Here is a 60,948-nt window from a genome sequence, read left to right as displayed (position 1 = left end):
CGTTCGCAACAGGTTTTTGTTTCCTGGAAGTTATGCAAAATACATTAGGACCAGGAAATCCATGAGTCCCCCGGTGGACATTTGAGGTACTGCACCCTGCGGAGAATATGGAGAATTAGAAATCACGAAAAGAAGGAAATAAGCAAGAAATTTCCCAAGAGTTTAAATCAGCAAAAATGGTTTTGAAACAAAATATTTTTGATTTTTTACTACTATTGTAACAGTACTAATAATGATACATGTATTATTATTTTTATTGTGACTGTTAGATAACAATTAGATAACATAATAGATGTTCTGTAATGAGTAAAGAAAACCCTCTTGAAATCCAAAGAAGAATAAAACAAATGTGAGGCGTTGTGGCCACTAGGAGTGTCTCTTCATCGACCTTCAGAGAAGATTAGGTATCCTTCATGGGACCAGGCAATGCTTTGTTGGAGAAAAGCAGCGCAGATGTCAAGAGATAAAATAACCTGAGCTCCAGTCAGCACGATACCGTCGCTTAGGCTTCCTTTCCTCTCAACTTAGATGAACGAAAGTTTGTGCAGAGCTACAGCGGGTGCGAAGCGACTAGTTACCCGGGGAAGAAGGATGGTCGTTTGCTGACGCTGTCGGCTACTGCTCCCTGAGCTAGGCTAACTAGCAGACAGAGCTTTTTTTTTTGATAGCAACCATCCACCTACTCCCTACCCCATAACCTGACGCTCCAAAGACAGGAAGTTAGCAAAACCAAAAAGCTAGACGTGGCAGTTTCTTTCCTGAAAATGATGCTAATGTGAACCTTTGTCATCCAAAAAGCAGACCCAGAGGATCATTTGTTGCTACACGCGCTAACATTCGCCGGAATTTGCGCGTCACGTTTGACAGGCGCCGCAATCAACTGGGTCAACCCCCCACAACACACACACACACACACACACACACACACCTCCTCGGAGGTTACATTAATGGAACGTGAAGCGGCGTCACGTCTTTGATGCGCGGCTACGCCTCCCGCTCCGCTTCATCTCGGCTGTTTCCACAACCCCGGCAGTGTCAATAAACAAAAAGGAGCACTTTATCTGATCCATGCATATGGATGAGATGTAAAATAATCTGATCCCTGCCAGCATTTCCTTGTCAACCCTCAGAAGCGGCGCATCAGTGTGTGTCGTTGTTGTTGTTGTTGTTGTTGTTTTTTCTGACGTGCGCGTGTGTTACCCCCCCCCAAAACCCCGCACCCCCACCCGCAACAAAAGTTTCCTTCCCTCTTGTCACAGGTGCCATCTCATTAGCGCTAAATCAGCGAGATGACATTTGGCGTGGCACCCAGCCGGCGCGTTGCCTCGTTCTCCGGTGCTCCCCCAGCGAGGCGCCGTGCGCGATCGCTCGGTAGATGGTTCTAGGCGCTGCGGAGATCTATTTGGGGGGGGCATATTGTTTTCAGACCAGCACTGAAAGGCAGCTAAAATGTAAATAATGCAAATGCACGACTGGGGGGATTAGAAAGCCAAATATTGTGAGATTGCTTGCCGTTGTTGGACCGGATCTGTGGAGGATAAATGAATTTTGATACAGAGGCGTTGAAAAAGAATGCAGCACGATGCCGGGACGCCCGTCTGCTGCTAGTTAGCTTAGCACGGGGAACGGTAGCCTGTGGGGGCAGGTGCCAGTTGTGATTTATCAACCAAACTGAAAAAAATCTGCTCGTCTGCAGATGGACCCACTGATGATGTCATGCGGTCACATGTCACATCTGGTGACATCACAGTTTTAATCAGAAATAAATTGGACAGAAGGGATGCTGTATTCGCCGCATCAGGCTGCTGATTTGTGTAAAACAGTCTATATTGCTTCTGCACGCACCAGGGTACCAGAGCAGGTTTTTAAAACACCCAATGGAGTTCACTGCGATTCGACGGAAAGTAGCTTTGGCAAGTGTCTGTTTTCTGAATTACAGTTATCTTCCTTTTTGTTTTACCTGCCAGTTCTGGGCTGTATTGTTCCAACTTTGGTGTACATGTTGGAGCATAGGTTAGCACCCCTGACTCAGGTTATTACCTGCAACTACCAACATGCCACTGAAAAAAAAGACCACAAATTAATAATTTTATTCCAAACTTGTGCTTCCAAGAAAATATTCTTAATAATTTCCCTGAGATTTTGCGGTAAATTTTCAAAATATTGAAATATTGAAAGAAGACCAAGGAATGAAAGACTCATCCCAAACTGACTGCATTCTTGTAAATATCCTCAACAGCAATTGGATAATCCCTGAAATAATGCAGAAAATTACGGAACAAAAATCAGAAAATTACAAGAAATTACATACCTTGAAAATCCATTGTCTCTGATACGGGTAATTTGCAGATAAAATATGTCTATAAAAGCCGAATAATCCCTGAAATTATTTAAGAAATCCCCTGTAATTGTAAATAAGGACAGAAACTTGAGCAAATAATCCCCTAGTAACTCACATATTTTGGGAATAAACTTGATATTCCTGGAAATTAAAAAGGAAATGACACAAAGATGACTAAAATGGTTTTAAACTGCCCAGCTTCCACTTTGAAATGATTCCCTGGATTATCCAGAACACTTGATGACATTTACTCCAGAGTTGCAGAAAATTACTAAAAATGATTGCTTCCTAAAATTGTCATTGAAAGCAACAAAGTAATCCCTGCAATTGTGTAATGAATAACACAAAAATGACCTGAGATGACCATTGAAATTGGCAGAAACTACCCCAAAAATGAGCATTTTTTTTTTTTTCAGAAATAAAATCACTGCTTTCCAAACATTATTTGGGATAAATTGGGATGTTGGGAGTGATTGACTTCCTAAAAATGTCCTTCAGCACAACAGGATAATTTCTGATATTATGCAAGAAATGACAGAGAAATTGCCAAACAATGAAAGAAATGACAGAGAAAGGCTGAAGATTGAAAATAGAGGACTTGTCCGACCGGAATACCAGACGTCTGGGTTACTCAACGCTCTGCAACGACCTCTGGACGACCTTCAGATAATGTCTGCTTACATCATGACGGCTTGGGGAACGAGCACCGTCTGGGCCAGAGGGGGCTCTTAAAAAACCTCTATCATGTCTAGTGTGTGTGTGTGTGTGTGTGTCTGAGCACGCGTAAGGCAAAAAAAGAGTTTTTCATCAGACCCGAAATTATACTGTTTTAACAGTACTCTGTAATCGCTGACAGTATTGCAAATACTTCAAATTAGCGGTGTGAGGCAGAAAGCTGCCGGGCTCCCGTTGGCCCTGAAGGCATCGCAGATCGAGCACAGATGACCCTCAAGATTGCCAAAGTTGTTTTTTGTGTCGGTGGCGTGCCGCCGCCGCCGCGACCGGCGTCCTCCCGCCGTCCGCAGACATGCACATTATAATCTGGCCTGTAGGTGAGAGGAAGTCTGACTCCGGCTTTTCCTTTTTTCTTAATTTGATTTCATTCTATTTTTTTTAACCCTGCCGGTTGAGTCATGGTGCGGCAGTGGACGGGTGCAGTCTAAATCCTGGAGGTGTGGATGGAGCCACAACCAAGCCACAAGTTCAAGAGATATCTGGTTCCACCTGATGCACATGGGTGGAACACCCTGAAGCGGGAGACGGGGGGGGGTTATAAAAAGATAAAAAGGTCAATTACTTAACACCGAGTTGAAAGAGTGCATTTCCTGTGCCGTTTTGGAGAAAATGCAACAAATGTAGAAAAGCCTCGGAACATGGAAGGCAGTGATATTCTTTGGAACACTTGGATGTTCCAAGTGGGGGGGGGGGATTAGTTTGGGTTTAAAGGGTCTGGTGGGAGGGAGGAGGGATCTACAGTCTTTGTATTTATATGATTTTATATAATAGAAATTCAAATGAATCATAGTGTTTTTTTCTTAGAAAGTAACTAAAAGGCTCCCTGTTCTTCTTTAAAGGATCTCTCCATGTCCTCCTGCTTGGGTTCTCTCCAGGTTCTCCTTCTTCCTACCACAGTCCAAAAAACAAACAGACAGAGGAAGTTAATTGAAGACCTTAAATTATGAATGAGAGGGTGAATGATTGGAAGTTTCTAGATGATTGACAGCTGACCCGTCCAGGTCAAACCCTGCCCTTTGCCCCCCCCCCCCCCCCCCAACCCCCCAACGGAGATATTCATGCCCGTCTTGTAAACATTGCCTGAACTATCTGATGTCAAAGGGCCATGCAGAGCGGCTCAACCCGCTGTCGGACTGTACCGTCTCATGTCCACAGGGAGATGGATCGCTCCATGGGTTCCTTCTGTGGTGAGTGTGACCTCTGAGGTTCACCCATTTATTTAACATGTAAGCAAAAGCATTGTAAAAACAAGCCTGTAGTGGTCACGGCTGAAAGTACATGTAATAAATTCACAAATAAGCATTCACCCTCTCATTCACATGTCAAATCGTGACTTACAACCAGTTACTCTCAGTCACACGCTATATAGTGACATATAACCATTAAGCATATAACCATTAAGCTCTCCAATGACCTTGCTGCTTGTTTTTGGACTGTTGGGGGAAACCAGAGAAAGGAGAACGTGAGACACAGGGAGAACATGGACACTCCAAACAGAATGGGACCTTCTTGCTGTAAGGGAGATAGTGCTAACCACTGCCCTCATGATTTCAGTATAACTCATTAAATCATTTTACAATAAAAATGGAAAAAAATGTAAAAACTTCTATGTATACGTGTGTGTGTGTGTGTGTTTGTGTGTGTGTACATAAGCAGAGACTTATGGATACTCCTTTTGATTGTAAATGAGACATGTTATTAGTTGTAGGAGCTGTGTTGTGTGTGTGTGTTCGTAGATAAAATGAAGAACTATGTATGTATGTTTGTATGTGCATGTGCACGCATGCTCCATACCTGATTCTCCAGCTCTCCTTTAGCTCAGTGTTTCCCAACCACTGTGCAGCGGAACATTAGTGTGCTGTGAGAGATCATCAGGTGTGCCGTGGAAAAATGCCCACTTTCACCTGATTGGTCCGAAAATTATTTATCCAACGCAAATAATGTGTCTTCCTATGTCTATGTGGGCAGCGTGCCCATTCGATGGCAACGGGTCGTGAATTAACCTGTGCATCAGTGTATCAGAGTGATTAGTGATGCTTTGCGTGATACATTTTTAAGATAAAAAGTACTTGTATCTGCGTAAACAAACAGGCAGCATTGTTGAAAACTACCAAGACGAGTGAGAGAGCAGTGAAAGCTTGCTACAAAGTTGCTGAACTCATCTCTAAATCCAAACAGCCACACACTGTAGCAAAACATTATTATTACCTGCTGGCAAAATCATTGTAGAAGAAATGCTCGGCTCTGGCGTTGTAAAAGAAATAGCCAGAGTTCTCTCAAATAATACCATTTTCAGACATATTGATAACATGTCTTTAGACATTGAAAAAAGTGTTCTGGAAAAGTTGCACATTAGTGGGAAATTTGCATTGCAACTTCATGAATCTACAGATATTAGATATATTAGATTTCACACTAAGTAAATTGAGACTAAGGTTTCATTCTAATTCATAAAAAAATGTTTTTGACATATTTATTTGGTGGTGTGCCGTGTAATTTTTCTAATGTAAAATATGAGCCGGGGCTCAAAAAAGGTTGGGATACACTACTTTAGCTTTAACCAAGTGAGACTAATGATGTCAGGTGTGTGTGTGAGTACATAAGCAGAGTACTATGGATACTCCCTTTAATTCTAAATAAAATATGTTTTTAGTTAAGGAGCTGTATGTGTGTGTGCGCATACTTATGAGCATACTCCACACCTGATTTTCCAACTCTCCATTAGCTCTAACCAAGTGAAGGTAATTAGCGTCAAGTGTGTGTGTGTGTGTGTGTGTGTGTCTGTACATAAGCATAGTATTATAGATACTCCTATTAATGGTAAAAACGTGTTTTTAGTTGAAGGAGCTGTGTGTGTGTATGTGTGTGTGTGCGTACTCCACACCTGATTCTCCAACTCTCCATTAGCTTAAACCAGGCGAGGCTAATTAGCGTCAGGTGTGCGCATGTGTGTCTATACATAAGTACATTATTATAGGTACTCCTATCAATGGTAAAAAAATGTGTTTTTAGTTGAAGGAGCTGTGTGTTTGTGTGCAGTGTGTGTGTGTGCATGTACTCCACACCTGATTCTCCAACTCTCCGTTAGCTTTTAACCCTCTCAGGCTCAAATTAAGTTGTAGTTGCAGGAAAAATCTGATAATTGGCTGTCGCAAATCTGCTACATCTGCCTGGAGAAGGTTAACCAAGTGAGGCTACTTAGCGTGTGTGTCCACACGCACCTTACATAAGCACAGTACATAAGCACAGTGCTGTAGATACTTCTATTAATGGTAAAAAAGGTGTTTAGTTGAAGGACTAAAGGACTGTGTGTGTGTGTGTGTGTGTGTGTGTGTGTGTGTGCGTGTGCGTGTGTACTCCACACCTGATTCTCCAACTCTCTGTTAGCTTTAACCATGTGACGTTAATTAGCGTCAGGTGTGCCCGTGTGTGTCTGTTCATAAGCGCGGTGTTGTAGATACTCCTATTAGCCTATTAATGGTAAAATAAAGAGGTTTTTAGTTGACGAATCAGTGTGTGTGAAATGAAACTCTGTGCGTGTCTGTGTGTGTGTGTGTGTTTGTGTGTATGTGTGTGTGTGTAATCTCCAAGTCTCCATTAGCTTTAACCAGGTGAGGCTAATCAGGGGCGTTTATGTGCGCATGCGTATTGGCGAATGTTCCACACCTCATTCCCCAACTCTCCATTAGCTTTAGCCATGCGAGGCTAATTAGTGACGGTGTGTGTGAGTGTGTGTGTGTGTGTGTGCGCGCGCCAGGGTCCCGGAGGAGGCCCCGCTCCGCGCGTTGGGAAACCCCTCCGGCCGGCGGCAACGGCCCCTCCCGCCCCGTCCCGTCCCGTCCCGTCCCGCCCCCCGGAGGAGAAGAAGAAGCCCCCGCTTTTAAAGGAGGACGCACGGAGGAGCGAGCGAAAGCTGGCTGCGAGGGGCGACCCGTTTCCCCGCTCTTTAAACTAAACAAACAAACAAGTAAACAACAACAACCAACTACAAACAGCCCGCGGAGAATCAAGCAAGCAACCCCAGCCGTCCTCCGGTGAGGTGGAGCGGAACATCCAGCCGGAACCGGGACCCGCATCCACCGGAGCCCGCGGTACGCCCGCCCCTCTTTGTTTGTTTGTTTGTGTGTTTTTGCGTGACCCTCTCCGTGGAACCGGGATGAGGGTTCTCCTCTCGGCGGATCATCCTCGTCTTCTTCCTCATTCGTAGTACCGCAAGTACTCGTAGTACTTTTTTTTGTAACTGTAACGGCCGCTGTCGGTAATCCCGCTGCGGAGAACGTTCCCGTTAAGTTTCGCTCCGGTCCGATCCCCGCACGACGTGATCCCGCGGAATCTCGTCGTTGCATCCGGAGAGTCGAGATTTCTTTTTTTTTCCTGCAAAATAAAACTATTTAGTTTACAGCTGACGAACAAAAACTCATCTGCGCGCACACACACGCCCCCCATGCACTAAATAACGCATTATTGTGGCCGTTAATTGGACAATTTAATTAGGTTAATGTGTTATGTCATTCAGAATAAGTGACGTAAGCGTGGGTCGGTGTCCCACGGTGTTTTGGCTGTCACTAACAAAAAATCATGTGTGCATGGTTAATGTTTGAAGTCGAGGTCATGTGATCATCCGAGTGGTTTCTGGGTGTTGGTGACTTAAGTGACGTGCACGCACACACGCACACGGATGAAAGTGTTTATTGTGTATAAAAGCACACTCTTTTTACATGGAGGACAGTCCGCCGGGATAAGGTCGGTTAGAGAGAGAGAGAGAGCGAGTGTGTGTGTGTGTGTGTGTGTGTGTGTGTGTGTGTATGTGTGTGTGTGTGTGTGTGTGTGTGTGTGTGTGTTTGTGTGTGTGTGTGTGTGTGTCAGAGGAAGGTTCTGGTGGGTTGGTTCAGCTCCGTTAATCGGTCATCTGGAGGAGTGTGAAAGGAGTGTGTCAGACAAGTCCGATGCTGGCAGCGTGACCGTGCTTTTGTGTGTGTGTGTGTGTGTGTGTGTGTACTTGCTTTGTGATTGCATCAAATGGCACGTGTTAACATGTTATAACTGGGTTTTTTGAGCTATGTAGCTGTGTGTGTGTGTGCATGTGTGTCCGTTTGCATGCATATGTGTGTGTGTGTGCAACACATGTAAATATATAATAACATTGTTTTAACTTTGATATTTAAACATGGGGTGAACACAGCTGTGTGTGTGCGTGTGTGTGCGTGCACGATGCACACCAGGTCCATGGGCTCTCTGATGTCTTTTCCAGAACCTCTGGGGCTGGAACAGCAGTGGAGGTTTAAACGGGTTGAGGGTCGAGGAGGAGTCACATGAGGTGATTTGAGTGTTGCTGCAACAGAAGCAGCGCCGCGGAAGGTGTGCATGTGTGTGTGTGTGTGTGTGTGTGTGTGTGTGTGTGCATGCGCACAGGACGAATTTGGGGGTTTTAAGGCTGGAGCCCAGAACCAAAACAATGTCATATTTAGTGTGGATTATCAAGGTTCACAGCGAGGACAATGTGCATGTGGGCGGACCCTTTGCAGAGAGTCGATGAATTTGACCAATCTTCTCCTTGATTTTTAGTTTCATTTAAAAAAAAAAAAAAAAAAAAAGATGTCTACTGGATGACATCATCAGCCCCCTGATCTCGTTTTCTGACATTGGCGTTCTGGTTGACGAAGAAAACGACTTGCCTGTCAATCATGTGGGTTACGGTACTACTTAGGATGCAGTAAAAGGTGAAGTACAACCTATGTGGTATAATGTGCAGTTCAACAAGTAACACATAAAAGCGGCAGGGGACGTAGTAAAAAACTACACAAATACTGCGGGGTGGGGGGGTTCGGGCCTTTGAAAATCCTCTTTTCCTAGCAGCGGCATCAGTTTGCACAGGAAGGACGCCAAGGTGGAGGAAGGCCGTAAATCAAGCGGAGGGCACCGGCTCTGCCTCGCCGGCTGAAAGTGTAATATTTGTCACGATCCTCCCAAAATGACTTCCCAGACCCGGCAGCTGGCGGCGAGTGAAAGGGCCTTTTGTCCTCGGGCGGGGGCGAGGCGGGGGCAGGGGTGGGCTGCGCACCTTTCCTACTTTTTTTTCTTTATTTGGCCGGTGGCTTCACCTGGTGTCAGAGAGGAGCACATCTGTTCCTCCTGCTTCGGGAAGTATGTGTGAGGGGCCGCCGGCGCTGCTTCGTCTGAGGATGACTACTTTTATATGTACGTACCACATAGTGTATCTAGTTGGTACAGTCCAGGTCCATCAAGTAAACAAATGATACCGATTCTATCCGTGAGCGCTGTGCTAATCCCGCTTTTCTCGACATTGTTTTCAAGTTCGTAATGCTTTTTGAACAGCCCAATTTAAGATTTTGGGGGAAGCCAATCACAGCTGAAACTGAGGTGAGAAGCGGGGTTTAACCCTGGTTGGGTGACCTGTCACTCACGGGGTCACCTGTCAATCATTAAGAGACAGCAGAAGGTTCACATATGTACAATTTAGGGTCTTTTTGTACTCTGAGGGGAAGATTGAAAGAATCCATGCAGAAGAAGATTGAGCGGTTGCCTGATGGAGTGCTAACTTTGCTAGCAGGAGTTTAGCTGCTATGGCTAGCTGAGCTAGAATATGAGGATGGGACTTGTTGATTGACAGACACGGAACAAGCCACATTTAGCTCTTGATCGGGGCGTGTCATTGGATTTCGCGAAAAATTAATTGGGGTAGGTTTGTTGCTAGATCTTAGCCTTTGTCTTGTCTTTGTCATGCTGTGCGTGGAGGGGGTTCCGCTTAAATGTATAAAGCTGCTCGCTCGCTGCCCCGCCGGAGCGTACCAATGTCCCCGTACCATGAAGTTCCCAATTAAAATGAGCTCGTAATTGGCTGCCTGTTCCAGCGCGTTCCACATCCCCCGCAGCAGGGGTCTTCTGGAAGGTGTGTGTGAGCGTCGCGGTCATTTCAAGCATGCTTGACCTCTAATTAACCCCCACTCCCTCCAAATTAATCCCCTGCTCTCCAAACCGCTGCCGCTGTGGCCTCCTCCTGGGAGGCGGGTTGTGTTGGAGGGAGCGGGAGGGGGGTCTTCAGCCGCCGCCGCTGCGCTCCCCCCCCATTCACTTTCTCCTGTTCTCCCTCTCTTTGCAGCCGGATCCCGACGCCGCCCCGTCGAGAAGAAGGAGGAAGACCACCTCGACCCCCCCCACCCCCTCCCACCCCCTTCCAAACAATGGCCTGGGGATCCGTGGCCCCCCTCTTCCTGCTCGCCATGTGCCGCCTGGCATCCGCAGGTGAGCGAAGCCTCGGCATGCTTCGACTGTTTGTTTCTGCGCTGTCAGCTCCCCCTCGCTCCCCCTTTCCGGGATTTTCCGCTGTCACTCCCGGCATGCCTTTCTAGACGGTGCTTGTCATACTAGTGAGTAAAAAAAAAAAAAAAAAAAAAAAAAATGGGAAGGGGAGGGGGAGTTTACTTTTAAGGAACTGCTGACATGTTGAGTTTCAGAATGCAGGAGGGCCTGACTGGAGGAGAGCAAGGCAGCGTCACAGGGCGGGCAGTTTTCAGAGGGGGGTTCAGTTGGGGGGAATCGCTCGACGTGAGGCCGGGGAGCATGTCACTGTCCCAGTGGGGGGAGGTGGGGGCTGATGAGTCACCCAGGATCTCATGATTCAGGCCTGATAGTTTGTGGAAACTCTGTTTAGCAGCCTTTTTTTTTTTTTATTGTCAAATCATTTTTAACCCATTCGTGGCTTCGTCAAAATATCGATCAGAATCCATTATCCTCAATCGATTTCGCATAAAAAACTGTGACGCACTATTGTCCGAATAATCTCGATTACTTGCCTCGTCAACGCTCAAGACAAAGTAATTTTTGAGTACTTTTATTTGAGTTGTAGTGCCAGTGCCGAGGCTGCTAGTCTGCACGAACACAAAGTAATCTGAGTACCTCTGACCATGCCGGTCACATGGACAGTCAGAGCTGGGAAGGGTGGCTGTCAATCATACATAAACATCCAACCGTTCACACCTTGGGCCAGTCTTCCGGGAACTAGACTGTTTTTGGACTGTGAAAGGAAGACAGAGAACCTGGGCTGGAGAACGCGGTGACTCCACACAGCGAGAACATGGTGAAGAAGAGAGAACCAAGAATAACCTTCTCCTGTTAGGTTCTAACCACGGCCCGTCTTGGCACGCCATCAATGAAATTGTGAAAAACAAAAACAGTGGTGATTTGAAATGGATTTATAGATACCAAATCAAAAAGTATTGATCCGGGGTCGCTGGCCGGAGACCCCGGGTGTTCCGTTGCCGAGTCGCCCCGCCATCCGTCCAGCGAGACGTTCTGCCGCCTGGCAAGTTTTTTTTCGCCACGCGAGATTTAATCCCTGACTTCCTGTGTTGCTCCCCGGCGGGGTAATTACCCGCTCAGAGGAGGCGCGCAGTCGCCGTCCTCCGCGGCTTCAGTCCGATCGCTGCCGCAACTTATTATTTCAGAGTTCTGCCGCAACCCCGTCGCCACCCTCCCTCCACCCTCGGGAGAACCCGACCACAGCTGTGGGGGGGCGCTGGCTCCGAGAGTTCTGCGGGTTCTCCGCCACAATGCCAGGATCTGTAAAACAATAGTGGCCCGTCTGAGGACCCCCTCCTCCTCCTCCTTCCGCACACCACCACGCATTGTTGCGTCGCCTCACGGGGGGATAGATATTTACGTTCTGGACAACAAATGTCCTTTTTCCCCGGAGTGGAAGCGCACCGGGCGCGCCGGGCCGCCACCCCTGGCAGGATGCTGGTCCGACCGGAGGCGCAACGCCGGGCTGGTGGCTCGGCGGAAAGAAAGAAAGTAAGAAAAACAACGAAGGAGCCAAAATTCTCCTCCTTGGAGCGCGATGAAGGACGGGGCCACGAGGCCGAGCGCAGTGGTTCCGGGAGGACAAATCAGCCCGCCCAGGCGAAATCACCTCCCTTAGAGACATGTTGTTTTAAACTCGGGGGTGTCACGGGTCAGCAACACACACACATACACACACACACGTAGATCCAAGTAGATCCTTAATGCTCTGTTTTGATGCAGCTCGCTGGCCCAGTGTTTTGATGCTCTGCACGAACTCACTTTATTTTTGCCATGCTAATCCACACCCGGGCGGCACACGCCACGTTTGGGTGCCGCTCGGAGAAAACAAAACGCCTCCGCCCAGCGGGGATTTTTAATCCCGATTGTGGAACCAGAACCACCCAGAAGGGGCCGAAATGGTAATGCTGGTTTGCAAAAGCTGCCACTTCCTGGTCTGTCACGTCTGAATTCCTCTCGACGATTGAGCTTCTCTTAAAACCTATATTTTTTGAATGGAGTTTGGCGCACGGGACTCCTCTTTTTAAATTGGCTCCAAGCAAAGATTTTTATTCATTTTCACATTCAGGCCTCTTATCACCGCCTCCCTCCCACCCATGACCTCCATCACTCGTCGAGGTTGCCCGATTCCGTCTCCTCCGGGGACAGCCATCGCTTTTTTTTTGAGCTTTTTATTGGGGCTTCACGCCACCGCAGAAATATCTCATTTACATATTCACCAAAAGCAGGCGCACGGTTGACATCGGGCCCACCTTTCAAAATAAAACGAGAATTGGACGTCCCCTCCAAATGTTGGCGGAAACACTGTTTGCTCAGCTTGTGTTTTTTTCTTTTTTCTTTTCTTTAAGTACTTGCTTAAATCAATTTAAAAAAAAAAAAAAAAAACTACAAAAAGTGAGTGTTGAATACTCAGTTGCCCTGGAGGGTTAAAAAAAAAAAAAAAATGCTGGTTGTGAAAGTTCTTAAGGCGGAACCGCATTGTTCTGCGCAGCGCGGAGAGAAAAAGGGCCGTACGGAGGGACCATGGAACCTCACAAGAACGTGAACAACGTTCCCTCTGTTCCGAATAATCCCGGCAGACCAGAGTCACTGCGAAGCAGCCTCCAACCCCTCGTAACCCCCACCCGACCGCAGTCCATCTTCTCTCACACTGCGCTTTTCGGGGCCAGCGAAATGAGGGGAAGGGGGGGGGGACTGGCTGCCAGAATGCATTGTGCAACCGCTGTAATATGAGGAGGCCGGTTGTCCAGGGTGAGGTTGGAGGTTTTGGGGGGGGGGGGGGGGGGGGGGTTGGAACCGACACGCTCCACATGTGCAAATCACGCCAAGCCCGTAGCCCCCCCCCCCACCCATCCAGGGGCGCTAGAGAGCTGAGACAGCGGGGTTCGAGGGGAAAAGTGTGTGTGTGGGAGGGTGTTTACACAGCGGCGGGAGTCCGGTGTGTGCATAATTGCCTGCCCGCTGTCATTGTGTGTGTGTGTGTGTGTGTGTGTGTGTGTGTGTGTGTTGGGGGGGTAATGGCGCCGCCTCCTTTACACCCGTTTGAGATACACGCTGCGAACCAACTTCTTTGGGATGACTCCTCTCGAACGGTTGCACACACACACACACACACACACACACTGCCTGAATCGTCCTGATTGTCCTCTTATCTATTCGGACATTAGGAGGCCGCTTACTCAAACCCCCCCCCCCCCACACACACATCCCCAACCTTAACCCCACCCACCCCCTCCATAGTTCCAGTAAGTAGGCGTGTAAAGCGGTCCAGTAATGGAAGACAGCTGGGGCCGGCGTGCGCTTTTCCATTGTGTTTAGAAAAAAAAAAAGAAAAAAAGACGACAACAAGAGGAAAAAAAAAAAAGGGGGAGAGTAATGACCTCACTGAAGAAGGAGAGCGTCGTAATGGGGAGATGATCGCACCCCCCCCTCCTTGCCAGATAACCTTCAGAAGCGCCCCAAAAAGAACCAACGTGTTGTCGAGGGGTCTTTCATCTCAGGGCCTCTCCGTCACGCTGCGAGGTCACGGCCTCTATCTGGCAAAACAGTCCTGAGCCGAGAAGCCAGATGAAGATTTCCAGGTGGCGTCTTTTCGTCAGCACCCCCTCCGTCTCCCCCGGGGTAAGCGAAGGGAGGGGAGGCGGGGCTCACCTTCTTCACTTTCTGCTCTGCGTTTCCACCGCCCCGAGTCCAGCTGAGAGACGGAGGCGCCCCCATTTGTGGAGGAGTCGTCTGAAGAAACGCCTTTTAATCCAGAGCTACGAAGACACGCAAAAGACACACGCGCGTGTCCTAATTAAGACATTCCCCCACCTCCCGGGGTGATACCATGGCGACGTGATGCCGCCGGTCAGCTGCTCTTATCAGTTTCCCGCCCCGCCGATCCCAGACCAGAACAGCCGGTTCTCGTTTCAAGATGGCACCCCCTCCCCGTCGACCCCGTCCTCAGCGTCTTTGACAGTCAGGGTCCAGACAGCACTTGTCAGCGCCCGTCAAGATAGACGTGCACGCACGGCTTCTCCCAGCTTTCTCACTTTACACCCGCGCCCTCATGGGAACCGGTGGCAGCGCCCCCTGGTGCGCCCTAAGCCAGATGCGCACGGGGCCGAACACGGAGGGGATTTCAATCCGCCGTCGTCACAGTGACAGATGTTTTAGCGACACGCGGAGTGACGTCTGTTAATAGCGTGTTAACACATTAATAACACGTTAATAACAAGTTAATAACACGTTAATAACACCATTATAACGTGACACATGTGCTTTGCGGTGCATTTACTGTGTCACCGCTTATTATTCCACGGGCTGGATAATCTGTAGATAATTCGGGTTTATTCAGTATCGCTGCATGCCATGTAGTTTCACGCATGTGCTAGCATCCTCTGGGATGATGGACCTGATATGTTGAGGATGTGGACGATGATGGGAGTTCCTCTTGCCCGTCCAGGCGACGGTTGTCGCGGACGACCCCTCCTTTTTTTTTTTTTTTGTCCTTTTACTTCATCGATTGTCCAGCCCCATCATCCGACGCCCCCTCGCCATAGCAACCAGTATTCAAGCTGCGTGCAGGAGACGGGCAGCGTGCCCCCCCCCCCCACCCCACACGGTTGACATCCGTTCCCAACTGCCTGTGTATCCATTTGGATTTGACACATTGACGGAGGAGTTAGCGACCCCCCCCCCCCCCCCCCCGTTTCACAGCCGACAGTTAAATCCTCGTCATCGGCGAGGGCCGGCCAGTTGAACTCGCGCTACCCTTATGAAAAGGCTTTACTCGCTTCCTGTATTAGTGGCTCGGAAGGGGGAGGGGTCAGGGGTCGGTGGGCAGGGCTAATGTCAACACCGGGGGAGGGGTGGGGGTCCGTTCTAAAACCCCTCAGGAAAACAGGAGCGGGCAGAATACCGCTGGTTAGCCTGGCCCGCGGTCCATGGGAACAGTGCTGGAGAACAGGGGGGGCCGGAGGATTGGTTTAATCCACCGACTCATATGGGAACCAGGATTCCTTTGGGGGGGGGGGTCTGGAAAAGAGAGGCCCCTTTGCATTATTTAATATTTACTCTAATTAAAATGGTCTTATTATAGATTTGCATTATTGGAATGAGTATTTGCCCTCTGTTATTTTTGTACCAGAGTGTGTGTGTGTGTGTGTGTGTGTGTGTGTCTGCTTTGAGTTTTCATGCAGCTAGTGTACACACACATACACACACAAGGGGAAGGGGGGGGGTTCTCTGTTTGTTTATGTTCGGAAATGGCTTTGTGGGAATATCTGATTTGTCCCTAACTGGCACCGCGTGACATCACTTCCTGTACCCGTATCTTGGCCGGGTACCACGGCTAGGACAGAAACAAAGTGTGTGTGTGTGTGTGTGTGTCCGAGGTGTTTATCTCTGCGCAGACAGGAGGCGGCTATATTGACAAACGCGGGGTGCCTCCCTGGGAGCGGTCCCGCGTTCCTAACTTTCCACTTTTGAGTTGAAAAAAGGAGGGAGGGGGGGTAAGAATAGAGTTGAGTGCTGAGTGTGTGTGACACAGGAAACAGGAGATAGTTGATGTGACACACCCCTTATGCATGCACACACACACACTGAGTGACACAACTACCAGGATGAATAATACACAACTGAATTTTGGAAATGACTAAATTGATGACGGATGAGGGGAAAAAGGAAAATGTTCATTTCGGACTCCAGATGAGTCACAGCTGACTGTGCGATTGACTGCTGACCTGTCCAGGTTAAGCCCCGTTTCGACAGCAACTCGTGTGAAAATGACGTAATAAACAACGCAACAGGGGTGGATTAGAAGGATGTATACGTCGCAAAGCGGCTCGTCTTGTGACCGACATTTGCGCGTACTCGTCCGAACCCAGTTCGCCGCTGCTTTCCGCTTTCCCTGGCGCCGGCGTCACGATCGCTCTGCCGACTCAGAACCACAATGGCGGCGGGGATGTGGCGACCCGTCGCGTCGCTTCCTTCCCGACCGACCGAGCGAAGCCTTTCTTCAGGACTCATGCACGAGTCGGCGGTAAATCTTGGCCGTCTGAGGTCTGCCAGCTGTCAACACCCCTGCCAGGCCCAGTGTGTGTGTGTGTGTGTGTGTGTCAGTGGGTCAGTGGAGCCTGGGCCATGTTCTCTGGGTTCTCTCCAGGTTTCTCCGTCTTCCTCCAGCAGTCAGTGGGTCGGTTGTCCATAGGTGTGACTGTTCGGATGATTGACAGCTGACCTGTCATTGTTAAGCCCTGCTCTTCCTCTATAGCAGTGTTTCCCAACCCTTTTTGAGCCATGGCAAATATTTTACATTAGAAAAATCACACAGCACACCACCAAATAAATATGCCAAAAATTTTTTTTAATGAATTAGAATGAAACCGTAGTCTCAATTTACTTAGTGTGAAATATAATATATCTAATATCTGTACATTCATCAAGCCGCAATGCAAATTTCCCACTGATGTGCAACTTTTCCAGAACACTTTTTTCAAACTCTGCCTCACTCTCACTCTCTGACAATGAGAGCGCCACCGCTAGCTACTGTAGTGGATGTGCAATTACACTTTATTCTAGTACGGCAAAAAAAACGGGGTTCAGGGGTGCGCACCCCATTATTGGAGAAGGACTGCTCTAGTGTTTGCAGTGATAAATATCTATGATGAGTGAAATTTTAGCTCATGTTTTGGGGTCAGTTTTGATACTCTTAGTGCACGTTGTATGTGACTATTTATATATAATTTGCAAATGTATCATTTTACTTTAAAAATCTACCTAGATTTATGATGCATGATTGTCTATCCAGGACTGGATAGACCACCGGCCGTGGGCGTGCGCCCTGGCCGGAGCCTAAAGACGGCCGGCGGGAGCGAGACGTGAACCGCCCTCCCACGCCGCCGCCGCCTCCGTGGTGGGCGGAGCCAAGACGCTGGGGTTGAAAGTCAGACGGGGCAGCGTGACAGCAGACACAGATGAAATTGTCATCTTGGGGTTACTGGTCAGGTGTGTGTGTGTGTGTGTGTGTGTGGGTGTGGCCGGGGGCTTGACCATGATGAAAACAGATCGTGACGATTGATCGGGGTGTGAGTCGGATGGAGCTAACGCTAGCAGCTAGCTCACTCACCTTGAAGGCCTCCCTTTGTGTGTGTGTGTCGTCTAATATTTTTGTTTCGCAACGAAATTGCAACGTCAGTGTCGCGGCCGACAAGGTGACTTTTGTGGAGCGTCGTGCACATTTGCACACCAGCGAAGGATACCCCGCTGCTGTTTACGCTAGAAACAGCTTATGTGGTGTGCGTCTGAGAACGGATTTGGCCATGTTTGAATACAAGCGTTGCCCCGGTGATCACCCACTCATACCTCACATTTAAAAACAAAAAACGAGAGAGAGAGAAAGAAAGAGCACGAAGTCCAGACTGAGATGAGCTCTGGATATTTTTTTTTTGTTGCAGGACAAATATGGTAATTACATATAATCAGATTTTTTGGGGGGGGGGGTTGTTGCCCAGTAAATGTGTCTTTGTATTTATCTGACGTGGGAGAAGATGGTAATAATGCAGGTATGACACGATAATAGAGGCGCGGAAAAGTGAAAGCAGCTGTTTTGTGTTTTCTGCGGAGCAACAAAAAGTCAGAACAAATCCCCCGACCCCTCCCCACAGACCCCTACCCCTCGCTGTACCCCGCCGCCGAGGCACTGTTTTCTGACTCATTCTGTGGCGAGGGGAGGAGGGGCCGGGGGGGTTAACAGCGAAATCGAACTGTCTTTCACTTAAATTATTTCCAAATGTTCCATTTGAGCGCTATTGGCAACCGCCGCGTGTGTTTTAGCGTGACGTGTTTCGAAACGCGAGCTGGGCCCGGCTGGCAGAGGGCTGCGGGGCAAAACACGGAATGAATCGGACCCCCGAGAGTTAGGGGGGTAAAGGGATTGTGTGTGTGTGTGTGTGGGGGGGGGGGCTGGAGTGTGTAGCCACAGATATTTTCTAATGAGAACGAGCTGTTTGCAGCCTCAGAGCTGTGTGCTCATGCTCTCTGACTCCAAATGATGGCTGTTTTATTTATTTTTTTCAGTCTGCAGTTCACACCCCTAGTATGTGTGTGTGTGTGTGTGTGTTCAAATCTCGGGGAATCGCATCTGGTAAGGGGCTGCTGCAGGATTTCATTTTCTGTTCCTGCGTCGCTTCCAACCCACCCGACGCCTGAGGCGAATGCCAAAAAAACCCCGTTCCTCGCAGAGGCCCCGCCCACGCCTCTTACCACCTGTCAATCACAGGCTGACCATGTACGAGAGCTCTATGCGTGGGGTGCAAGCCGACGGAGTCGCCCATATTGAATAAATAAAAGTCTTGATTGTTCCCTCGAAGGCTCTTTGCGGTCTTACTCCAAACAGATATGTTGCTGACAAAGGGGTGGAGCCTAAACTGGCGGCCTTGGGCGAGCTAAAAAGACGGCGTCACTGACCGTCACTCTTCCTCCTCCGCAGGGCCGTTGTTCCGAAGCCCCTGCGAGCTGCTGCCGGTGGGGGCAGGGCATCCGGTGCAGGCCATGATGAAGAGCTTCACCGCCCTGTCCGGCTGCGCCAGCAGGGGCACCGCGGGCCTCCCGCAGGAAGTCCACGTCGTCAACCTGCGAGGGCGCGGCCCCGAGGGACCCAGGGACGCCCCCCCGGAGGTGAGTCATCCTCGCGTCGGCGTAGGTCCGGACAATCCGGATGAGTCCAAAGACAAGCATGAATTCTGCAAAGAACTCCATCACCAGAATTTAGTCAGGGCCTGTCTTGGGACTCCAGGAGGAAGCCTCCTGGCCTAAAGCTAGCAAACACTTGCTAACACCGAGAGCATTTCAACCCGCGCACACCTGGTTCCATCGGCTGTGCCAGAACCTTTGGGGCGGGGCGCACGCGCACGTGTGTGTGTGTGTGTGTGTGTGTGTAGAGAGAGGGAACGGAGTCAAACCTGCACATTTTTTAAAAGGAAAGATTTTGGTATTTAAATCGAGTGATGGAAGAGTTGATTGAACGATCAATACGGGTCAACGGAGGTGATCGGACGTCTGCGACCCGACACAGACCTCTGCCAGAGGGTGGAAAGAGAAAAGGAATCGGCAAATTACTAAAACGATCGGTATGTTTATTCTGAACGAATCCTAGCTTGCTTTTTTTTTTTTTTTTTTTTTTTGTTTTTTTGTTCTCGGGGCCGCCCTGTCTCCCGCTGGCCCTGCGCAACGCCGCCCTTAGCTCCGGGTGAATCCGGTTCAGGATATCGAAGCGCTATGAGGTCGCGCCCCAGCTCCGTCATGGCATGACAAGGAGGAGGGAGGAGGCGTGTACGGACTCGCCTTGCAAGTTGCCCTGCCTGAACACACACATGGCGAAATACCGTGCTTGTGTGCGTGCACTGCACGGGAAGATCAACCGGCAATACTGTGGATTCCCTTTCCCGGCGCTGATTCATGCCTTCATAACAAAAGAACAGCCATGCTCATCACGAATGCTAATCCGACGTCGCCTTCAGGAAACCGGCCTAATTTAGCCGTAAGCTTTTACTTAGACTCTTGGTTTCGGCGAGAGGAGGCTTCCCTCTGTCAACAGTAGCTGCAGATGTCTTGGAGATTACATCTATTATTTAGTGAGCCTGCGCTTCTGCGGGGGCTTCCTGCCGAGGCCGTGAAATATATTCCACGCAGTGCTGGGTCCGTCTGCTTTAATTCGAACCGTCTGCGGCGGCGGGCGCGCCCGCACGCATCGGCCGTCCGCCCCGTGATGAAGAGCCCCGCAGATTTTCACAAACAGAGAAGAAGAAGAAGGCTTCCAGCTTGCTCTGGAGGTTTATAATCAACCTGTCTGCACTGTCTCTGTTGATTTTCCATTAATCGGTCATCCCGATGTTGTGGTGGTGGTGGTGGGTGGGGGGGCGGGAGCCAATCACAGCTGAATGGGGGCGGGGCTTCACGCATCCAATCATTCACAGTCATGAACAATTTGGAGTCTCCAGTGAATCTGGTGAGAACCCAGGTCGGAGAACATGGAGGGAACCACCGTGGAGCAGCGACCTTCGTCAAGCTAATGCCACGAGGGCGATTGATTGACTGTCAATCAAATGTCTTCCGTTAAGAACATGGAGAAACACAAACAGAGAGAACCCTGGTGGGATTGAACATTTCGGGAACATTGTTGTCGTGATGCTGTGGCGCTAAACCACGGCGCTGTTGATTTATTGCTAATCCTGAGCTGCTGCCAGGGGCGGGGTCAGGGACGCCTGATTGGCTGTGTGTTATAAGCCTTGTTCGACTGAAGCGGGAACAGGAAGTCGGCGGAGTTAGAGCGAAGCGTTGCCTTTTTTTTTACCATAAACTCCCCTTAAAAAAATTGTCTGTGCCGCATCAGAACGCCACAGAAGGAGCTCTGATAAACAACATGCAAGCTTAGAACGGCTGGTTGAGGTGGGCTAGCTGGGAATCGCTTATTTAGAATGGCTAGCTGAGTATTGCTAGCTGAGAAGAGCTAGCTCAGAGGGGTAGGCCGAAACCAGCTAGTGGAGAACAGCTATCAGCTATCCAATCATCTCAGATGGTCCGAATCTTTCCGGATATTTTTACTTCTGGCGCTTGCGTGTCACGTGACCTGCCACTGCCAGTCTATAGGTTTGTCTGGATGAACCCATCAGTTGGAACCCGATTCTGCGCTAAGAGCCTTTGGCTCGAACATTCTTATTTTTTTAAATGGGGAGTTGGGGCTGCTCTATTTTGGTTGTCATCTGTGAGAGAAGGCAGGTTGAGTTCCTCTGCTAATTTTCCAGGACAACGGAGACCTTTTTTTTTTTTCAAGTTCTCCTCCCCACCTCCACCTGATGGATTAGAACGTCCGCTTCTCAGAACGCCCTGTTTTCGGAGGTCTGGCCGCAGTAACGCACCACCTCGACTCGCCGCCAAACGCCTGTGAAGGCAAACATTAACCAGGTTGGGGTGCGAAAGTGCTTCAGAGCACTTTGCGCCGTTGATAATTCAGGACACCACACACACACATCACTTGCAGCTGCTTCGTTCGGCCTTCGTGTGGGGAGGTGTGGTGGCGTGAAACCTTCGCCGAAGATGGATTAGCTGTTAGCTGAAGGCTGCTAGCTGTGAGCTAAGACGCATGCTCTGGCGCCTGGTCAGGCTCGGTGCGGGGGGATTGAAGTTTCAGGCCTGTGGAACAGCCGGCTCCTCGGCCCAGATCCTGGTCCTCAGTGTGTTTTTCACATTTTGTCTGAGAGGTAGAGCCACGTCTGTCCCAGTGCGAAGGCGCTCTCCGCGGCTCAGGCAGCTTCCCTTTTAGCGCCCATCTCCTGAATTCTGAGCACCTTCCTCAGTCCCCCGTAGGCCAAGAGAACAAATGGGGGAACCAGACGGAGCGCGTGGCCCGCCGTGCTGCTCGTGTTTCATCCCCGGCGAGCAGCCCTGCCCCCCCCCCCCTCCCACCGCCGACCCCGAGGCGTTGGTGTTTTGCCACTTAAACTCTTAAACAATGACCTCACCTCTAAATGGTTTATTCTACCCACCCCCTCTGGATGGATCAGCCCCCTAATAAGCAGCTCTGTGGCGGTGTTGACGATGTAGCTGGTAAAAATGAGAAACACCAGAAAGGGTCAAAACACACACACACACACACACACAAGCAGCCTGGTGACATCACCAACATGGCCGCTGCCAATGGTTGTGTTGCTACCCAGGCACCTGTGTTTTTGCTGAGCTAGTGGGAGCTTTCGACAACATTCTCCTCTCCTTAAGGTGGTCTGAATCTTAATTCAGCCTGGTTCTGTGTACTTCTATTGCAGTTCGACTGAAAAAAATTAAAGTTTTTATTTTTTCCTACTTTAGTAACAGCGCTAGTTGTGCTATCCAGCTAGGCTACCTTGCTTCTGCACACCCAGGGCTAGCATGTGTGGATACGCTGATCTTCGACACAGCCTTGCTAAACATAAAATCCACATTCGGCTGTGGTTGCCCTGGAAACCGCTCGGTATCGTTCTCCTGATGCAGCTTAAGGCTCGAGCTAGCAACCAGCAGCCCCTGCACTGATTGGCAGATTCCTGTTTTTGAATCTGATTTGATTTGCACAAACCACCAGTGAACACACACACACACACACACACACACACTAACATTCTTATCAAAGGCAGTATGGATTATAAAATCTCAGCTTAATGAATGTAAAATAAAAACTCCTCTCAAAAATCTCAACTATTATTTTTGTAAACTGTATACATTTTTCCTGATAATTGTAGATGTAGATTTAAAGCATACAAACCTGATTTCAGGCCCAAAGCGTCACACTCCAGACCAATCTGGGCTTTGGGAGGTTGTTGTGTGTACCACCAGCCGTTGCTTTGGTACAGCCCGCCGCTCGGCTTTCTGATTGCTATCCCACCTCACTTCCCAACTCACTTCGACCTCTTTCTTCGACCTCTTTAGTCTCTTTTGTTTTGATGGGGGGAGGGGGGGGGGGGGGCGCGGTGCACAGCCTGATTAGCATCAGGCTCCAGGTAGCCCTCCTCCCCACCTTCAAATATGTGACGGCGCTGATAGGAGCACCGTCGGGTTTTGTGCCCCTCCCCTCCCCCGCACCAGCACATCTTCAGTGATCCAGAAAGAACCAAGATCCAGACAGACAAGAGCCTCGCCAGTTCTGGCATCAGATAACCGCCCGGTTCCTCAAAGGTTCCTCAAAGGTCCCGCCGGTTCGATTCCTCCCAGAGGAGCCTGTTTTGACTCGTTCCTCGCCTCGGACGCCGCTCGTCGGGGTAGATTATGGTTTCCTGGGAGGGGAAAGTAGGTTCCCGCGTGAGAGTGTTTTTGTTTTGAACAGCAGAAGGATGTTGGTGTTTTCTCTGGTCATCGGGCTCTTCATCGCTTCCCTCAATAAAGGAAACTCCCTTTTCCTGCCCGGATGCAGTAGCGGCAGGAGTTCCCGTCCTCGGCCTCGGGGAGGCGCCATGCCTGAAATCGATGAGAAATAGATTGTATAATTTACCATGATGACGAGGGTGGCTCTAATTGTGTTTGCTCTTTATTTCACAAACTCAGTTCTTACACAGACATCCGTTCGTTATCCATGCCGTTTTTCCTGCAGCCATTGGTCGATAGGCAGGGTTCACCCTGGATCAGTCGCCAGTCCATCACAAGGCCACAAATGCAGACGCACAACCGTTCACGTCTCATATCGAGACAACAACCATTCACTCATTAATTTTGGACTGTGGGAGGAGCCAGAGAAGACTCGGAGAGAAGCCAGAATCCAAACAGGGGACCTTCTAGCTGTGAGGCGGAGGTGTTAACCTGCGTGCAAGTTCCGACGAATTTTCGTTATTTTAGATTTGAATGCTTCACACATGCCTCGCCGCGTTAACATTCAGTGACTTCAGAAGTTCGGGGTCGTTCTCCAGAGCGATCATCAGCCTTGAATAAGATGCAGATAGTGACCTCACCCCCTCTCCTCCATCCACGCGGCCTGCCGTTGTTTATTCCAGATTCCAGGTGACTCACGTCTTCTGGAACCGTTTCTGTCTGGATTTGGAAATACGAAAATAAAGCCCTAATCTTTTACAACTTTCACTCTCTCTCTCTCTCTCTCTCTCGCTCTTAACTCCCCCCTTCTTCGTCAGACCAGACTCCTGGTTCTGGAAAAAGCCAGATCCTCTGAGACAACCGTTCCTCAGATATGATCATACCTGACCTGGATTAGACAGATGGAGAGAGAGAGAGAGACAGCGAGAGGAGACGTCCAGCCTACACTTGTCCTGCTGGATTCCCAAATGCCCCAGATCTCCAGCTCACCCAAGTAATAGTAGTAGTAGTAGTTATAATAAATAGTAAGAGCGATAATTGTATTCTTATAAAAAACACATACAGCAGTCGCCCCCTGTGGTTGATAGAAAAACAGGCACCTTTTTTTGTGTTCGTTTTTATGAGACACGTCCCGTGTGTGTATGTGTGTGTGTGTGTGTGTGTGTGTGTGTGTGTGTGTGTGTGTGTGTGTGTGTGTGTTGGTGGTTTGGGGTGAAAAGGTGACAAGGAGGAGGAGGTGATGGTGGGGGTCATTACTTCGTAGGCATCCTTGTGGGTTCAGTTAGTCGGTGTGTGTGTGTGTGTGTGTGTGTGGAGGGGAGGTTAATTAGATCAGTCTGGGAAAATGAAGGGATGGGTCATCAGGGGAAAGAGAGAGAGAAGAGAGAGACACATCTGCTGCAGTCCATCAGGTGTTGTTGGCGGTGGTGAGTTCAGGTCCCCTCTGGAAAAGTCGCAATTCACGTGCGTTTGTTTTCCGCGAGAATCTGCTTTTCCCCCGTAAATGGAGGTTTGTTAAACCTTCCGCTTTCTGTTTTTGTTCTTTTTCTTTTTTTCTCTCCCTCGCACTCTCCTTGCACCCCCCTCCCCCCCCCACCCCTTGCTAACAAAGACTCCACTGTGTGAAAGGTCAGATGTGTCCGCCGCTCCGTATCGAGCGAAACAAACGCCTTTTAGGGGAAAACGCCGCGCGGCGCCTTTTTTCATGTGTCGAAACCGTAAACAACCGGAGAAGAAAAAAAAAAAAGACGGACGGACAGAAAAGGGAGCATCCCGCTAAGGCTGTCGTTTTTTAACAGGTGTGCGTAAACTAGCCAACTTGAAGGTTGGGGGGGTTGGATCATGTGACTCTTTCTGACCCCGCCCCCTCACGCCTTCGCCATCTCACCGCTCCGTCTTCCCCCCCTCCACGTTGCAGGTGGAGCTGCACCTGAAGCCCATCCAGTCGTTGCTGCGGCACCAGAAGCCCCTGGTCTTCGTGCTGAACTCCCCCCGTCCCGTGAGCTGGATGGTTCGGGCCGACAACCTTGTCACCGGCGTCAGGCGCACTTTTCATGTGAGTTGCACCCCCCCCAACACACACACACACACACACACACACACAGCTGTTCTGTAAATTTACGACTTTTGTAAATTTTGTTAATATCCTGGATAATCATGGGATTATCAAAGTGACGAAGAGCCTTGCCTCCTGGAGCATTTTTTCCATCGCCTTTAGCTTAGCCTTAGCAGTTAAGGGCGTCACCTTAAATGTCCTCTCAAGCTTACCTGACAACAGTTCTAGCCCAAACCCTGAAATATATGAAACCCTTAAATTGCCTGAACCCTAAGACTCTACCTCACCTGAATTTAACTCCGACTCTTACCCAACTTTGACTCGAGTCCCTTAGGTTATCCCTTACCTTAACCGAACTCCAACCTTAGTCCTCTAGACTCTACCTTAACTTAACTCCAGCCCTAACCCCTTTGACTACCTCCACTTAACTTAAGCCCTAGTTCCTTAGACTATCCCTCAATTTCACTCTAGCCCTAACCCCCTTGACTTGACCTTACCTTAACTCATCTCCATCCTTAACCCCTAAGACTGTCCCTTTCCTTAACTTAATCAAACCATAACCCCTTGGACTAACCCTTATCTGAACTTAACCACCTCGTAACCCCTCTGCCTCTACCTTCACTCTAGTCCTGACCACTCTGACTCTACCTTACCTTAACTCCACCCTGAACCCATTTGAGTATCCCTTAACTTAACTGTAGCCCTCACAGCTTTGACTATACCATACCTTAACTTATCTCTTCAACTCCTGCCCGGCACCAGACCTCAGCAGATCCCTGGCGTTCGTTCTCCTGCTGCTCAGACATTCAGAGCCTCAGCCACCTTCCAGAACTTCAGTTCCTTTTATTTTTGTAAAGAAAAGCTGTTTTCGGCCCTCGACACGAGCTTCTCGCCGGATTCAGTAACAAGCTGAATGTTTGTGCGCATAAGTAATTGTGTGTGTGTGTGTGTGTGTGTGAAGAAATGGAACAGTGCTCGTAGACACCCGGGCCGGAGTGCCAGGTCCTCCCTTTAATTATGACTTCCTGCGCCGCTGTAATAAGTGGAAACGTTCTGGTGTCGGCGGGGAACCGAGGGATCCGCTGCGGATGGACATGTGTGTGTGTGTGTGTGTGTGTGACCTACTTCGGTTCTCCGTGTCCACGGAGATGCATTCTCCCTCTTGCTCGCGCCAGCAGGTCCTTCTCACAGTCAAAGCGCCTCCTCGACGGCGGCGGCGGAATACAAGCGACAGCTGACGGCCGCACATTAACCTCTGGTTTTGGTCCCAGCTGGACACCCCCCCCCCCCCCCCACACACACACACACCCTAAGTGTGTTTTCGGATCATGTATCTCCATATCTTTACAGAGTAACTGACATGCCGTGGCCCATTTGGGGTTCTCATAAGATTCAAATTGAACATTGCGCGGAACGTCAAAACCTTCCTGACGTCCGCTGCCGTTAAGGGTTTCATGGCGGGTCAGAGGTCGGCAAGGGGGCGCCTGCTTCTGGTGCCAGATTCTCCCGTCTGGGTTCTTTCCAGGTTCTCCGTCTTCAATCGAAAAGCCCCAAAACAGCGGGGTCATCGAAGAACTGCCTGGATTTTAGATATTAAAGTTATACTTAGCATTATGTAGCTAATATTAGCCCCTTAGTAATGACCTGGGTTTATGGACGGACTCATAACCCCCCCCACACACACACACAGTAGAAAAACGCCAGAGACTCTGAATTGTTCGTAGGTGTGTGTAAGGGTGAATGCAGGTGACAGTTTCACGTGACGGCATCGATATATTGTGATTTTGGTGTGTGTGTGTGTGTGTGTGTGAGCAGGCAGAATTTTAGCAGCGGGTTAATCTCCGAGTGACTGACGGGCCCCCTAATGTATTATGTGCTAAGTGTTTTTTTTTTTTTTTTGATTGACAGCAGGCCCCTTACACACAAGCATGCGCATAAACACACACACACACACACACATACACACACACACACACACACACACTGGCAGAGAAAGCCGTTGCTATCTTATCTTTCCGACTCTCCCGGTTCTTGTCTTGGATCCTTCCCCACTTGCTGTCACTCATCCTTTTTTGTAACAAGCTCCTCAGCCATCAGCCGGCCGACCGCAGGAAATTTTTTTTTCACAGGTTCTTTCAAAAATAAGGCTCAGACAAAAAAAGGCCCCTTGTGGTTCTGCCACTTCTTCTTTCTACTGTCAAATTAATTACTTATGAAATTGATGAAAATCTTTACATCCGGAAGGAGTGGAATGAACCATCGGCTCAGCAACCTTTATTGATCCGTATTTAATTTATTTGATATATTGAATTAATGTTATTATTAGTTACCGACACAAAATCAGAATTTTTCTGAATTTTTTCTTGTTATATTTCTGAATGTGCTCTAGCGTCACATTTATTTATTTTAAATTAATCAATTCATTCATTTATGCAGTTGTTATTATTTGTTTATTTGTTATGCTGATTAGCAGATCAACAACTTAAGTATATAAAAAAGAAACAGGAATTGGGAAATATTTTTAAGGAAAGCATAAACCTATATCCATATTGGATCATTGGAGAAGAAAATATTAAAATCAATAAATAACAGCTTGATCGAAAGGATTGGGCCAAAAAAATAGTCATCAAAACTCGATGGCTGAGTATCATTATACTTGAAACAGAAAAGAAAATAAATCTGACTAAATACTACAAGCTTAGAGCTGTTCACAACATGACTATGAACATTGCGAATGGGCATTAGCATGCTAATGATAGCATACTAGCAGAGCATGCTCTGATGTCAGATCAGATGATTTTGTGCCGCCGAGTTTTGCTGAACTGCCATTTTTTGAAATTTCATATTTTACTATTCATGTTACTAGCAGCTTTTATAAACACCAAAGCTATTTTTCGCTGATTTTGCAGTTCTTCATCGGAGCGGCGTCGCTCGAATCGATTCCCCCTCATGATTCGGTCCTTTTTTCTACTTCTGGCTTTGGAAACGTTTTTTTGGAGACCCCGCCCTCTCCGAACGCCGGCGGGGCTGCCGGTTCTACGCTCCTAGGATGGCGGCGGCGTCTTGGAGGAGTGAAAACGCTGGGCGTTTCTGGATCGTCGTTCCCCGCTGGTGGCGGCTTTTCTGAGAACTCGGGTGCTCTGAGACTTGGTTCAAGTGGTAGAATTGCGGCCGTTCCAAGAACACCCAGGACCCGTGTGAGCGTTAGCCAGACTCAACCCGACGCAAGTGTTTTATGATGGGACGGAACAAGGCCGTAAAGCCCAATCCTGGACTCGGTTGCCTATTGTTTGTTCGCCAAGCCTTTCCTCGCGCACGCCCGTGGCCGCCTCACGCCGCGGACTCGCTAATGGAAAGCACCCGGAGACACGCACGCCTCCCGGACATATGGGATTGTTTACCGCGGGCCGGAGCTCGCCAGCTCACGGCGAGCACGCTCACATCTGAGGGCCAGCAGCGCCGACGCTTCCCCACATCCTCCTGGGGAGGAAGAGAACGAAGAGGACGAAGAAGACCGGGTTCTCTCTGGTTGGGGTCTCCGCGTCCGTCACAGAACCAGGAACCACGTTTGCAAACATGGGAATGTCCCCCAAGTTCCTCAAAGTATTGGGGTTGCGAACGTTGGGGTTTGCGGCGTCCCACTCCCTCCTAAATCCCAGGTCACCTTCATCCCTCCAGTGACACGGCACCTGTATAGAAATGGTGCAGATAAACAATGAATGAATGAATGGATGAATGTTACCCCGAGCATGAAATAAACAGTAATGCGGTTAAAAAAATGCAGGTCTTTGGTTCACACCACTCCTGCACACACTGGAGTGTATATTTGTATTTGTACTATGTAAGGAATGACAGGGAGAGGTGTTTTTTTTCGTGTTCCTACGGTCAGTGAACTGGCCGCCAAGGAGACGGGAAGAGAGAGTATGTTAAAGCCCAGAATGGGAGAGCGGGTCACCGACCCCCCCACCCCACCACCACCACATTCCCCCCTTCAGATTCCTGAGGTTTCCAGCGCCGTCGAAGGCCTGGAGCTAATTTGGCTTTCAAGGGCTTTTCCCACTAATTCCTCGCGACTAATTACACTCATATTCCCGCAATTAAACTGATAAACTCGCCCGACCCCCCCCCCCCCCCCCCCCTCCCTACGGTCATCCTCCCTCCCCGCCGCCGCCGCCGGCTGGAGCGCCAACCCTCCCTCTCTCTCTCGTCGTAGTAAATACGCTCCGGACGACAAAAGAAAATTCCACCTGAGTTTCTTCGACGGTCCCCCTCCCCACCCCCGCCCCGGCTGCAGGATTTACCGCCCCCCGGTGACAGAGACGGGAACGATCCGCTGGGACCGAGTTTTGACAAGAGGTCACGCAGATGTTAAGCACAAAAATCATAAAAAATAGCAATAAAACATTTATTGCAACTTTATAACACCGTCTCGTCTAAAAGATTTTTTTTTCTTTCAAGCCAACGCACGACGATCGGGAGAAAAAGAACCCCCTCCCCCGAAAAGAAACAAACGTAGAAGTAAAACTGATGCCGGCTGTCTAGACGCTGAGTTCGGACTCGTCGGCTTCTCTCCCGCCCTCATTCTTCTTTTTCTTTCAGCACATGTGAATGTTTATCCCTGAATGAAGGGTTGGGGGGGGTGAAATCGCGACGAGGTGCCAAAGGGCCGGAGCCTCCTGAACCCCCCCCAGTTTTTTTCCAAAGACCTCCTTAAAGACATTTTTATGTGTTTCATTTTATTTATTTGTTTTGTTTCGGTTTTATTGCAGCAACCGCAACTATTTTGTTTGTTTTTTAATCCCGCCGATGCCCCCTGTTTTAATCCACCGCTTTTCCGATTTCGTCTCCTCTGCCGCCCCTGGTGGCCACTCAGAGGGACACATTTTATTTATTCATCCCATTATTTTATTTTTTTTTTTTTGCAAAAGGCGAGCCCAGAGGCGCCACCCTCCCTCCACATCCCCCAGGCAGTGTGACTACACTTCCTTTTCTTTTTTTTAGCTGAAAGTACCCGGAACATCCCTGGAAAGTAATCCCAAATAACCCCTGACATCCCATAGATGTTGGACCCGCGACAAAATTCAACCCTTTTGTCCAATGGGCTGGAAGCCGGGGGATTGCAGGTCTGTCACATGACCAGAGCCAGAATTAATAAACAGCAGACCTGGGCGTTTTGCTTCTTTATCCGGCCCGCCAAACTATTTTTTTTTAATATTTCAAAAAGTATTTTCAATCGATATTGAATTTAGGAACCCCTTTTTTTTCTTTTGTTTTGATTTCAAAGTTGAAATAAAATGGCCAAAAATTAAATATTTAAATAGCAATTTTCATTTTCTTCGATTTACATGATACCTAGTTGGCAGGCACATAAAAATTAAATACGAATTGTGGCCCTGCAGCCAAAATAATTGCCCACCCCTGATATACAGAGATACTTTAGATCTAGAACTTGTATTGAAACCTGGATCTCCAGCTCCTCACGCTTCGCTCCCGATTACTTTGCTTGCATGTAATTACATGTTAATTACATGTAATGTAACATGTAATATAACATTACATGTTACATGGAACGTAATGTAATCCCTGACGATGTTGTTGTTGTTTATTTATTCGTGGAATTTTTTTTACCTTTTCTATTATTTTTTTTGTCTCACTATATTCAAATCTTCAAATTTAATATTCAAATCTTTGTCCTTTTTTTTAGACCTTAAAACACTTTATAGCCTTGACTTTGACACTTTATAGTTTTATTTGTATTTCTTATTCTCCCTCCTGCTCTACTTTTATTTATTATTGTTATGTTTTACTTAAAATTCTGGCGCAACAATTTCCTTTGGGGTAAATAAAGTTATTCTTATTCTTATTCTTATTCTTATTCTTATTCTTATTCTTATTCTTATTCTTATATCCCGTCCTCTGCCTATACTCATATTTATATTCATATTTATTTCATTTTTTATTATTTTTGTTATTTTTGTTATTTTTATCTATTTGTTTGTTTATTTATTTGACATTTTAATGTTACGCTGCTGTGACAAAGGATCTCCCCGTTGGGGTCAATAAAGTTTATCTTATATTTTGAAATAACGCTCATCGGCTCTCTCCTCCGCTGACGTGCACTTGTGTCCTGCCTCAGGTGTCGGACGGCTCAGAGGTCCACTTCCAGCCGGGGAACTTCTCCCTCACCTGCCACATCTTCAAGGAGGCCCTTCCCCACGGCAACGAGCACCTCCTCAACTGGGCCGCCAAGATGTACCGGGCCGTCACCTCCTTCTCAGAGCTCCGGATGACCCAGGAGATCTACATCAAAGTTGGAGAGGGTTCGTACCGGGAACTCAAATGAACTCATTTATTTAATTTAAATGACTGGCGGTGACCATTTTGCCGGGTTATGATTTATTTGGCATATTTCTACTTCATTTTCTTTTTTTGAAAAAAAAAAAAAAAAAAAAATTGTACTGATTAATATTTACCAGATTCTTTCTTGAGAATCCTTTTTCTATTTTTTTTAATTTTTTTTTTATTGTTTTTCTTCAAATGTGACTCATTTATTTCTGGTAATTTTGAAAAAAGAAGGGGGAAAAAAACAACCCAAAATAAGCCATTTGGTTCTTCTTAATTATTGAGGGCATGTCAAAAGTAAAGCCGGGGAAAAAGGGAGTTTTCCATCATTTTAAATAAAGTAAATCCAGGATTCAGTTCAATAATGAAGAAACAATATACATAAAAACTTCTAGAGCTTTTTAGGCAAAAGACAGAAATGTTAAATCTGGAATGGGATAATGTTTTACACAGACAGTAAACTTTCACTTTTTGGACGACCCCATAGAAATGTATTGATGCTCCATTAAAGAAAAAATCTAATAATCAACAATAATAATAATGATAGTGATAACATTGGAAATGAAAATGGAAATAATGATAATAGTAATAACAATAATAATGATAGTAATAATAATAATAGTAAGGTCTTTTATCCTGTTTTTAATTGGGGAAAAAAACTATTAAAACTGATTTTGGATTTTTGGAATTTTCTTGTCAGTGATCTTGACATTACAATGAAAACATTTTGGAAAAGTCAAGGTAAGGTTCTGCAGACATCAGGCTAAATCTAGCTTTTTTTTCTTTTCCAAATTTTTTTGATTCTCTGCAGGTGAAATCCGGCAATTTTTTGAATGGAAAAAACAACAAATAAGCAACCAATACCTTCAGGTTAAATTGAGGGTAATCATTTTTTCCCTTTATTTTTCTAGTTAATGGCTTGCAGACCAAAGATGGTTTTTGGCTAAATTTGAACCCTTCTTCCAGATACTCTGTGAATGCTGTAGAGGCTTTTGGTCATTTTTGTCAAATTCCAGACAAAAAAAAAAAAAAAAAAAGATTAATCCCCTGGAGGGCTGTGTGTGAATTCTAGCTAATTATCATGTATTAAAAAAATCTGGCATTAATCTAGTTAATGTTCATCAGTTTTTAGGTGTTTTTTTTCTGTGTGTGTGTCTGATTTTGAACAAAAATATCCACAAATGCTGATTTTTCTTGGAAACCGACAGCTGATTTCCTGTGATTTCGCAATTAAATAAGGGAGATGGTGGGGGGGGTTTGAGGCGCGGAGGATTCGGGGCTGGAAGGGCGGGTTGTGATTCCGCATGATATCGTCCTGTTATCGTTTAAGGAATCTGGGTCTGACTTTCCCACGTGAGAAAGTGGGGGGGTGTTGACGGGTCAAACACCCCCTGGGACGGGAAACATCCAAACATCTGAAGTATGCACGGGGGAAGAATGAGCCGGGGTGACGTTCACTGACCTCCGGGGCCCTCAACTCACCGTGGCCAACAGAGAAGCCCTGTTTCTCCACTTCATCCGCTCGCTGACGGACCCGCGTCTCCCCCTTCTCCACCCCCAGACCCGGTGTTCCCCGACACCTGCAAGGTGGACAGCCGCTTCCTGTCGCTCAACTACCTGGGCGGCTACGTGGAGCTGCAGGCGTCCAAGGGCTGCGTGCTGGCGGGGCCGGCGCGGAGTCGCGAAGTCCACCTCATCGAGCTGCAGGCGCCCAACTCCAGCAGGTGAGACGCTCCGGTTCTGGTCGTCCCGCTCCGATCCAGATTTCCAGACACACACACACACACACACACGCACACACCGCGGCCCCCCGAGCTGGAACGAATATTCCCCAGAACCGCCGGCTGCAATCTGGGGCCCACATGTCTGCTTTTTCTCCGCTCGGAACACATCCAGCGTTTTTTTAATTACTTGGCCAGACGCAGACGGCGTGATAAGAGCGCTCAGAAATAACCTCCCCCTCCCCGCCGCCGACCTCCCCTCCCCCTCCCCCTCTGTTTCTGTCGACAGCGCTTTCCAGGTGGACGTCATCGTGAACCTGCGGCCCCAGGAGGACGGCGCCCCCCTGCACCGCGACGTCGTGCTGCTGCTCAAGTGCGCCAAGTCCGTCAACTGGGTCATCAAGTCGCACGACGTGATCGGCAAACTGGACGTGGTGGTGAGAGCGCCGCCCCCCCGAGGTCACACGAGTCACCCGCGTGGATCTGAAAATCATTCATTTCGGCTCTAGTTCGGAGAACCTTGGAACTTCCTGTCAGAACCCCCCGAACGCCGGTTTATTGCTAATGGCGCCAAAACAAAAATGGAACCGACAACGTTCTCCACTTCCTGGTTACGTTCTGCTGACTCCGGTCTTGATAATGTGTCAACCTCCCCGCGGCGGGTGCCTCTCCCAGCCGCCGTAATGTGAGCGCGCTCCCTGGATTTCCCCTCCTCGTAATGCTGACACTCTCGCAGCCCCCCCCACCCCCCCAAGCCGGCCATGACTCAGCGTTTTTCACTGGGCGCGCTCTTGTTTGCACAGCTGGCCAGTTCCGGACGGGTTCTGCAAGCATCGGAGAACGTGCAGAGCAAAAAAAAAAAAAAAAACGTCCCCTCCCCTGCCGCTCGAACCAACGAAGCCGATGCCAGTTCTCTACGTTCTGAGGTTCTGGGCGGAACAACCAATTCGCTATTAAAGCAGAGGCGGCGTATTAGAACCCGCAACAAAAATAGATTAAAAAGAAATTTGCAGTGCCATTATTTTGAAATTCGCACTAAACCGGAAGTGAAAGGAGTAGGAAACCGAAAGTTCTTGTGACTAACGCTCACGTTTTTTTCCCCGCCCCCAGGCCTCTGACACCATCAGCGTGAGTTTGGGGACCGAGCGGCTGCTGCAGGTGTCTCGGTCGCCGCGGCAACGCCTGCCCTCAGGGCCACAGGCGCTGATCAAGTGGGCGGAGGACCACGGCTACGGCCCCGTCACCACGTACACCGGCACGCCAGTGGCCAACCACTTTAACATCCTGCTGACGGAACCAGGTCTTTACAATAATGGACTTTGGCCAGTGGGTGGCGTGACCCCCCCCACACACACACACACACAGAGCTGACCTTGTTGTGAACTTCCAGATGTGGTGGACCACGGAGAGAGTATGCTGCCGCCGGAGCTCGCCATCCTGCTGGACCCTCGTCCAACGCCGGGCCGAGGGGCCGCCTCGCGGCGCTCCGGCCTGCCCTTCCTCTTCCCGCCGTCCCTGTCCGAAGACGCCCCCCGTCTGCCGCTGCCCTCCCTCCTGGACGAGCGGCCCTGGGAGCAGGGGGGGCCCGAGGAGCTGCAAGGCGTCCCCAGCGTGGGGCTCAGCGTGCACTGCGAAGACACCAGGATGGTGGTCAGCATCAGTAAGGAGAGCCTGCAGGTGAGCATAGGGAACCCAATGCTTGTTTATAGCTACAGGTAATAACATAGGCATTATACATGCATCAGCATTTATAGCTAATATTGTAATTTAATCAACAGTGACTGAATAATGTCAATTTAAAGTGCATTAGCATTAAAAATAATATGAACCTTAATATATTTTTTTTTATTATTGATTATTCAGAATGAAACTTCACTGTAAATAAATCATTTTTATTTTTATTTTTGTGATCCAGTTAACCCTCTTATTATGTTATGGGTCAATTTGACCCATTGAATCAATGGGTGAAATGGGTCAAATTGACCCTGAACATAATAAGAGGGTTAATATAATTATCGGACGAACAGAAGTTTTATTTTATTTTTTTTACATATTTAAAAACAATATTACTTAATTGCGGCCTTTTCAAATTACATTAGCTCTCCTGTTTTCATCATAATATTAAAAGTGTTATACATCTTTGACACTATTTAAGACACTATTATTGATTATTAAGAATGAAACTTCACTGTAAATTCATCATTTCTATTTTTATTTTTGTGATCCAGTTAATATAATTATTGCACAAACAAAAGTTTTATCTTATTTTTTTACATATTTAAAAACAATATTAATTAATTGCGCTCTTTTTAAATTACATTAGCTCTCGTGTTTTCATCATAATATTAAAAGTATTATACATCTTTGACACTATTTAAGAGCAATATGATTTTTAAATTATTTGAATGAATAATTGAAGGACTTGCACTTCAATATAATGCAACTATACATGATATATATATTCAAGTATATATATGTATGATTTGTAAATAATTGTTAAAGAAGTTAGAGGTAGATATAATGCTAAAAATGACTTTCCTAGGGCTCATTTTGCCTCTTCTGCAAAATTTTGTTGATTATTATATTTTATTATTAATCATGACTAATTTATTACATGGTAATAAGCCAATGTTGCATTGAGGATGTTCCAAAAGTGGGGTGAAAGCATAGGGGAGAGATGAGGAGGTGATGAGGAGGCGCTGGGCCCGCTGGCCGTGCTCGCCGGGATGGAAACTGGCGAGGAACGTAATGAGCTGGAAGGTTCCGAGTTTGTTCCCTGGAACCCGGGCCCTTTTTCTCTCCTTCCGTCGGTTCCAGATGTTTGTTTGCGTCTCCGCAGGCTAACGGCTTCGCGCACGCCAACCTCACGCTCCAGGACCCGGCGTGTAAGGCAGCCGTCAACTCCACCCACTACACCCTGGAGACCCCGCCCGACGGCTGCCAGACCACCATCTACTCTCTGCTGGGCACCTCCACCGCCCTGCACATCAACTCCGTGAGTAGGCCTTCAAAATAAAACCAGCAGCGTGTGTATGTTTGTGTGTCACGCCAAGTGGTTCCTGGCGGCGGAATTGTCTGGTCGAAAGAGTATTTAAAAGATAAAATGTAAAAAAAAAAAAAAAAAAAAAAAAAGGTTGGGGACTCCGTTTCCATGACAACCGCGAGGATAGGACTGTCACACCGCCGCCCAGACACCACGGCGACTTCCGTGCCTCGTGACTCCCATGGACTGACCTAGAAGATATCATGTGATCGTCTGGGCCGAACCGTAAACGTGGTGTGTGTGTGTGTGTGTGTGTGTCTCTGTACGTGCACGGGCACACTGCTGCTCTGCAGACACCACTTGAGATCAAGCGCGGCGGGCGAATGAATCCCGGTGTTGGGGCTGGGGGGGGCAGCGGCGTTGTACCACGGCCAAGTGCCTGTCAGCCGTCGCCTTGGCAACCACCAAAACAGAGGCCCGAGGCGACCGTTTCCAAAAACAGCCTAGTTTTCCTCTGAAAAAAAAAAAAAAAAAAAAAAAAAATCCAGAAACACGTGCGGGAGCCGCAGTCCCCGGGTTCTCTTTTTATTTTAATGAAAAAAAAAAAAAAAATCTAATTTTTCGATATTCTTGGATTTGTTTATTTTGATTTTTTAAGTTGTCCTCAGGTCGGGGGGGGGGGGGGGGGCAGGCTGGTGGGAGGTGGGGGGGGGGGGCATGTCCGACATCCTCCACTCTGTCTTCATGATTGTGGAATGCATTCAGCATGTTTGTTCCTGCAAACAAGGATACAGCCGCCCCCCTCCCCTTCCTCCTCCTCCTCCTCCTCCCACCCCTTCACCTCCCCTGGCCTCCAGATATTGGGAGTGGGGGGGGGGGGGATTTTTTTTTTTTTTTCTTTTCCCAAACAACACTGTTTCTGTCAGGGTGAAAAAATAAAACCCGGGCACGGGTCCAAGGTCCTCCTTTGTGCTAGCGCTCGGGGGCGGGGCCGACCTTCGACCTTCGCGGCGAGGGGATTACCCTTCACCCCCCTCACCCCCCATCCCAAAGCCCCCGCAAGTCAGGGGTCGTGGGTTTGCCCGGTTCGTTTCACTCTGTCACGGGGCGATGGACAGAACCGCGGCTAACAACGTCTAGTCTGTCCAATCCGAAGTGGATTGACACGGACACTCTAGATCATCAGCTCGTTTTCTTTAGTCTGGATTATAATCTCTGTTGCTTTAGTCTGGATTATGATCTTCATTGCTTTAGCGGGATTATCATCTCTGTTGCTTTAGCCTAGATTATCATTTTTGTTGCTTCAGTCTGGATTATCCTGTTTTTTTTCCTGATTGTCCTCTTGGCTGTTTTTGTCCGGATCATCATTTCTGTCTCTTTAGTCTAGATCTTTATCATTGTTTTTTAAAACTTGATTAGCATCTCTGTTGCTTTAGTCTGAATTCATTCATTTCTTTTTTTTTTTATACCTGGATTATCAACTTCAGTCTGGTTTAAAATCTCTGTTTTTTCGGCCTGGATTATCATCTGTGCTTCTTTGGCCTGGATTAAAGGGGCTCCCCCATGGGTTTCAGGTTCTGATAAGCCACGCTGAGAACAAGGACGGGAGCGGCGGGCCCCTGGACTACGAAGATCCAGAATCTGGAGAGGTGCTGTTTCCACGGGAGGCGGCAGGCTTGGACAGAACAGCACCCCAGCATCCCGAACACCAGTCCGTCGTGGTGGTGAGAGTTTACAGATTATCCTCTGATGGATGTCTGGGATTAGCAAGCTCTGCGTCGTCAGCAAGAACCCAATGGCATGATCCCTGATTTTAGCCGTCGCCATCTGTTTTGTTAATTTGTCATTGTATAGGAACCAAAAAGTTCTCTAATCCCATCTAGCCAAGTGCAAATATTCTGCGGTGTTTGGTTCAGCTGTGAATATTTGCCCAAATGTAACAAAATATCAAGCGCTAGCATTAGCATGTTGATGAAAAAAACAAAAAAAAACAAAACAAAACAACACAATCCTGGCAGGATAGCATGCTGCCAAAGCAAGTCATACATCTAGACTGGTTAACAGAGTTTATCTTCCAATCGGTAAATCACACAGAACAGGACGAAACCCCTTTCTCCAAAGTCCCGGAGCCAGCGAAGAGTCATTTGTCCTACCTTCTCACCTTCTTTCCGTGATGTCCCTTTCGTGAACTTAAGTTTTTTCCGTCTCGCTGTTCCTCCTTCGTGTTCCCTTTTTCTGACATATTTTCCTCTGTCTCATCTGTTCCCCCTCTACAAGTCATTGTTCTGGTTCTGTTCTCTGGATCGCACCTCCTCTGCCTGTTATCTGGACCCTTGGTTCCCACTGTTGATTCTTTTTTCTTTTTTTTTTTCTTGCCAGTTTAACTGCACTTACCGGCAAGCTCCCAAGGAGAAGCAGGACATCCTCCCAAGGATTGTCCCAGGACCCTCCAGGCAGCCCATCAGCAATGCCACGTTTAGCATCGAGCTCTACAGCACCATGCCCCCGGCCAGGCCCTCACACCAGGCCTTTTACACCGTCATGCAAAATCAGCAAGTCTTTGTTGAGGTATGCTAAGTCTTTTATGGAGGTACGCTAGGTCTTTGTAAAGGATGCTAGGCCTTGTAGAGGGAATGCCGGGCCTTTGTATATGTACGCTAGGTCTCTGGAAGGGATGTTAAGTCTTTTGTAGAGGTACGCTAGGTCCTTGTAGAGGATGCTAGGCCTTTGTAGAGGATGCTAGGTCTTGCTAGGTCTTGCTAGGTCTCTGTCGTTCTTTGTCGATCTTTGGGATGTACACTGTTTTTTGGAGGTGTGGTAAGTCCTTGTGGAGGTCAATTACATCATTGGAGAGGTATGCTAAGGCTTTGTAAAGGTACACTCCATCGCTGCAGAAGATGCTAAGCATTTAGAGGATGCAAGGTCTTGCAGTGGGAATGGTAGACCTTTGTATATATATGTGACGACTTCGGAAAGTATGCTTAGTCTTTGGGGAGGTAAGCAAAATCTTTTTGGTAGCATGGCATGCTCTGTCATTATAGAGTATGCTCGGTTCAGATGGGTATATGCTTGTTCTCAGTGGTGGTATGCTAATCCTGCTAGGTCTTGGTGGAGGTATGCTAGGGCTTTCTAGTGGATTGCGAGGTCATTGTGAGGTATGCTACATCTTTGTAGGGGATGCAAGGTCTTTTTCCCTGGAGCTCTCATCCGTCCAGTCAGGGTCTCAGTCACAGCTGGAGAACTTGCTGTTTGTTCCCCGTCTGGGACTCGGGCTCCTCCCGCTTTGATCCCGCGATGAGGCCACCACGAGGTCGACCTGCGGCTCGTCTGATTGGCTCAAAAAAAAAAAAAAAGCCCCTCACCCTCAGCGCCATCATTCACCCCTCCACTGTGTCCGGCCTCAAAATATTTGTTTAGCGGCGTTAATTATGGAGGTCATGTCAGAGATGGCAAACTACGGGTTCCTTTGAAGAGATGATTTATGGCGCTATCGTCTGGAGGTGGCGCTCCGGACGGCTGAGGGACGCAACAAAGAGCCGTCTGTGTGGGAGAACCTCCAGAACTCACACTGGGCTGAGAACTGACCCGAGAACCTCCCCTTCCTGCACCTAGCTTCCCACCACCGAAGCGTCTCAGACATCAAACCCCTCCTATACGCTGCACAGTAAACACAATAAACAACCATATAAAAAAAAAGTCTCTAGAACATTTTTAGAACGTTAAATATTCAAGGACCAAGAATCTTCAAACGTTTCTGGGTTCTGGCAGAAGCGTCTCTGATGAGGAAAACATCGACCGACACTCGCCGGGCGGAAAAAGTAGAAGTAATAACTCACCAATTGTCCCGACGTGCTGGATGGAAAGATGTTCCTGCCATCAGAGCTGGACGGGTTCTGCACGTTCCTGGAAAACCGGTGATGTCATATCAAGGATGGTTGTTTTTTTTTTTTTTTTTTTTCAATTATCTAGAGCTTTTCAACCCCGACAGTATTTTTGCTCAGGTGATCGTTTTACGCTCAAAATCATGAAATTAGCCAAACGTTCCACTCAGCGTTCCCAAGCAGGCATTAATATAAAACTGGAACAAACGTGACTGAGCGTAGCTTCGGATTCTCTGGTCAGATTCTATTGGTTCTTTTGGTTCTGGTTCTGAAAGAGACCTGGATGTACCTGGAATAGGCCCTGAAACCCTGAGAACCTTGTCGATGTGATTTAGACTGATTGGTTGTTTGGTTGCCGAGGAAATAAAACGGCGCCTGGTCCTCAGGCTTTAGAATGAGACCAAATGTATGAAACCTGATGACCGAGCGGAGATCAGAGATCGCCGAAGGTGGCCCAGAACATGGTTCTTAGTCCAAGACCGGGAAAAAAAAATCCCTGCAATGGAGTCACAAAGAATCTGCATAACTGTATCCATGGCAACAGGAGCAAACATAGTGGAAACATAGGCGTCAAAGTGTTTTATTGATTTCAGCCATGGAGAGTAGAGGTGTTCCATGTTCTCCCCATGCCTGCCTGGGTTCATTCCAGGTTCTCCTTCTTCCTCCGGCTGTCCAAAAACAATCAGTTCAAGTCCATTAGAACCTCAGTCTGCCGTTCTCAAAGAACACGGTCTCCTCACATCCAGGTGACATCGGCGGTGACCGACCCGGAGCTGGGCTTCACCATCATGTCCTGCGTCGTCTCGCCCGACTCCAACCCCAAAGTGCCGTCGGACTACAACCTTATCCGGACCGTCTGCCCCGCCGACGACTCCGTCAGCTTCCGGCAGCAGGGCGGCGCCGCCGCCGAAAGGAGCACCTTCAGCTTCACCTTCAACTCCAAGTTCAACATCTCCCTCCTCTTCTTGCACTGTGAGATGTCACTGTGCAGCAGGGGCTCGCCGGGAACCTCCCGATTACCGCCGGTACGAAACCCAACCGTCTCTGGAGGCCATGTTTAGGTCGGTGTTCGGCGACGCCAACGTTCTCCGCTCTCCTCGCAGTGCCTGTCGCCCGGCGAGAAGTGCGACTCTCTGGCCTTCAGCGACATCCTGGTCATGATGATGAGCAGCAGGACGGCCACCAAGCCACTTGTGTTGGTGGGGGAGAGACCTGGAGTAGAAGGTTAGCAACAGAACGCACACACACACACACACACACACGCACACACACACACGCACAGGGGTTAGCATGCTTCGCCAGAAGGAGGCCCGAATATTCAAAAACAAAAAAAATGGTACCCCAAGGGTACTCACTCGGTGGACCAAAACGGTGCGAAATCAGAGTTGAAAACTTCAGTTTCTCCGAGGAGGGCGCGGTTCTAGTTTTAGAATGTCTTTGGAAAGTTTTACATTCTTAACCCTGGTGCGATCTTAACATTGTGTTTACTCCCCTTGTCCTACGGGTCAAAAATGACCCGTAAGACAATCTTTGTACCCTAGTGGTGTACAGCCCACATGGAAACATAAACAAAAAAGAAGTATCCCTTTTTCTAATTATGGGGTCTCTTTAGGAAAAGTCATAAAATTTCAAGTTGGAAAAGAATAGGTTAAGGTGTTTTTTTCTACAGCTAAACATGGTAGTGGGTCACTTTTGACCCGCAAGACAACACAAGGGTTGAAGCCAGTTGTTCGAAATTACAGGCGCTTATTGTCACATGCACAGTGTAGAAACGTCTTTCCCTGTACAGTGAAATTCCTACTTTGCTGGCCACAGCGCATTTGGCTCTCTAAACGTTATAAATATGATAATAGATGTGAAGAATGAGTGTCATCTGTTTGTCTGATGGCAGTCGGGTAGAACGAGTCCTTAAATTGTGTCGTTCTACATTGAGGGACCGGGTGAGGTCCTCGCTTATGTGGACACCCAGGTATTTGAAGCTGCTCAACCTCAAAAACCTCGGAGGACCTGATGAGGCGTCCTCTCCGTCCCCATGTCCACTATCATCTCCTTGGTTTTGTCCGTGTTGAGGGTGAGGTTGTTGTCCTCTCACCTCCGTGCTGTAGGCCATTTCATCTCCGTCATTGACACTCTGGTGTCGTCTGGGAACTTCAGGATGACACAGTTATCAACTTTGAAAACAGAACTATGGGTAGAACAGTGAAAGGTGCTAGGTTACGATCCAGGGCCGGTCTGGGTTCTTCTGCCTGGGTTCTCCCCGGGTTCCTCCATCAGCACGTTTATCCAAGAATGAATGAGAGGGTGAATGGCTGGATGTCTCCAAATGTAGGAGTCCGATTTAAGCCCCGCCTCCCGGCCAAACGACAGCCGGGATTGGCTGACAGTGAAAGCGGATCCTTCTGGTCTTCTGGTCGAGAAGAAAAACCACATATTCGGTGTCTGCTGTAAATGGCATTGGGATGAGACCGATCCATTTCATGGGGGCGCAGTAGGACCACTACTTTGCGGATATTATATATTTATACTGCATACCGAGTATCATAATAAATCTATAATGTACTTTAAAATACAGATCAAAATACCTTCAAAAGAATGCATCCAAAATGCTTGAAAAAATAATATGAAAATATCTCCCCTTCCACCCCAGGGGACACAGTATGGTTTGACCCTGTTCTGTCCTGCATCTCAGTTGAACCTCCCTGAAGATCACTTTATTTTATAGATAGAAATTTTAGAGTTTAAACACATAAGTGATTTCTGCTCCAGGTGAGCATAACAAATTAATATGAGCATGCGCACGTGTGTGTGTGTGTGTGTGTGTGTGTGTGTGTGTGTGTGTGCGTGTGTGTGGCGCCGAGATGAAGGCGTAGCAGATAGAAATGCGTCCCGAGGAAAACCCGAGTCTTGTACTGGCAGGTCGGACCCAAACCGCAGAACACTCAACATCCCTTTCCCTGCATCTGGTCATCATTAGCTGTGTGTGTGTGTCTGTGTGTGTGCACGCGTGTGTGTTCAGCTGTGTATTAACATGAACTAACCAAACACGTGTGTGTGTGTGTGTGTGTGTGTGTGTTCATGCCGTCATGTGTGTATGTGCACATTAGCATGTGGTTTAGCGTAGCAGAGGGGTTTTGCGGAAAGAGCGGAGTCACAGCCCCCCCGACTTCCCTCTGGGCCCCAGTTGTTTTTCGCTTTGCACACTCGCCGCGGCCTCCTCCGGGTGGCGGGCGGGCCTTATTGGTTGACCGGCTGCTTTACGGCTCGCCGGCGGTGCGTCTCAACCCCTCTGACTGCAGCTGCGAGGGAGTGACATCACAAGCGGGAACTTTCGCCGCAACACTTGCAAGGCCTTAGTCATCCAACGCTCCGCCGGTGTGAGTTGGGCGAATCCCACCATCCCATAACTCAGGGCCAAGCAGGGCCCACACACTGGAGTGTGTGGGGCGTCCACATTTTTTTGGACAAATTTCTTATTTATTTATATATACTCAATTTGTTTCAATTCATTTATTTGCAACCATGTAATTACACATATTACAATTAATTCATTTAAAATGTATTTGAGGGCTGTATCAGAGTTGCCATGTTGGGTTTCTTTAACTATTCATGGCAACATCAGAAAACTTATAATAATAATAATAATAATAATAATGTGTAATATGATCATGATATAATAATAATAATAATAATATCATTATCAAATTACACATCATCATTATTATTATTACATGTATTACATATATGCTTATTATTATTATTATTATTATTATCATTATTATTTTAGCACATATAATCATCAGCAGATTAATATTATTATTGCAATGTATTACATTTTACACATTTTTACTGCGTCCTGATTTTTTATAGAGCAAACTCTTTATTAGTGAAATATTAAATGAGAATATGACGGTAATTCAATAATAATAATAACTATTTTTATGACATATATTATTATTGCATCATTATTATTATCATTGTTAGTAATATTACACAGATTTTTGCCATTATATTATTCTGATTACTATTATTACTATTGTTTATATTATTATTTTCATTGCGTATGTATTACATATAATAGTGAATCATTTTTCACTACATCCTGACTTTTTGTTGCGCAAACTCATAATTAGTGAAATAGCAAACAAAGAAATTATTTCATTCTGTGAGTCCAATTTATTGTTGATGCAAAATTAAAATACTTTCAAAATTAGTATTTCATATCAATGCATTTTTTAGTGTAGAAACTGTTTTTTTTCTTACTGTAAAAAAAAAAAAAAACAGATCCTGGGTTCAAAAGTATTGTGTATCAGTGGAAGTTGCCAAAATTTTACAGGAAAGAGCCGAGGAGTAAGCGGGCGGCTTTATTACATTGTAATTACACAGTCCTAGCATTATGGACTTCACCGCCAGGCGTGGGGGGGGGAGGCGGGGAAGCGGTGCCAGCAGTTGATGTCGCCGCTGCAGGCTCGAACCCTGCCGAGCGGCGGCATCGCTTTCCACGGAACAGATTATGTAAACAACCCCGGCATGAACACGTAAAAAAGAAGAAAAAAAAAAAAAAGAAAAAAGAAAAAGGCATCTGATGCAGAGGATGAGGAGGAGAAATAACACAAGCAGCCTTTTCAGGGCCCCGGCTCTGGACGGCGGCCCGAGGGGGGGGGGGGGGGGGTGGAAAAACAAGAACCGCCGCAGAACCCGGCTGTCAGAAGGAGAACGTCTCAGCAGAGCAGCTGAAAGTATATATACCCATAAAATATCTTCTGCGGGTCAGTACTTTTGTTGCGTTCCAGGTTGTGATGTAGTGTTGGGCTGGGTTCCCTCTCTGTGTTCTCCTGCCCGGGTTCTCGCCATGTTCTCCTGCCCGAGCTTTCTCCAGCATCTCCAACCGCTGTTTGGAGTTTCCAGGTTCTCATGTTCTATCCACGTCCATTCCATGTTCTCCTCCCTGGGTTCTCTCCAGGTTCTCCAACCTGGGTTCCTCCTGTTTTGAACCTCCATGTTCTCCTTCTTACGTTCTACTTATGGGGTATCTCCATGTTCTGGCTCTTGCCATGTTCTCCTTCAAGGGTTCTCACCAGGTTCTCCAACCCGGGTTCCTCTCCTTGGACATTTTATGTTTACCCTACCGATGTTTTCACCAGCTTCCTCTCCCTAGGCTCTCTCCAGCTTCTCCTTTCTGGATTCTCTCCAGAATCTCCAACACCGGGTTCCCCTGTTTGGAGTCTCCAGGTTCTCCAACCTGGGTTCCTGTTTTGAACCTCCATGCTCTCCTGCTTATGTTCTCCCCATGGGGTATCTCCATGTTCTGGTTCTTGCCATGTTCTCCTCCCTGGGTTCTCTCCAGGTTCTCCAACCTGGGTTCCTCCTGTTTTGAACCTCCATGTTCTCCTGCTTATGTTCTCCCCATGGGGTATCTCCATGTTCTGGTTCTTGCCATGTTCTCCTTCCAGGGTTCTCTCCAGGTTCTCCAACCCCTCCCTCCCTTCGCCCCCCAATGTCCAAAAAAACGTCAGCAAGTTCACTGCAGGCTTTGCAGAGCCCATAAGTGTGAATGTCAGGGTTAAGCCCCGCCTCTCGGTCCAGCGCCAGCTGTGATTGGCTGCAACCGCCCCCCCTTCTCCACCCCCCGAAATTCCTCACGGTTCCCGTCGTGCCATCAGCCGGCGTGCACTGACACCAACGCGTCTTGGGAGGCGCTGGTTCTCCTCCCGGCAGGCGTTCCTCCTCCGGGCCGGTGTTATTGCTGGCCCCCGGTCAGGCCTCCCGCTTATCTCGGACCCCCCGCCGCCACCATAATAAAGACTGTTGTTTTTTTGGCGAGCTCGGGATTCATGTTCCCCTGGACCCCCCCCCCCCCTCCCCCCTCCGCCCCTCCGGGCTAACATGCTTTGACCTGCTGTTGGCTCCTCAAACCCGGACCCCCTCCCGCCCTTCACCTCCCTCTCCCAGGTTCCCGCGGCCCCTGAGGGGCGGCGTCGGGGTCGAAACAGAAAAACAAAAGCGTCGCTAGCTCGATCGCTACGCCGACAAATGATGGCGGGCGGGATAGAAAGCGCCGACCTCGTATCCGTACCCCAGAGTTTGGTACAGTCGGCACATAAGTGTGCCGTCCGCATTCTTGCCGCGGGAGGTCACATGGTGCAGATAACGGCGGGCGTCATAAAGGACGCCCTCTGGACATCATCTCCTCTGAAATTAAAGCGTTCGCTGATGACCTGTCATCGTCCGTTCGGCGGGGGGGGGGGAGAGTAGACCCCCGCGCCGCTAAGAATAGCCTCCATTGTGCCCTGGGTTCAGGGGGGGGGGGGGGGGGGGGGGGGGGGGGGCACACAGGCCGTCTTTGTTTCGTTGGCGGTGGCATCATTAGGGCTAATTTCGCCTTTTTTTTGTTCTTTTCAAAAGCCGCCCAGATGGTTCGAAGCGAGCAGCGCTGCCGGTGTGTCAGTCGGTTCATCCTCGGGGGGGTGCAGGTGTGTGTGTGTGTGTGTGTGTAGGAGTCGACTACTGCCGGACTTTCAGCATCTTCTAAACCCCCCACCCCCTTTTTTACTTTTTTTACGCAGAAACCCCAGAACCCAGGGTGCCGCCCAGCCCTCCAGACTCCACTAACAACTGTAAGTACTTTGGATTTTATTCTTTTTAAAGTCAAAGTTTGCCCTCTGTTATTAAAACTTTATTACAACCCCTAATGTACACTGACGTCATGAAATGTTATGACCAGTGATGACGCTCCAAACTCACACACACTCACAAATGCACAGCTAGCTCTCATTAGCTAGCATGGACCCCTGATATAATCCCAAATAATCCCAATATAATCCCCATCCAGCCAAGACTTCTTTTGTTGTTTAACAAAAGCAAAATGGTACGACCCATCAGTTAGTTCGTACCAGTTAGTACGACCCCCTTTTAGTTCTGCTGTACCTGCTTGTGCTTCACCAGATTAGCAGCGGTGACGCTGCGTTTAATTCAAGATCAATTTAATCCAGAAACATTTTGCTTCTGTTTATATCGATTGATTGATTGGTCGGCGATCCCCGAGGAACCAAGTCAATAGAAAAAAACTCAGTCGACACGCTCGCTGTTTTCGCCCTCTCTTGAGCGCAATTTCGATCTGGTTTGAATCCAGAGCGTCCCGCCCCCGCCCACAGAGGCCCTCTTTGTTGTTCTGTTTGTTTTTTTGAAACCCGCCGATCAAAAGAAAAAATAAACCGCTCCAGATTAAAACCCGGAACCCAAGAAAAAAAAAGCTGCCGTGTCCGTCTGGCTGCCATGTTGGTGAAAAATCTGACAGGATTAAAAGCAGGGTCTCGTTCGCACGTGAAACACGGGTTTCGCGACATTTTTGAACCTCTGCGGTTCTGGAACCCGTGTTTAATGTTTGAAAGCCTCAGAACCACCTTTTTTTTTTTCCCCACCTGGGATTAGAAGCCCATAAATCCAACCTGCAGCTGGAGTAATCCCCCGGATTGCAGGGGCACGGCCTTGACAGCCCGCGAGATCCAGAAGGTTCCCAGCGGGGGGAACTCGCGTCCGGCGGTTCTGTTAGCATCATCACACACGCGCGCTGACGTCCTCGTGTGTGTTTGCGTGTGTGTGTGTTTACTCTCCGGAGGGTTCTCCGGGTTTTGAAGAGCCGACAAAACGTCGGACATCCGCCGTGCAGATGTCCGAATGCTCAGATTCCCCTTCTTTGAACGCAGCGTCAACCCAAACCCTTTCTTTCATCACCATCGTTCCGCCTCGGACGTACGGGTGTCGCCGCGCCGCCGAGCGGGGCAGTCACATGACCTCGGACCCGACTCTGAGATGAACCGTGTCTGATTTCGGTTAAAATCCAGATCAGGTGGATCGGGGAACCGCACTCGACCCCCTTGCCGCTCCAATTTTCAAGGAAACAGAACAAACGGAACTCCAAAAAAAACTGGGAAAATTCTTCTTTATTTTATTGTGATAACAATGTTATAACAATTGTAATAAGGTCTTGGCGCATCTCTGAAATCTTTTTTCTCCTGTAATCCGTTTAAAACCGGCCTCTCTGAGCCCCCATAAGGCCGACCTTAAGTTGTCCCGCTTGTGTTTTCCAGCCGCCATGTACGTGCTGGACACGCCGACGGTGGTCGGCATCGCCTTCGCCGCCTTCGTGATCGGCGCCCTGCTGACCGGAGCGCTGTGGTTCATCTACTCGCACACAGGTGGGTCCTTCACCTGCGATCTCCGCCCCCCCCACCCTTAATGAAAAAGATAAGGTCGAAAGGAATGCGCGGCTTTGCCAAACATCCTGCCGCTGACAGGCCAGTTCACAATAACATATTGACTCCTCCACTGTAAATATATCCTGTTAGTCAGCAGCCCGAGCTCCTCTCCTTCCTGCCTCGCCGGGCTCCAAGGGGCCGCCGCGCTGCTGGGGGCGGACACTCCCAGTACAATGGCAGGGGGGGGGGGGCACTGGAAATTCCCCTCGCCCGGGTTGAGCGGGCGCCCACAGGAAAGGACAGCACAATCTCAACGTTAGCTGCCAAGACCTCCCCCCCCCCCCAAACCCGGAGAGGAAGTGCTCCCAGCAGCCGCGGCCAGTTCACCTTTACACAGAGCGGGTCCGGTTCCGCCCGCGGGGGCGGGGGTTCTCACAAAGCACAATGCGATAGTTTACAGATCGAGCTCGGGAGCCCCGACGGATTGGACGCAAGAACCCTGATGTAGCAACAACCCCCCCTCCCCCTCCTCCGTGCGCCGCTAGCCCGCTCCCCCTGTTCCTAAAGTCATCATCCATCACCTTCAGATTTTCTCCCGGCAGCAAAGATCAGCTGTCAGGTTCTTATCTTTATCACAACACTGGCACTGGCGGCATTTCAGCGCCGCCGGAGGACTTTCCCGAAGCGACGTGAGGACTCACCCCCCCCCCCCCCCCTCCCTCCCCTCAACACACACACACACACCAGCTCTCCTCTGATAGCAGACGTGCACATCTGAAGAGAAAAAAAGCAGGAGAAAGCAGGTGTTAGCTCTATAGTTGTGAAGCAGTCGTTAGCCATGTGTGTTTGTGTGTGTGTGTGTGTGTGTGTGTGTGTGTGTGTGTGTGTGTAAGGGTCGTCAGGTCCTGGCTCAAAAATGACCCTACAAGGCAGCGCTGACAACGCCAAGCCTTGAATCCTCCAGTAAAGGCCCAGATGTATTTTAAACCCACCACGGAGCAAGAACCCGCCCTGATGCTCCTCCGCAGAGGAGGACGCTTCCACCGTTCTGCTGCTCCCTTCCATTCCAGATTTCGTTCTCCCCGCGTCCTTACAAGGAGACTTCCGAGGAATCCACGTTGCGCTCAGGGTTGCGACATCCCTGCGGCGTCTTTTTGACAAAACGAAAAAAATCAAAACCGGCAAAATGGCTTCGGGCCCCAAATGTGCCCCACTGAGTTAAACGGGGCTCCTAGAATTTCACAATAAAAGCCTCCTTTCCTGAACCCTAACTTGAATATTTAAATTGTAAAATAAATAAAAAATATACATATAATTTTTTTTAACTAGTATTAATAATAAGGAGATGATTAGGTCATTATTAATATGTTGATATTCATTTCATTATCAATAATTTCTCAAGGCTCCTTTATTTTCTTAAAGGTAATTATTGTAATAATACTATTTTCGTTCAAAATTGACAGAAAATTTTTGCGTTATTTCCTTAAAATTCCTGGAGCTATTTTGTTCAAAACCCGCAAAAATGTCCCTAAAAATGGCAGACAAAATTTCCCGATTATTGATAAAGTCATTTCTCACATGATGTGGAAAAGCTTTTGCCCTTAAAACTCAAAAAATATCTTAAAGTGTTGCAAAAAAGTTGCAAGATTTTTTTATCCTTAATTGCAAGATTTTTTTTCACCTAAAATAAAAAAAAATTAAAAAAATAAAAAAAAAAATACACAAAAAACTAATGCAAAAAATGAAACTAATCTAATTACCATGACAATGTTTCTGGAGGCAGTAGCCCTGGTAGCCTGCTAATTCCACCCTGCTGTCTATTTTTTTTTTCTTTTTTAATCCATGCTTTTATTTTGACGGTCACCCTCTGGTTTCTCCCCTCGACGTTCAAGGCGACGCCGCCGCCAGCCGGACGCCGCCCGTCCAGAAACCCCAGCCGGTGTCGGAGAACAGCAGCGCCGCCCACAGCATCGGCAGCACGCAGAGCACGCCCTGCTCCAGCAGCAGCACGGCGTAGCGCCCGCAGAAACGGGAACCTTTCCGAGAAAGCGCCGTGAGGGACGAGTTGTGTTTTATATTCCCAAGAAGAGAACCCTCGCCAGCTTTTTTTACTCCAACCGTTCGCCTTTAGAACCCCCAAACCAACTCCCAGGGCCGACGGCGCCCCCTAGCTGGAAGGCGTGGGGCATCGGCATGTGGGGTTTCCGTCTTGGGGGGTTCACGAAGCCACATGCAAGTGGAAAACCCGCCAGGGGGAAGCCATTTAGCACTTAAATACCGGCAAAACAAAAAAACCACTACTTACGCGTGGCGCCCCCGGTGGAACGCCGGGTTCTTAGAATGGAACGTCTTTGAATGTAAACAGAAGTGTTTGTTTTATTTTGTTTTTTTTTTGTTGTTTTTTTTTTTTTTTTTTTCAAAAAGCCAAATAATGTGAAAAAAAAATGTGAAAAAAACAACTTCCCGTCCGGGCAGACCCCTTTTCTAATTGAGTGGGGAACCGTGACGTTTTTAAAACAGATATCGCCAAACAAGAATCATCTATCGCCACATCGCCTTCAGCGTTTCTTCTTCCCAAAAAAAAAAAATGCACCAAAATATAAGTCCAAGAAGTGCAAGTTTTACACCGGTTTCCAGCAGGAGGCAGCACAGCTGGACGCTGTCGCAGATTTCCACGTTCATCTTCCCGTTCTCGCCCTGTGGAACCGTTTTTTTTTTTGTTTTGTTTTGTTTTTTCCCGGCCTTCCGAGCCTGGATTTTCCACTGCTGGCGCTCGAGGACTTATGCTAAGCTAAGCCTGTTAGCTTCCCCACCCTGCAAAATCCACAAGCGTTCCTCGGTTCCGCGTGTATATTCTGTAAATAATGTAAATACAAAGAGCTCGGTTGTTTTTTGTCGGACGACGTCTTCCAAATCCAAATCCTTGATTTCGCCGGCCGCCTCCAGGTAGCGACGGGGCCCCCTAGTGGTCGCCGCCGTCACTGCAGCCCTACAAACGGTCACTCTCTGCCAACCCAACGCCGATCCCTCCGTCTGTCCGTCTGATCGATCGATCTCGGAGTTTTATCAAATAAAAGCGCGTCCTTCTTCAAAGCTGCTCTTCTCCGTCGCCTCGGAGACGTCTATTTCTGATAAGATAAGCTGGTTACGCCCACTCGTCCCCCCCCCCCCCCACCGTCTCCGTAGAATGTCCGCCGCCGTGCCTTCCAGATCACCCTTCCTTTTTAGTATTCCAAACTTTTTTGTTTTCGTTTTGAAAAATCTCCATGTAAACATGTAAAGAGCTTTTTACAGAGTCTATATGAATATATCTATATATATATATATATTTGTCTATAAAAATTATATTTTGGAATATATTTACTCCAGAGAAATTTTTATGGTTTTGTGTTGTTAAAGTACTGTGAACTGTTGATATGCTCTCTCTCACACACACACACACACACACACACACACACACACACACACAGAAAAGTATTCAGAATTTTTAACCATATGTTTAATTTTTATTTTAGTTTTTTTTTTTCAATTCAAATATCACATAGTGCTGTTTTACTTACACACACACACATACATACACACACATGTTCATATATTTGAATATTTATAGGGTAGATATTCAAAGTAAATGTTTTCTGTTCTGTCTGGGTCACTTTTTCTTACCCGCTTTTTTTTCTTGCTGAATTTTGTCTCAAAAATTGTGACGCTCAGCAGCGTCCTTCAGACTTGCAGAGGAATCGTGAATTGGCATTATTACTATGTTATTACTGTGTTATTCCAGTCGAGTTACATCAAATCCATCCGTCACCGATCAATAAATAGTATAAATAACTGCCTTTTGATCAGCCATGATGATCACAGACTTTTGTACTGATCAAAAACCGTGTCTAAAGAATTCCTTTCGGGGGAGAGTTTTATGAAGGGTTAGAAATCAAGTACAGTAAAGCTCTGCAGATTAATTAGTTTTCCCATGCATCCAAAGTAATAAACATTTAACCACAACCATCAAACAGCGGTGTTGTAAAATGACAAAATTCAACTGTAATAAAACTGTAATAACATGGCGCAATGTGTTATTAACACCCCAAGCCCATTATATAATAAACTCCCCCGCATTTTGTGGTGAGATATTACGTATTCAGTTGAATCATTCGTCCAATTTCAGAATTTGATTTAATAACGTTTGATTGATGTGTTATTGAATAAAGCAAAATTATTATGGATAAAATCTTTTGCCATTTATCACTACAATGAGTTAAATGTGAAAATGCGGGGGGTAAACACGACATTTCAATTTATTTAATTACGCAACATGGCAGGCGATCAGAAGAAGTGGGTTTATTACATAACGGGGTAAATATCACATAATGGGCCGTCACTTTATTTAGCTTTCACTCCTTTGCTTAAAAACTAACTAACTAAATAAATAATGAGACCTAAAGCTCTTACAGCATTTCAGCCAGATCTGTTGCATGTAATAAACGTGAAATGAATGTGTATCAAGGGATTGTGTAATGTTTCTGGAAAGCGTCTGCTTTTTTTTTTTTTTTTTGTTTCTTTTTTTTTACAGAAACCTTTCAGATTTAAATCTGTTTTACTGAGCTTTGTATTCCAACCACTTTCAAAACAAGATGTTGTGTGTTTCGCCCGGGATTCTAGCCAACATGCACTCTCGACTTTCAGATTGAGTGCGTGTGTGTGTGTATGTTGTTGTCATGTGTTGTTTTTGTTGCCAGGCAGTCGTGTGCATAACAACGCCTGCCACACACACACACACACACACACACACACACACACACCTCTTCCCGTGGCGCTGGCAGGAATGTGCCGCTGCCCGTAATCATCCCTCAATGTGTGTTTCCGATGCTCCTGCGGTTCTGTGGTTTCGTATTATCAATTTTACCTCTGTAATTACCCCCCACCCGACCCCCCCTGCCCCCCCCACCCCCAACCCGGGCCGCCCCGGCCACCCCTCCCTCCACCCTCAGCGATGTTCTGATGGTAATTTGAGATTATGTAATTGGCGGGATTATTTCACCCTGCACGGTCGGATGGTGGATGGTGAAATATCGGAAAATAAACGCTGAAGCGAAGCAGCTCGGATGAATCGATCACCTTATTGATTGTATTTTCATGCCATGTGACTACCTCATGCTTGCCTATGAATGTTTTATTTTGTAAAATAACTGTTTGGTGTCTTGTTTTTTTTTTTTTGTTTTTTTTTTTTATTTGTCCCCGTGACAAAGTGTTCAACAATCAAAGCTACATAATGAAGATTTGATGCTACTTGTGTTTGATCCAGGTGTGGCGGTGGGGCTTTTTTGCAGGGGTGGGGGTTGTCATAAAGGGTTTTGTTTTTTAGATTTTTTAGACTTTTTATATGCTGTAAATAAGCACCATGTATTTCTCTTACTCCCATTAAACCTCCATCATAACTCAAAAGGCCGTGGTGTTTTTTTAAGGGGGGCGGGGCTTAATTGTGGGATTACAATCTGTGTACGTTGGCTAGTTTCTACACTTCTACACATTCAAATTGTGTTCTGCCCGTCCCAGACTCCAGGGGATGCACTGCAGGACAGTGACAAACCCCAAAATTGCAGCTTTGACCTCGGGAGGGGGGGGGGGGGGGCTATGATGAACTCACTAGTAAACGCGACAGATTAGCTTGAAAACCTAATCTGTTTCCCACATCGCCATCTTTCTAATCTCGCTTGTGAGTTTAGATTATGTCATAACAGCTGTTTGCAATGCTTGGATATAGAGGCACGATGATGATAATGATGTTGATGATGTGCCGGGATGAGGTCATGTCCGTTAAGCTTGATTGGGGGGGGCGGGGGGGGGGTCCCCTGGAGGCTCCCAGATCTGTGATTTAATGTGAGGGTGAATGATAAGGAACCCCCCTTCCATTCCCGACATGATGTCACCCCCTTTTTTCCCAACTCGCCATGCCGGTCCGTCCCCCCCCCGCCGAGCAGCTGGCGTCCAAGCCATGACTAGCCCGTTGACCCGTCTCATTGTTGTGATGTCACCCCCCCCTGTGTCCAACATGACCTCATCACGATGGGTTTCTTAAAAGTCGGGTCTTTTTTGGGGTTTGGCCGACGGGGCTCCAGACGGCCACGCCCCCGGTTCGAGTAGAAGCCGAGGATTCCGCTACATCAATGGGTGTGTGAGGTCAGAGGGGTGTGATGCGTTCAGGATCCTGGCAGGACCACGATGATGATGAAGATCCACTCCAGACCTGGACCTGAACACCTCACAGCTTACGGTGAGTAACAATGTTACACAATCTTTCAAGATATTTTGATGCTAATTTTTTTGCTAATTATCTCTATATAAAGGACTGTCTCAGAAAATTAGAATATTGTGATAAAGTTCTTTATCTTCTGTAATGCAATTACAAAAGCAAAAATGTCATACATTCTGGATTCATTACAAATCAACTGAAATGTTGCAAGCTTTTTATTATTTTAATAATGCTGATTATGGCTTACATCTTAAGAAAACTCAAAAATCCTATCTCAAAATATTAGAATATCTCGAAAAAGCAATTTTTGTTTTTTTTCAATTGCATCACAGATGATAACGAACTTTATCACAATATTCAAATTTTCTGAGACGGTCCTGTATAATGGAAAGTTCCATGACGTACTGCATTTTTTTTTTTCTTAACCACATCCCAGGACCAATAGGGGGCAACATATAACCAAAGAGCTCGGGTCTCTGCTGTCACAAGGAAATGCTAATCTAGCATGGGTTGTTTGGCCATTGTATTGCATAAGAACACCCAGGATTTGGTCATGTTGATTATAGGTTACAGATTGGTGATACATTGTAGCACAATGTTCTATATTGTAGTTGAACAACGTATAGCTTACAATTTGTGGGTCCGTGTGTATATTCTGTAAATAATTCTGGCCACTAGGTGGCAGAGAGGAGCAGCTGCCCCACCTGGATCTTGGTTTTAGCCTAAATATCCCGCTAACAACATTCTGGATGTTCTTTCCATTAGCTGATATCATTGTGTTTCTGTTAGCGCATCGGTCATGCTAATATGCTAATATACGTCAGCTGGTATACTGGCTTGATTTTCAACCCCAGACTCTTACATAACACATACACACACGTACAAAGCTGGTGTAGAATGTGGTTCTGTTTTTTTTTACAACTGGAGGAAACACTGTTTTCATGGAGAACAGATGATTCCATGTCCTACCTCACGTCCTGCTCTCAACCAGGTATGAAAGCAGAATCCCCGGCCCAGAGAACCCAAAACTCGGTCCCCGTTAGACATCGAGCACAGAACCAGAAGGATTTCTCCTCTCAAAGTGTGTGTTGTTGTTGTTGTTGTCTACACTCCTTATCCTCCTCAGAGTGACAAGAGGGCAGAGCCAATCACAGCTGTCACCTGGCCGTGAGGGGCGGGTCTTAACTCGGGCTGGTCAGCTGTCAATCATCGGTTCTAAATCTGAAAGGTTAGGGATTCGCACACTGAGCAAGGTTCCTGTACCTCTCACTGTCCGCCAGATGATTCAACATTGCTTTTATAAAACAAGCAGATTTAAAACAAAAAAAAAAATGGACCTCAGTATTCTGGGATGTTGCAATATGGGCCCACTGGTCTGAATTGAGCAATGGGAGCGGTTATCGCCGGGGGAGATCTCCCTCCGGCCGAGCTGAAATCGGACCTCCCCCCCCCCCCCCCCCCCCCCCGCCTGAGGTTTGCTAACTTTATCCTCGCCACGGTCGCTTTGTACAATGCAGCTAAAATAATGACTCGGCTGCACCGGGACCCGCAGCCCATGAAGCATGTGCTGAGTCGCGGAAAGGCCCCGATTGTGCACGTGGGCGCCGCATGTGTGCGCGGCGGTCCGTCCGGGGCGCCACTCGACGGCGGGAACACGCGAGTGTTTTTCAGTTTGGGGGAAGCAGAAGAGACCGAGCACACAGTATGAGGACATTAAAACTCAAAAAGAAGCTCTTAAGTAGGACATTCATTTGTTATCCTGCACACGCGGGTCGGAGGGTCCTGCAGCCAATCACAGCTGACTCTGGGTCAAGGGGCGGGGCTCAACTTGGAAAGGTCAGCTGTCAATCACATCCGATCAGTCACACCAATGGAGAACCCAGTCAGCTGACTTACCGCGCTGAACAGAAGTGCAGTGGTTCCTTAACGTACAAATTAAATTCGCTCCATTTGTATATTGATTTTTTTCGTATCCTAAATACATTTTCCCCATCTAAAATAACAGAAAACTAATTTCGGTTTCTTTTTTTTCCCGCTCTCGTATTTATATCATGACATTTTTTTTTCATATTTCCAGGATAAAATTTGCTCAAATCGTGCTTCTTAAAAATTCATATATAAAGTGATTCGTATCTTAAGGGCGGCTGTAGTTGTTGTCGTACTCATGGAACTAGGAGTAATAAAAATATGACTATAAATAGGAGCAGTGACAGGAAGCTTTAATAACAGCAGAAGCAGCGGGTTTTGTACTGTGGAAGTAGTAACATTAGAAGCAGTAATTGGAGCAGAAGTAGGAATAATGAAAGTAGTCGTCATAGTTTTACTCAAAAGAGTAGTCCTAGTAATAGTCGAAGCAGGATAAGAAGCAGCAGTCTTAGTAGGAAAGGTACTAGTAGTAATGGTAGATTTAGCATCGTTGCTACTTGTAGTCTTCTCATTGACTGTCTATCGCTTGTGGGAGGAAAACGGAGAACCTTAGAACTCGGGCAGGAGAACATGGAGAACCCATACTGAAAGTAGTGGAGTAGGAAGTACAGTATTTCCATCGGGAACGAGCAGAGGTCTAAAGCAGTTCAAGTACACGACTTGCCTGAGCGAGTCCGGGTGACGTTGTTGGACGTGGAGAACCCTCCCCGGTGGGGTTTGGAGCCCCCCCTGGGTGTGTTCTCAACACTTCTTTACTAAACTGCAACAAGATGAAGGAGGGAAGTAATTCGGATCAGATGTTCTCCAAAATAAACTGGGAAAATGTTCTAATTCGTTCCGAGATGAATCACAAGTGTCTGGGAGCTCAAGGGGAACAACAAAGAACAAAAACCCAGTTTGATCCGGTTCAGTTGAGCTAGCAGCGGACTCAGTCCATTTCCTGTTAGCGAGACGCATTCATGTTGCCTTGCGCCTTTGCGCGTTATTCCACGGTACTTTCACATCAGCACAAACAGTATTACAACCTGTGAGGCGACCGAGTACTCCAAAGTACTCTATCTGTTAACTTCCTGCTAGCGTCGCACGCTAATGTTGCATTCGAATTCCACGGATATCGCTGCGTCGCATGAAAAACAAGGCCACCAGAACCTCCACTCACCCTGATGTGACTGAGTAGTACTGTGAACTATTAGTATTTCTATTGTATATGTAAACTTCCTGTTAGCGACACATGCTAATGTGTGACTGTGGTATATTTGCATCGACATCACGTGGAGTAAACAATCGTAAGCTAGCCTTCGAGGTAAACACTGCAGTTTCTATGTTTTTTTTTTTCTTCAGTGGCATCAAGAAAGAAAAGTTGATAAAAACTATAAAGTTTTAAATCATCTTAACTTCAGTTATGACATAATATAACACTTTGTCCTTGTATGAGGACACACTGTAATGGATCCTTACTGAATCATTGTAGTTCTAATGATAAGCAAACATAAAAACAAAACTTGGATATTATGCTTCTTAAACAAAGTGTTATTCTCCTAATATGAAGTGTTTTACATACTTTTACTATTATTATGCCCAAAATGTTTAATATTGTCTTCACACTGATAAAACACAACACTAAGGTACTCCAAGTGCACTTTTTACGGATAAAAATTATGAAATATATTGCAATGAACTTCATTCTGCACAAGCTGTACTCTTACCAAGTAAAAATGGGTTCTTGTGTTTGCAGTGAAGTATTTTTACACTGAAGAGCATTCCCTCAGGTAGAGTATCTGGGTACTCCTGTAAATGGGATTTCAAGTGTTTTGGTGAAGGTCCCCTGTCTGCTCTTCTTACGCTCTGTCTGAAATTCTTAATTAACGGTGGAACCGGAGCTCCTGTCGCCATGGAGACAGCCATCATTTCAACACGCCGCTCCTTGCAAGTAAACCCTGAACCCAGCGGGCCTCCTGTTCCCCAAGCATCTTTTCCATTCACCACTAGCCAGGAGGATTTCTGGTAAACCGCCCCTCCCCAGCCCCTCGCCCCGACGTTCTCCAGGAGAACCTTCCCCGTCTCGGCCCGCCGGGCCCCGCGGGCCGGGCGCCAGGACCTCATTAACATTCTGCGTTTACCGTCCAGGGTCCCGCCTCGCCGGGCCTCCGCACCGCGGCGGCCCGACCGAGCGGCCCGGTTCCAAGTACCCGGTTCCTAAACACATCCAGATGTTTGCCCTCGGCCCGGCGAGCAGGGGAAGCGCACGCCTCCCCCTGCCGGAGCCCCAGCTGATCAGGGGGAGCCGTCACCCAGAAAACAGATGTGAGGGGACTTCGGGCCGGAGGCGTTGCCGGGAGGCCAGAAGGGCAGCGCGCAGGAGAACTTTGACCCGTTTCTGGAAAACAAATAATGAATCTGCGGAGAAAGGGCCAGAACAAAGATGCTTGTGTTCCACTCGCAGCGGGGAGCCGAAAGACACGTTAGCTTAGCATAATGAATGGTGGCCACTGGTAACTGATAGCTTGCCTCAGTAGAATGTCGTCCGTGAACACTCCCAACGCATCGTGTGCATGTCACCAGCCGGAGACACTTCCTGCAAGTGATGTCACACGATGACATCATATGATGATGTCACGCACAGCTCGAACGGCGGAACATTTTGCTGCATATGAAAGCAACCAAAGGATGTAGTAAAACCCTATTGATATTAAAATATTGCTTGTTGGCAACTTAATGCGAAGTAATTTGTAATAAATGTTAACAAAGGGTAATTAGTGTCCAATAACATTGTAATAAGCTGAGTTAACGTTGAAACCTGTCTCTCCAGGGTGCTTTCAAGAACACTTGGATACGGGATGTTTTTCAAACGCAGGTCACATGGGAAACCATCGGTGTCCCTCAGTGAGGCCCCCTGGTGGCGCTTTACAACAGTGAGTTCCCCTGTATTTATTATTATTGTAATCATTATTATCATTATTACTATAATTATGTGTAGTACTGCTAATATTTTTTTTGTAGTTTATTTTTCCACTTATTTTAAAACAATTCTATATATTTAAGGTAATTTCTTTTTATATTTAGATGATCATTTCTCCACATATTGAGAGTCATTTAGATTTCTCTATCTTTTTTCCTCCCGATTCTGATTTTCAGACACTTTCATATGAATTCCTGTTTCGTTTTTTTCAAGTTAGGGAACAGGACGGCTCCCCAAGATCCATAAAGTCCTTTGTGTCGGCATGAGGCTGCATTTTAAGGGGACAGATGCCATGTTTCCCCTTTGCCCCCCCCGCCCTCCACACACACACACACACACACACACACAATTATGAAGGGTTGGCTGTATATCAGGTGGGATGCAGAGCAGAGGAGGACGCAGAGGATTCGGGGCGACGCAGACAGTCCTCAGACGGTGTTTGGGTCTGTTCGCTAATGTTTTAGCCAGCTGCCATGAACCCCCCCCTCCCTAAACCCACACTCCTATTACTGAGGCCTTGTATAAGAGGCTCTGCAGGAACTGGTGTTGCGTAACTATTCGGCTGTATTTATTTTTTTAAGAATCTGCATTTATTTAAAGTCCACTTCTAAAGCCGGTTGTAAAACTAGAAATGCGTCTGCAAAAGCAAGAGCTTCTACTCGAAAGTGACTGTGGGTGAGGGTGCAGTTCACTGTGTTGCCACCGGGAGGCTCCAGAGTGGAGACTTTCCCCTTCTGCAGCTCGTCTTTTCCAGAAGGACCGAGCCGAGCCTCAAAACGTCACAGGACCATATTTGGCGGCTCCACCAGGTCTAAGTCGCTAAGCTAACACTAGCTCTGCAGGTCCAATCGCCTTGGTTAGGCCTGCAGAGCTAGCATTAGTTTAGCGAGTGGGGCAAATTTACCGCAAGAAGCATGCAGCGCAAGAACCAAGATTCGCTTCCTCTCTGAACTGCAACTTGATGCGCTGTCGTGGCAAAACGCAAGTGAGAGGACGGGTCATGAAAAGCCTTCATGGTTCTCCGGTGTGCTTCTCCTGAATGTGGCGATCGTCTTTGGAATCGAAACATTCCTAGTTTGATTCCCGGCTCCTCCTCGAAGTGTTGTCGAGCAAGACACCGAACCCCTGACTGCTCCGCTGGCGCTGGTTCACGGCAGCCCACTGCTCATGGTTCATCCAACTGCAGAGAATGAATTTCCCCATGAGGGATTGATAAAGTATAAATTATTATTATTGCCCAAGGACACTATGACATGTAGACAGGAGGAACCAGCAACCTCCTGATCAGAGGGACACTCGCTCTACTAACTGAGCTGCAGCCGCGGAGGAACCCATTGTTTGGTTCTCTGATGGAACAAACATATGAGAACCAACACACTACTTTAGACCATCATCACACACACCATATACCTGTCTCACTCTTTAT

At 47.6% G+C, this 60,948-nt stretch overlaps 1 protein-coding gene across 2 annotated transcripts; it reads left to right on the top strand.

Moving 5' to 3' along the window:
* The first annotated feature begins 6,963 nt into the window (after positions 1–6,963).
* tgfbr3 (transforming growth factor, beta receptor III) lies at positions 6,964–51,546 on the top strand. 2 transcript variants are annotated; one of them, XM_086145157.1, is made up of 18 exons: positions 6,976–7,167; positions 10,197–10,339; positions 18,870–19,057; positions 25,128–25,265; positions 31,402–31,585; positions 33,169–33,331; positions 33,618–33,765; positions 34,439–34,628; positions 34,719–35,005; positions 36,168–36,323; positions 37,886–38,035; positions 38,691–38,879; positions 40,939–41,217; positions 41,296–41,416; positions 46,595–46,662; positions 46,756–46,806; positions 48,280–48,387; positions 50,280–51,202. In XM_086145157.1, the coding sequence occupies exons 2-17, from the start codon at positions 10,279–10,281 to the stop codon at positions 48,337–48,339; spliced, it is 2,433 nt and encodes an 810-aa protein (XP_086001283.1). In that variant the 5' UTR covers positions 6,976–7,167; positions 10,197–10,278; the 3' UTR covers positions 48,340–48,387; positions 50,280–51,202. The 2 variants fall into 2 exon arrangements, with proteins under 2 accessions (XP_086001275.1, XP_086001283.1); XM_086145149.1 differs by lacking the exon at positions 46,595–46,662 and having other exon boundaries at positions 6,964–7,167; positions 50,280–51,546.
* The last annotated feature ends 9,402 nt before the right edge of the window (positions 51,547–60,948 follow it).

Source organism: Fistularia commersonii, chromosome 1, assembly GCF_037954325.1.
Source record: "Fistularia commersonii isolate RoL2024-O1a breed Wild chromosome 1, RoL_Fcom_v1.0, whole genome shotgun sequence".
Lineage (NCBI taxonomy): Eukaryota > Metazoa > Chordata > Actinopteri > Syngnathiformes > Fistulariidae > Fistularia > Fistularia commersonii.
This window is presented reverse-complemented; position numbering and strand designations above follow the sequence as displayed.

Bases quoted from the DNA above. Each gene is read 5' to 3' on its own strand.
- tgfbr3 (XM_086145149.1), top strand. From the start codon at position 10,279: ATGGCCTGGGGATCCGTGGCCCCCCTCTTCCTGCTCGCCATGTGCCGC. The intron at 31,586-33,168 runs GTTCGTACCGGG...CTCCACCCCCAG, and splicing joins CTACATCAAAGTTGGAGAGG to ACCCGGTGTTCCCCGACACC. The intron at 41,218-41,295 runs GTACGAAACCCA...CTCTCCTCGCAG, and splicing joins GAACCTCCCGATTACCGCCG to TGCCTGTCGCCCGGCGAGAA.